The following is a 71513-nucleotide window of genomic DNA, read 5'->3' on the forward strand; positions in this document are numbered from 1 at the left end:
GTTCTACCTATACAAGACAAGACATCAACTCAATAACATGCATAACGTACATAAAGCACATTTTATCATATTAGACACATATGATCTAAATTAATGTAAGAAACATGCTTAAATGTTTGCCTTGCTGCTCACATGGCTACCTAATGCTACCCACACAGAATTCATAGAACCTGTGCGGGTCGATGTCACCTTCAACCACACCCGTGTCACGCTCTAGATCCTCATTCACTAAAGAAGAACACGTGCAATGATAAGTATGAATGAACTTCAACAATGTATGTTACAATATGCATAACAACAAGCTAAAAGTGTAAGATATGCGAAATAATAGCAAACTTTGCGATCTCAACAACTTCAAAAGGCTAACAGGAGGCTGGAGACTTTGGGTCAAACTCGGAACCTCCGGGTTCTGAAACATCTGGGTTGTTCTCCGGACGGAGTTCTTGGTTAGCCATTTTTGAATTAACTCGGAAGGTCCGGGCTGAGTCCGGAACCTCCAAGTTAGGCCGGAATGTCCGTGCGACGCTCTGAGCTAGAGTCCTCTGCTAAATCTAAATTAAATTTACCCGCACCTTCCGGGTTTAACCAATGGGCAGACTTGCACATCTCGATGATCTTTCTCGATCGATTTGATTCGCATGTTAAATACATTCCACCTAAACATGGATATACACTACACAAAAAGGTTCTAAACTCAAATTGTACCCTAAACCCTAACGATTTTTTGAGCACAATTTATTGGAATGTTCCATGTCTACCTAGAACATTCGAGCAATACTTGGACTATCTGGATTGTCTAGAGAGGTTCTTCGAGAGGGGAAACTCGGCCGATTTTATTTGTGAGACTCTCCAAACCAAAGGAAAATATATTTGACATAGTTCATAGAGTCTAGAACTCACTCACCAGCTTACAACACGATTCTTAGCACAAATCTCATCCGAATACTTTATTTTCTCCAAAGCTTAAGAACTTGAGAACATTGCAAACTTAGCTCTAAACTCGAAATTGATCCACCAATTCATGCATTCTTACCGGCGAAAGCCTAAGGAACTTACCCATGATACTTGTGGAGGTTGGTGACCACCGGATGATGAAGGAAACGAAGAAATCGCTCGGGAAGAGGAGTTCAATCATGGTTCCTCGTGCTTCAAGCAAGAACATCAAGAATGGCTCGAATCTTTTGAAAAATGCAAACAAATTAGATAGATGAGAATCTTATGAGCTAGTGGTTATATGAATACTATATATGTACCTCTATTTGGCTTCTAGAGGGAGAAAGTGAGGGAAAAAGCGAGAGCTTGAGAGAGGGGGGAACTTAGGCTGCATGGTGGGAGGGAGGGAGAGAGAGAGGGAGTTGGTGGGGACTGCTGCACCAAGAGGAGATGAGGTGGTTGGCCCACCTATGTGGGCTCCACATGCTAGAGAAAGAAGTTTGTTTTAACTGTGAATTTATTTCTTTCTCTCATCTAATTGACTTAAAACTAAGTTCTCTAATGCTCTAAAATAAAATTGCTCAAAATTTAACCTAATGCTTAAGAAACATGATTAAACTTAGTTACGTAATTATGGCTTCACAACGTGACATGAACTTTTTAAAAATCATAAAGAAATTAATAAAACTCTAAATAAAGTGAAACTAATTTTATACATCCTCTTAAGGTACACCCTACACATAAAAAATATGTTTTTGCATGTTAATATTTTGCTTAACGTGAACACTACTAAATGAGATGCACGCTTTTTATTTTTTCTCCAAACTTCCTCTCCATAAAATATGATGCAAATGATATTATTTTTGATTTTTTTCACAAAAGGTCTTAGAATTATGTAGGAAAAATAATGGTAAATATGAAAAGGTTAATTACAGTGTTGTTTATTAATATGTTCACTTTCTGCTGGTGAATTTTGTAAAAATTATGGAGAAATTAATGAAACTCTAAATGAAGTGAAACTAATTTTAAATATTCTCTTAAGATACATCCTAAAAGAAAAATATATATTTACATGTTAAGCTTTTTTTTGACATAAGTTAATAAATGAGCTGTACGTTTTAATTTTTTTTCTTTTTTCAAACTTTCTTCTTATAAAATATGATTCAAACGATATTATTTTTAATTTTTTTATATAAGATCTTAGAATTGTCTATTTTTTTTAGTTTTTATTTTTTTTCCGGATCGGTAAGATCAGTAATTACAATTATCGATCGGTAACTGACGAATTTTTCAAACCCTGAGTCTAGTTGGAGGCGCCTAATCTGTTTTGTGTAGCGGCTAAATTTTGACGTAGAATTTTCTAAAAACATTTGACGTAGCTGTATTAGCCACCATACAAACAACCCCACGTACAGTCCGAGAGAACTCTGTTGGCATGACTACAGAAAATGTGTTGGCCTACTCTTGCCACGTTGCTCACCACCAACCAGGCTTGACTCGTACCGGCCGGCGCCTCCTCGGGTGACCCAAACGTCACAGCAGCTCGCGCTTTCCCCGCACCAAAAGGGGCACGCCCGTCGGTCACGCTGCGAGAATTCCATCCAGGCAGCCAAAGCCAATACGGCAAAATCGACCGGCGGCAGCCACGGATTCCCGCACCGCGCCACGCGCAGCGCAGCCGGCCGATCGCGCTCCAGCTGCCGTCGCCGGCTGGGCAAGGCAAGCAGAGCAGCCGCCGCCGCCCACCCCCAACCACCAACGCTGCACGCGGTTCCCACCTCCTCCAACCCTAGAACGCCCCGCCGCCGAATCGGAACTGCAATTCACCGAGCCCGAACCAATCGAACCCTTCCTCTCCTCGCCAGTTCGTCGAGCGGCGACCGGCATGGATCCGCACCCGCCCTTCGAACACCTGCACCACCGCCGCGCCCACCCCGGCCACCACTGCCCGGATCAGCACCGCCACCACTACCCCGACCAGCACCGCCACCACTTGGCCGGCGGTGTCGGCGGCGGCGCTGCCCTCACGCGGTCCAGGTACGACATGGGCTCCCACCCGATCCAGTACCTCCCTTCCGACCACCAGCACCAGCATCACCACCACCTCCCGCGCGTCCAGCCCCCGCCGCTGCCCCCGCCACCTTCCCCACCGCACCACCGCCACGACGGCCCCCAGTACACCGCCCTCCCGCTCCGCGCCCCACCGGAAATCTACTCCCCGCCGCCATACCACAATCCCCCTCTCCACGACCTATACCACCAGCAGCGTCACGGCGGCGACGACTTCCGCGCCGCCGACGAGATCCGCCGCGTCCCCAGCCACCACTACCATCCGCCGCTGCAGCAGCACCATCAGCAGCTACCACAGCTCCCGTGGGAGGAGGCTGAGGAGGATAGGCGCCGCTACGCCGCCCTCCAGCACCGGTTATCACCGCCTGAATTGCGGAAGAGGCACCGCTGCGCCATGCATGACACTGGTGACCTTGAGAGCACCTCCAGCTCTGATCCACCTCCCCGCCGCCAGAGGCAGCATCTTCACACCAGCTACACTCCGGATGACAGTTTTGTAGGTAGGACAGCCACCAATCCGGGTTACAGCAGGCATGAGGGCTTCATGATGCACAGCGACAGTAAGGGTAACAGGAAGATACCGACGTCCGCATCGACTATGCTGCCTGGCTCACCTCACTCCATGGATAGTGGGTATCTGAGGCGCCCCCCGCAAAAGAGCGCCCCGGCGAGAGTGTCTGTGTGGCAGCGGATAGAGGAGAACCCCTCAGCATATGCACCGTCTTCACCACGACAGCCGCCAAAGGAGGTGCATATTTCACCAAGCAAGACAAAGAACACTGGGTCTGCAAAGGAATTGACCAGTGTGGTTTCTCTGGATTGCAAGGCGAAGAATGCTGATTGTAAGGATAGTAGTGATAGTGCAGGAATGAAGAAGAGTACTGGAAAGAAAAATGAGAAGGTGTTGGCCTCGGTGCTTGTGAAGCCTTCTCCAGAGTCCAAGGAAAAAGAAAGGGCTATCAAAAAGGTTACCGGGAAGCCTGTTATGGTTCAGAATAATGTAGCAGGTTCCACTAGTGGAAGTGTGTTTTCGACTGCTTGTCCTGGGACTGGTGTGAAGAAAGTGAAAAAAATAGTCATCAAGAAGATTGTTAGGAAGATCAATGGCAAAGATAAACAAACGGGTACTTCAATTGTTTTAGACAAGAAGGATAGTATTGTTGCTAATGCAAATGTTTGTGAGAAAGAAGAAGGTGAGATCACAGAAAAGGATGTTATTTCTGCACACAATTTGGTCAGCACTAGTGATACAGCTGGAGTTGGTAGTAGTGTGGAGGTCGATAAGGAACAAAATGACGACTTGATGAATCTGAGCAAAAGCAGTGCTACTTCAGCTATTGAATGCACAGATATTCTTGATACAACAAGTGTTAGCGGGAGTCAACATCCTGAAAAAGAGGATAAAAGCTTCATGAGTTCAGGTGACAGTAATGCTGCTTCAGTCATTGACTCTACTAAAGTACTTGATACAACTGGGAGTGAGCATCCCGGGAAAGAAGAGGATAGGGGTTCCATGGATTTAGGTGGTAAAAATGCTGCTCTTGTGTCTGAGAATGGCAATTCTCATAAGGAAGAGGGCATGTCTGTTTCGGGTGCAGTGAACATTGTAGTTGCAAGTAATTCCCCAAGAATGCCCGATGCAGTGAAATTGCATAAGTGTGATGTTTCCATCATGGAAAATAGTGCTGTCTGCGGGGATGGAATTAAGGATGATAGGAGACGAGTTTGTAGAAGTGAGAATGGCAGGAAGGAAGATAGTAATATATTGATTGGTTCAAATGAAGAAGGTGATCTCGCTGTAAACAATTCCTTTAGAAGTCCTAGTACAGCTGAAGTTAGCATGCCTGCGTGCAAGGATGTTCACAGAAAAGAGAGTATTATTTTGATGGGTTCAAATGAAATGTGTGTTGCTTCTTTAGCCGACTTTGTGGAAGCTCCCAAGATAGCTGAACCCAGTGCAACTCAGGGTGCCTGTAAGGAAGAAGGTAATACGCTGAACAATACAAGGGACATGGATATAGTATCTGTTAGCTCTTGGGGATCCCTTAATACTATGGAAAATAGTGTCCATGAAGACATCCAGGATAAAGAGGGCAGAATCCCCATGGAACTAAGTAAGCCTAATGCTTCTGGGACACACCATGTGAATGCTCCCAATAGATTGGAAGTTAGTGTCAATGAAGATATCCAGGAGAAAGAGTGCAGAACACCCATGGAATCCCACGAAGCTGCTACATCTGTGACACACCATGAGAAGGCTCCTAATACACTGGAAGTGAATATTCAGAACAAAGAGAGGCAGATGCCCATTGATTCAAGTGCTTCTAAAACAATACAGCATGTAGAAGCTCCTAATACAGCTGAAGTTTTTATCAATATGTTTGTTGGGAGTGACGTGGGTAAGAGCCCCATGGAGTCAAATGAAACACATGTTGGCCCTTTAGATAATTCTGTGCATACTCCAGAATCTGTTGTAGCTGGTGGAACTGATGATAGTTGCACGCAAGAGCTTCTCCATGATGAGAAAACCGCTTTAGATAAGACAGACTTGCACCTGGAAGTTGCAGATATGGAATTCACGGATCTGCCATTATCCAGAAATGTAGACAGCAGAATTGTGCCGCTGGATGGTGATCCTATGGAGGATTCATCTGGTGCTGTTGTTTTGAATAATGATGTTCGAAAGATCAGTGTATCTCAAGCAGCAGAACTGATGCATCTTCATAGAGCCCATCTATCTCCTGATAATTTATCCTTGTTACATTCTCATGATTCTCCATATGTATCTGGTAATAGTGAGCACTCTGTTCCTACAGCTTTGACCCTTGGTAATAATATCTATTTCAGTAGTGCAGAGAGTGAGGGACAGCCTGAGGAAAACCATAAGCTAATAGAAGGAAACCAAGGATTGGATGTTGTGTCAGTGACGGATTTCGGTAATATCAACAAAAGAAAAGGTGAATCTGGCAATGATTTGATCAATGCAGGTGTTCGGAACTGGTTGACTTTACCACTGGCAGTCAACTATGTGAATAATGATGCTACTATTAGTATGGATAGGTTTGGTTTGGACCAGATTGTGGATGAATGTACTTCCGTTAGTCAGGCTCATGATAATATTCCAGATATGGACCATCGTGGGAGTATTGGTGCTTTCCTTGGTCAGGATCAGAGCCTTAAGCTATGTGGTAGTAATATGCCTCAATCCAACTTGTTGGCACCCGAAGGGGTTGGTAATGAGAGTGAGATTGTTCTCCCAGGCTCCTCTGTTAGTTCTGTAGATGTTTTAGATCAATATAGCTATCCCACGATGGATAAACCTGTAGATACCACTAATAAACACATTCTCTTACCTTCACAATCTGCTGGTGCGACAGCTGGAGAGTTAGCTTCTTCTCAGGTATATGTTGATCCAGATCATACGTTTCACAGTAATACTGAGGATCCTGTGGTTGAATCAGGCACAAAGCCTGACTTGTTATCTTCTTGGGTTGAAGCCATTGTGTCAGAAACTAAAAGAGAACATCAACCATGCAAATCCACTCTACTTTCTGTTAGTTCTTCAGACAAGTTATTAGGACCAAAGGAGGATAACAGGAAGGCAGTGTCAGATTCAGTAGTAAACTCCACAGTAAAATCTCCTCCCAGGATGAATATTACAAGCTCCACAGTTACCAAGGTACCTACTAAGCAGGTGGCTTTGCCCAGTTCATCCCGAGAGGCCCCTCGCTTAACCCAGAATGCAAGGCACAGAACATGGCATCGTGACAACGTGTCACCTTCTACTTCATCTTTGCATGCTTCACAGCCTTCAGGATTGACCCATAAACTACCACTGAAGAAGAATGCTAAAGCTCAAAACTCTTATATCCGCAAGGGTAATGCCCTCATTAGAAATCCAGCCACCGGAAATCATCCTCATTCTTCTAGTCTGGATGCTCAAAATAAGTTGAGTAAGCCTGTTATGAGGAGAAGCTTGAACTTTGTCAGGAAAGTTGATTCAAATGATGCTGTAGCACATTCTAATATTGCAGTTGAGAGACCGAAGACTCCCCCTTTGCCACTTTACACCAAATCCATCAATTGCACTACAAACCTTTCAGAGCCATTGTCTCAGACATTGCAGACGCAGAAGGTTCTTGAAACCGAAAAGGAAGATTCTAATGGGCAGGTTAATTTAGGAGTTGATAACCCAGGTGTTATTGGCATGCAGAAATCTGAATCCCTGGATGCTTGTAAAGTGGTTTATGTCAGACAAAAGTCAAATCAACTAGTTGCTGCACAGGGGCAACAACCTGGTGACCCGATTAACAGTTCGATGGATAAGGTTCATTCGCTGCAGCCATCCACAACATCTGATCTCTGTTTTAAGAAAAGGAAAAATCAGATTATTTTGGGTTCCTCCTCGTCTGATGTTCCAAGTGCGAAAGATATGACTCAGGCTGAGAACTTAAACTCAGGTGAGAATAAAGTTCTAACGTTTGCTAGCATCACTGCGGCCAAGGACAGACCACGTAAAGGTAACATGTTATATAAAATATCTGTTCTTTGTACTTTCTTGAGTAACTGCTGTTTAATTAAAATGTCAACATTTCTAGTACATTGGAATTTTGACCGGAAATTACATAATAATGTATTTCACATCTATCATGCAAGTGGTTCTACTTGTCTTTTTGTTTATTACAACTAACTTCATCAGCGTAAGTAACTTTAACAAATTGAAGGATTGAGAACTACAAGTTAATCTGATTAAAATGGCCACCAAACTAGGAAATTCTGGTTATAGAAGTCCTTTCCTCTTAGTATCCCACCCTTCACCCCCTGAAACTCTAGGAATGATCACCTTTCCCCTGCTTCATTAATGATGACTTCACATTTTGCTTATAAGAATCGATCAGTCCTTTTGTTTAACTTTTGTGTAGATTATTAATCTAATTTGTTATCTCCTTGTTTATTCTTTTTGTTTTTTGGGGTCTCTTGACCTTGACCTGCCTTTTGAGGGCATGCAGACTGGTACTGGAATAATAAAGCAATGCTATTTCGTTTGAACTATCATTTGCATAAACTTTTCTAAATGCAGCTCTTCAGACATTAAGTACTGTGGGAAGTTTCTCTCACGTGTGGACACTTAGTGGACAACATCCACAGAAAAAACCTTTTGTGGGAACTAGTCATATGAAGGTCTTCCCGCGTATGCTTCCATGGAAAAGAAAAGTGCTGTGCCAGAACATTAGAAGCAGTTACTCCCCATCGGTGAACACAAGCTGCTTAGGGATAGTCAGGTAATCAATAGAAGACTGGTCTGATCTTTTCCCTCTTCTCTATTGAATCGGTCCATTCAATTTGTTTATGGTAAACCTTGATCCCTTATCATTTTTCAGAAAACTATTGCAAACAAGGAAGAGAGGTATGGTTTATACTGTCTCTACTAATGGATTCTCTCTACGAAAATCTGGGGTGTTAAGCATAGGTGGATCAAGTTTGAAATGGTCAAGGTCTCTTGAGAAAGGTTCTCAAAAGGTTAATGAGGTACTGAATTCAAAGATGCATGTTCTTCCTGATTCTTCATATCTAGTGTCCTTGTGATTTATTCATCGTACCATTATATTCAGACAAGAATTGTAATTTGAAAAAAAAATAGTAAATATAGCCTGTCGAACTTTTTTTGCTATCAAAGTTTCTAATTGAAGTTTGTTGGCTAATCTCGAATGTAAATGATGATTCTTGATCGTTCCCTGTTTTGGAGAGTTTACTTTATTAAACAGCCAGTAGAGTTTACTTTATTAGACTACCAGGAGAGTCAGTAGAACAGCTACACGACCGGCTTTTGGATTCCTGGTTTCACTTGTTAAATCTTAATTTTTTAGAATCGATACCCTTTGATTATCTCTGTACTTTGAAACTATGAGCACATTATTCTGCATAGTTTATAGAGCTGCTACGTTGCACTAGTTTTCCTTGATCAGACTAGTACAAATTGAAATCTGGATTGCAGGAAGCTACGCGGGCAATTGCTGAAGTTGAAAGAAAGAGAAGAGAGAAGAGAAAGCGACAGTCTCTCCGTAACAAAGGAAGAAATAGTAATGCTTTAAGTTGTTTATCAGATATGGTTCAATCTTTTTTTGCCACTATCTTGGGATGGTTGAATTGCTAAAAACATATGCACCCGAGATTCACAACTGACCACTTCCGTACTATGCAATTGTTCCTTTTTCTATAACTTCCAAGCTCCTCCGCCTTAAAAATTTAATGAGTCACTGACGTACTGGATGTATATTTCAATTTGTGTTGCGTACCACACGAGACATACTCTTTGCAAGCCTAGTTTCAGAACCATGGTTGATTAATTATTTATAACTTCCGATGGGTATACCTATTAGACAAACAGGTTTCCCCAGTTTTAGTCACTGAATAAAACCTTTCCATGCGGAACACATTACTCTGAACTGCCTTTCTTAGAGTGATCAGTATCTAGCCTCCTGATCGTCATATCTGATTGTTCATTTGCTCACCAGATTTGTTATTTGTATTGTTTTCACTGATACTTCATGATTGCCAAAATTTTCAGATCACCCTGGACCTGTTGCTGCCAATCACTTAAGAAATAACGACCAAGCATCTTCAGATTCAAGGGTTTGCAATGAGTATGTTTTTCACCATGCTACTGCTTGCATGATGGCTCATCTTAAAGAAAAATAATAATCATGGTGTCTTGTTTACTACTTGTCATTTTAAGCAGATATGTTCGCGTTAACAAGGGTAACCAACTGGTCAGGAATCCAAAGAAAGTAATCCGCATGCTAGCAAGTGAGAAAGTTCGATGGAGTTTGCATACGGTTAGATCACGCTTGGCGAAGAAACAGCAATACTGCCAATTCTTCACTCGCTTTGGCGAGTGTAAAAAATCTGGGGGCAAGTGTCCTTATATTCATGACCGAGCTAAAGTGGCTATCTGTACTAAATTTCTTAAAGGCTTGTGTTCTAATACTAGTTGCAAACTGACTCACAAGGTAAGATCTTTCTTCTTGATTCTACTGTTGATCATGCTTTTGACCAAAAAAAAAACAAAATCATTGTGAGAATCTGTCCTGCAGGTCCTTCCAGAAAGAATGCCAGATTGTTCTTACTTTCTGCGAGGTGATTCATTTCAGTGTCATTGCACCCCTTTTTAACTTTCCTTTTGCAAATATTTTTTTCTTACATATATGTTTGGCTTGGTAACAGGGCTCTGCACCAACATAGCCTGTCCCTATAGGCATGTGAAAGTAAACTCGAATGCACCTGTTTGTGAAGGTTTTTTGAAGGGATATTGTGCTGATGGCGATGAGGTATTTATGATATTACTAGGAATCTACTCATCTTCCTGAATTTTGTTTCCACGCCATTACCTTAAATTGGAAAGTAGGTAGATGCATGTTTGCTGGTGTTCCAAGTGGGGTTGGTCCGCCGTTTCACAAGAGGATAAAGTATGAAATATTCTGCGGGAGTTGTCAGAAACTGAGAAACTTTGGGCGCAGTTGGAGGTTGTCAACAAATAATTCCTTTATCCAAAATTTTATTTCATTGCATGAAACCAGTACCCTAGGAGTTGTCAGAAACTGAGAAACCTTGGGCGCAGTTGGAGCTTGTCAACAAATAATTCCTTTATCCAAAATTTTATTTCTTTGCATGAAACCAGTACCCTAGGACTTTGTTGTTGGAATCTTGGTGGCGACATTAGTAGTGGAATCGCTAAGGGCTGTTTGGATAGCGGTATTTATTTAGATCCAAATACCTAGGACTCAGTTCAAACTGAACTAAATCGCAAAAGTTTAAAAAGCAACCCCCTTTTCCAAACACCCCCAATAAGGTGTTTACTGAACACTATCAGGTTCGCAAATAAAGCATTCAGACCAGGGAATCTTTTCTGTTGTGTTCTCCTTGGTTTGGACTGTGCTGTGATATGGAACGGTTGCCTTTTGTTTCGGTTGTGTATGATCTGACAGCAACCACTATGAGGGAAGTGATTTTTTGAATAATTATTTCTGAATGGATATAGCATAAAGCTATTTTTTCCACTTAGTGTGAACAACATTTTGTGTCAAAAAGAACCAATGTATGAAGACTGATGTTTTCTTCCGTTGTATGGATATTGATCTGACATATTAGGTTTTAAGGAATAAAAACGATTGTTAAAATATCCACATATGTTCAGTTCCATCGTTGCAGCTCATCTAACGTAGTTTAGTGTTGATTTATGATAGAGAAAGACTGTGCAAGTAGAGTAAGCTTTTTTTTCTGGGGCTTGTTCAACTTTTGACTTTGGGGCTTTAGCTGAACCTTTTACATGTTCTGAATTAAGATTACTAATCTGTTCATGGACTTGAAACAATCTCTATTACAAACAGTGTCATAAAAAGCACAGTTATGTATGCCCTGTCTTTGAGGCGACAGGAGAGTGCCCACAACAATCAAGATGCAAGCTTCATCACCCCAAGAAGAAAATCAAATCCAAGAGAAGCAGAGTAGACACCCTCCAAAACAACGGTTGGGGACGGTATTTTGACACAAGCATTGGCCATGACAGTGAGGCAAGGACAGGTTCTTTAGAGGAAGAAGAGCGGCAGAAACAGGAACATGTCTCTGGTGGGCACTTAGCTGACTTCATTGACCTTGGTGCTGATATCGATAGTGTTGCAGACATGGATGCTTCGGATGACATACAGCTGATGGAATTGGACTCAGGGAATCTCAAGATTCAGGCTGATAATCTTGATGCGCTAATCAAGCCACTTCGGATCATGAGAACAGCAAGAGTTTGACGAGTTATTTGTTTGGCCTAGGTACAGTCAGTGTTAATACAGCTTGGTGCACCTCCTGGTTCTGGGCGATCTGTTACACTTATATGAAGAGTCTGAGGCACTGACTGGAGTTTCTCGTTCTTCAAGACTTAGGAAGGGGCGTGCATTGTTTGTTTCGTACATCTTTTCAGCCTTGGTTCGGCGCTTTGTTTTGGTTCGTCCTGTACAGATATCACATAGGGAATATATGGGTTTCACATGCCTCAGGCAGACATAGTGACTTGCTGTATCAATTGTGTATTTTTTTTCAACATATGCAGAGTTGAATGTAACAAACGATCATCTATAGTTGCAAAAGAAATGAAAAGCTTATTTTTACATTGTCTTGCACATGTCTTTGTCATATGCTTGAATGTACGTAAAACATATTTATACGCATTTTGATGCTGAGCGTGAGGTCATTGATGAAGAGCCTCAGGTCAGTCTCACATGTTTTGGAACTTGCCACGCCAACTTTGAAAAGCCAAGGCAGCAAGATCGACTAAAAATCACAGTCCAAAAGAAAAAGAGATCCATGCATAAATGCATGCACAAAAAGATGCACCGTAATGCAATCCAAAACAACAGAAAACTGGAGCAGATGAACAAGGGCCTGGAGGACATGACCGTGATATGGCTCATGTCTGTTTAGGGACTGGGGGCAGCTTCAGCTTGAGGCAACGTCACAAACCGCAGTAGCTCCAGTGAGCTCGATAGCCCAAGAAAATGCTCATGGTAAAATCAACATGTCCAACATAAATTGAAGAATATGTAAGTGGCCCTTCTTGATTAGGTGATGTTCGGAATGACTCTAAGACTTTCTTTAGGATTTTTATTAGACAGTGACTATAAGAGATTATCATACTATACGATTTGATTAATGACTGTCAGCTCTCCTGACCTAGCATGTTCCAATATGCTTGATATGCGCGTTATTTCCTGATTGTCAGCTCTCCTGAATTAGCATGTTCCAATATGTTTTATATGCACGTTATTTTGAACACCACAGAATAAAATGCCGTTCTATAAATTAAGCAGACTACTCTGGAAGTTTGAAGCAGAAAATACCCACAGAAGCTATTCTCACTATGAACTAGAAAGCAAACGATCAACTGGAAAGTAAACAATGACATACCTGAACGAGAAAAACGTCTAAAGCAAGTACAGGACTCTGGCCAGTGGGTATTCCCTGATAATAGGGAACTGAGGAGGTAGTGAGAGCTTTTGCTACTAAAGCACATGCCACGAACTGCAGCACCCATTCCAAGAACATTAAGCACGATACCATTTCTAAGATTCTTAACCACATCAGTGCGAGGAGGTGCCTGGAAAAGGAGCGATCGATTTTAGTTCTGGCTCAGAAGCATGTTAGAATCAGTTCAGCAATAACACCACACAGAAGCAAAAGAATACCAAATATTATTAGGCCCCGTTTGGCTCCTACTAAACAGAATTGGTTTTTGGAGTTTGATTCCAATTCTGATTTAATTTGAAACAGAATTCCATTCCAGCAATTTAACTTCAAGCAAATTTATTGAAAATAGGTCAAATAGCTACAACTAATGTGTGTTGATGGGTGTGATAGGAGCAATATTTTGTTTAACAAAGAAAAATGATACTGCAGTGGTACAATTATTTTAGGCGATGGGAGTACCTTAGCAGGTTCGTTTGCTGTCCTTCTAAGCCTTTCAGAAAGGCGGATATAACCAAATGACCGGAATACAGAGATAAAAGCCACAACAATACCAAGTGCAGTTGCACCGAGTGTAAAGGGAGCTGTTGCATTCCCTGTCGCAACTGCAGAGTATGACAATATTCCAGCCGAAACAGTCGTAAACATCAACTGAGACCAAAATCCCAGGGTATCCAAACTCTTAAAATACCGTGCTGTTTTCTCTAGTTTTTTGCTAACCTGCGAAAAGGAAAGGTAAACACCAATTGGCTAAAACTTAGAAATCATAGCATGCAGAGTAAATAACATGTCAGGGATGAGGTGCCACCGATGGCGGCCGCGCGGCAAGGAGCGACGACGCGCGGTGCCGGAGGCGGTGCGACGACAGAAGGCAGCGACCGCCGCCTCAGCGTCGGGAGGGGCGGCGCCGGGGAGAGCAGGAGCACCTGCATTTTTGTCGTGTGTGGTGTGGGTTTCGGGGCGGTCGCCGGCCATGGGTTCTGGAGCGTGATTCTTTGCTTGGGAATGCGGAGAGCTCCGACAAATTGGGACGATTTCAGAATAACTTTTTTGAAACAGATCAATTTTTTTTGTTGCGAGAGCAAATTAAGAATTCCAAAAGAAAAAAAAAGGAAAAAGTGCTGAGAAGGACTGAATAATTGTTGCTTGCAACATGGTTTGATCATCTCTAACAGATTCCTTTCACATGTCATATTTTTTTTACGAAGAGATTTTTATTTTTTTCAACATTCTAACGTTTTTTTTCATAGTTTACTTTATAAAATGATTCTCAATGTTATTCTCTTTTTTCACTTTACGAATTCTTTCAATTTTTTTTTTGCTAGAGATAAGAAAAAAAATGAGAATAAAAAAGAGAATAAGAAAAAAAAAACGAAATGAAGAGAAAATATTTAAAGATAGCGTAAGGGTAAGAGTTCCAAGAGACATAATTAGCTATAACAACTACAAAAATTCTTGAAGCCATTTACATGTGCGCAGTATCAAAGTTGTTACTATAGTTAAAAGAAAACATTTTGATGCAGCTACTATAGTTGTATCATGATAAAATATTAGGATATATTGCCAATTAAACATTAGTTGAGTTCGTGTAATTTTGAGGAAAAAAGCTTTTTTCACATGCTTGATTTTTTTCTAGGTGACGGCCGTGAGCTGTCTTCAACCTCATGCCGCACATGTTCGTGCCCGCGCTTGACACCGGCTTGCTCCCCCGCCTCCACCCTCCTCCGGCCATCTCCAGCGATGACCCCGTCGTTGGATCCACAGCTACCGCCCCTCCCTCGTTAACCTCTCATCTCGGTTTGCCCCTGTTTCGATCCTGTCCATTGGTCATCCTTCACCATCCCGCCCCTACGCTCGCCTCTTGTGTCAAGTCGACTTGCTTCCCCTGACCTTCTATAAGTCTGGTAGCCATAAAAGAACCTAAATCTCGAAAACCATAATCCTAACCCTAACCCCGCCACCGGCTGCCAAAAACCGTCACATGAACACATTTCCTAAATTTCAGATGTTTGAAATTTAGAATGTGTGAGAAAAAAAAAGGAGGACTCTTTGCTCATATATATTTTCTAAACTGAGCTTAGTAAAGGATGCAAAAAAAAAAACATGTGAACCAGAAAACACGTATTTAGTTTCAAACATGGCAGATGACAAAAAAAAAAACATTGTAATCACCCCAAAGCTGAAAGACCCTTCCTTTTATAAACTTTCAACTTTGTAAATTATGTCGGGAAAACTGCAAATCACCCCTGAACTTTGCTTTGATCTTTAAATTTTACTATAAACTATAAAATCAGTCCTAAATATTAAAATATCATCCAAAATAACACCATAACCAGTGTTGGATGGTGATTTTGCCTATGTGACATATTTGCGTGTGTTTTTTTGCCATAAGGACTGACATGTTTCTTAATCTTATTTTTATTTTTATTTTTACGTTAAGTGGTTTCGCGATGTCTTGGCTCAATCATATTGCTTCCCTTATCCTTTGGCGGGAGAATGATATGTGGAACTAGGATTTGCACGATCACATTTGTGTATGTGGATAGTGAGCTACACTAAATCAGTTGGCCAACATACCCACATGGCAAAACTGCTCTATACATATCTGTTATGTAGGCAAAACTACCCTAAAAAGTCAGTTAGGTTGTTATTTGAGTGGTATTGTACAATAGAATTTTTATTTTACCTAATATTTTAATAACAGCACGTGGGACATTAAATTTTTAGAAACTAGTCCATTTTGTCACGTCAAAGAAAATAGCGTGACTCACCAACTTAGTCACACCAACTCATTTGGTATGACCAAGGTGACCATGCTGACGTCTGCCCCGGTGCCTTTACACGTGGGGCCGACGTAGCACCCCTCAGTCACGCCAGAGAGGTTGATACGACCGCCTATCATACCAACATTTTTGGTGCGACACAGGGGTATACAGAGCGTCGTGACGGCTGCCCTCCTCTCCTTCTCCCTTTCTTCTTCCTCGAGCCCGAGCCACAACCCGCCGCCTCTCCCCCCACCCCAACCTCATTCCTCCACCAAATATGTCATTTTTGGGCTCAAATCGAAGACGATTTTGTAGGGAACTGCATAGGAAGGTAACTCCTCCATTCCCTCCAAGTTTCTTCATTTATTTTGGTTTACATTTGTAGTTGAATGGTGGTTAGTGTTTAAAAAATTGGAGTTAATGATCTATAAAATTAGTATGTTTCGGGGTAGATCAGATGTCAAATATCATGCTATAGATATATTGTTACGCATGTGTAACGTGCAGATTTTGTTGTATGCAATATATTTGGAGTAGCAAATATGTATGATAGAAGGATGTTGTTGTATAACGCTACGTTTTGACATGGCATATGAATCATTGTGATGAAATGGATAGGTGTAGGCATTGAAATGTTACATGTTTAGGGCTATATAGGACGGATTTTTTTTTATATATATGAATAATTTGGAAGGCATATGTGAAATATTTAGATGGTTTGTGTAGATGGACCAGATTGTTCGTGTGTTTTTTGGTGGCATGGTTAATGTAAATGGGGAGTTCGATAAGATGAGGGAGCAAGTGTTGAAATTTAGGAACCTGCCTTGCTTTAATGAATTGTTGCTCGGGTTAGGTCAATTATGAATGTTGATATTGATGCATGTGATTAACCGTACGCGGAAGTTTTGATGCCAGTCAGGGTGGGAGGGCTCACTATGTATTCATGGAGTTAGCATCGGAGAATCATTGGAAATTGTACAATGATTGTGTGAATGGTTCTCAAGTTTGTTGCGCGGAGGTTGTAGTTGATGTGGCTATGGAGGGAAGCTTAACGTTATCAGTTCAAGATGTGCCAGGTTGTATTAGCCAGGAAGTAGAGCCTGTTGAGTATTTGACTCAGTACTAGTGTTTCTAGCATGGCGTTGCGCACTAGCTCAAGGACTGCCTCTACATCCTTAGGAGCGGTTGCATATGGGAAAGGTAAGGCCTGATGTGAGGAACCCACCAGAGTGAAGAAGACAACTCGGAGGGTGACGACACATCCTACGGGGTCGATGAGATCGAGAGCTCACACCTCGCAGGCGCTCCTCCACCTACACAGCCTTCACAGAAGCCATGGCGTGTATGTGACAAGACCGACATTGGGACAACCAATATCCTTGCTACTAACCCAGGCGGTAATTGGAGAAAGAAAAAGCCATACACACCACAGGGCTGAGTTGTGAACAATGTTATGTGTACGGTACTTGAACAATATGTTGATACTTTAGTTTCGTCGTGTTGCTTGTGCTATTGAACAATATCATTTGTGCAATGTTTTGTGTGGACTATATGTATTAAGATGGATGTGTTGTTTTTGAACTATATGTTTTTGTGTGGACTATATGTATTATGCTATTCTTGTCAATGGTATTTTGTGGATTCCACTACTTAGGCTTATTGGTTCTTATTGTCTATTGCGTAAACTATTTTCTTGAGTCTTTTTGGGCAAATATTTTCAAATGAGCGATTGAGAGGATAAGGTCTCCACTCAAATCTGGTCTAAACATGTGTTTTTGTTGTGTGTTTATTTGAAGTTTGGATTCAGTGATATTTTTTAGTTTAGTAAAATCTTTTTCTCTTCACCGGATGGTCTGGTGCTATCTTTTTCCTCCTCAGAGGATCATCTGGTGTTCAGATATCTATAAGCTCTCACTGACCTCTTGAAAATCGTGCGGCGAGTTCAATTTTATCATCATCGGATTATCTGGCGTTCAAAACTCCGTAGTCTGCTCAAATTGGTCCGGCGTGTTTGTCAGCTTGTCACCGGACCTTCTGGCAATCTCTTTTGGAAATCGATAAATTTCCCATCCTCCTGGACTTCTGTTTGATGTAATCTCCGGTGCTCAGTTGTGTTTGCACCGGATCATACGAAGTGGTAAGCCTATCATCGGTTCGTCACGCCAAGACGCTTGGCGTGACCCATCATGTCATCACGTCGGCCCTTCCCTCTATCTCAAGCTCCTAGTGAGCCCCTGCAAAATGGGTAGGGGCTTGTGTCACGCTGACCCTTCCCTCACTCCCTCGCTCCTAGTGAGCCGCTGCAAATAGGGTTCATGTGGCATGGCAACACAAAGTGTCATACCAATCCCCTTGGTGTGACACAATATTCACTATTTTCTTGAATTATTTGTTATATTTCTTGTGAATTTATTAAATAATATTTGAAATTGTTTCTAGCCAATATATAATTTTAATTGGTTATATTGTATTGGCATATTTATCGTAGCGGTAGGCGAGGTTCTCCATCATAACGTATAATCATTTTCTAATGAATTGTTATCGGCATCCATCTATTATGCTACATTCACTTAGTTCATATGGTTCACACAAATAAACAAACCAAACATGCAAATAAAATAGTTCATATGGTTCACATAGTACAATCAACAGTGATTGTTCATGAAGTTCACAAATAGTTTATAACATAGTACGTGAATATAGGACACTAAGCATCCGACCCATCGAACTAACCTCTAATGCTAATCATCCGACCCATCATTGAGCAACACATCATCATCATCATTCGTGACAAGCACAGAAAAATTAGCAACAAGAGCCTTCATTGTCTCCATTTGTGTACTACCTTAGCCACTGCTCCTTGACTGTCCATGACTCTTCTCTCATACTGGGATACATAGCTCAGTAAAAATCATGAGTTGTCTTCTTTATGATGCTCCAGATAGTTTGACAGCACCATCGATGACGCTTATTCCGTCATGCAATCTCATGATTCACCTTATCTTTACTAAGGTACTCCTCCTATGAACATCTCCATGTACTCTATTCTCCAAAACAAATTCATATGAACTCCCATTAACAAGATACAATCAATATAGGATATCGAAACAGAAAATATAGATAATACGCATAAAACTAATCATGTCCTTGCCAACCACATACCCATAGTAGTACTTCACACCAAGTTGAAGGGCACTATCACGTATCGAACATTCACACTACAAATGCACTTTTTTGGATGACATGATTCTATCACCATATTCCCCTTCACTTGATCCTTTTCCTCTATCCATTCATCATCAAGACCGTACAATAAATGCCAAAAGTTACAAGTAGCACCATGTGTTGCATTCAAATTCATGATACAAGTTACATAACATCTAATTTTACCCCATTCAAATTGTAAACAAGCAACTATGCTTAGTTTTTACCTTTGTCATTCCTTTACAACGGAAGTAAGGAGATCTATAGAAGGTTCACAAAGCATGCTTCGCTTCCCACAGTTGCACAACAGAGGATCCGTTGCACGTCTTTTGCTCATTTCCCACTTCTCTTTATCCATCAGTTTTGGTGGATGAGGAACCCAACGAACAAACTTATCATATGGCTTCGGATACTGACTAAACTGTTTCATCTTCATAACCCTAGGGTCCTACATCTCAGGCCCATCAATCTATTGGAAGAAGCATCACATTTTCTACTCCTGTAAATTATTAAAACATCATGTCAGTAAAAATAATAACATATACTTCTACCATAAACTATAACAAATATACACTCACACGATAATCCTTACACAAGCAGAAAGCATGGCCAACAATATCTTCATGTAGCGACTGAAGAATCGCGACAGGCTTACCACAGTCACAAGTCAAGACGGGGAGAGCGAGAGGAACGAGGGTATTCTTACAACTAACATCAGGATATTTTTAGGCGATGTGTGCCTACTTTTGCTTACGCCACAAATTGGAAGTCATACCATACAACTGCACGAATACCAATCCATTATAAATTTTACATACACCAAGCACTTTTACATTCAACACTACGAATACCCCCATTTGCATTAACCGTGCCACTATAAAACACACAAACAATCCGATCCATCTAAACAAACCATCCAAACATTTCACATATGCAAAAATATCCATCGCTATGACACGTACAAAGTCTATATATAATCCATTTCAATCCCTACATCTAATCATTTCATCACAACAATTCAAAATTACTCATATATATAGAAAAACATGCATTGATCATATACATCAAGCCTAACCATATATGATTTAATTTTCTATGCTCAAATAATTACATGCAACAAATTCTACACGTTATATATACGTAACTATACACCCATAACACGATATTTGACCTCATATCTAACCCGAGATGTACAAATTCATAGATCATTATCAGCAAAATCATAAACCATAACTACCCTTGAACTAAGAATGCAAGCCAAAAACATTAAAAAAAACTTAGAGGGAATAGAGGAGCTACCTTCCTAGGACACGTCCCCGTGAAATCCCCTTTGAATCGGACTTGATTGGTGGAGAAATGGGGGGATTTATCAGCGTTACTGCAGACTGTCGCCTCTGCTCGCGCGGCTAGAGGATGAAGAAGAGGTGCAGGAGAGAAGGGCAGAGGCGACCCTCTGTATACAGCTGAGTCACGCCAACCCTTACGGCACGACTCAAGGCTGCCACATTAGCCCCACATGTAAAGGCGTCAGGATTGCCGCTAGTGTGATCACTTTGGTCACACTAATAAATTGGTCACGCTAAAGGAGCTACTTCCTCAAATTTCAATTTTCCACCTGTTGTTTTTAAAATATTAATATAAAAAATCTAAAATAAAAAATCCTATAAAGTGTAGGTGGAAAATATCTAGTTCATACTTCATGGTGAAAATGGAGGATGTAAGCAAAGGTCAGGGTTGATTTGGAGTTTTTCCAATTTTTAAATACTTGATAGGTTAACTTTGTAATTTCTATAGTACAGGATATGTGATTTCACTATTAAAAATCACACAAAAAATTTGGCATCTATTACTTAAAACCGTAATTTCCTTGATAGCGATAAAATCACATAAAAATTGGTAAAACCCAAAGTTAGAATTCATTGGTCGAAACCACACAAAAAAAACTGAGAACAAGAAACGACCGCGGCAGCACACCACAAATTCGTGCCTGCGCCGCGGTGCTCCCCGCTCCCCGAATCTCCCAGTCGCCGCCGCCGCCGTCGCCACCGTGCAATCAAACCATGCAGGCGGCAGCACTTGCGTCGACTCCGGCCATCTTCTCCTCCGCCTCCGGGCGACCCCGCCTCAGCGCGGCTCCGGCCTTCTTCTCCTCGACCTCCGGGCGGCCCCGCCGCGGCTTTCGCGCCGCCGTCCGGTGCGAGGTCGCCTCCTCCTCCGCGCCGTCGGCGGCTGGTCCCCTGGCTGCCCGGTGGGCCCAGAGGACCGTCGTCATCCCGCCGCAGCGCCGCGGCTGCCACCTCATCACCCCAAAGGTGCCTCCGGCCTGCACGCCCCGCCCTTTCGTCCCACAGCTTTGAGTTGTCTGTTGGGTTGGGTGCGGTGATGATGCTGTTCTTATTGTTATTTCTCATCTGTTGCAGATTATAAACGAGATAAGGAATGACCTGGCCGAGTTCAAGTGCGGCCTGGCGCATCTGTTCTGTATGTATTGTACTATATGTATTCATAACTGATGCAATTTTGTGTTTTTTGTGCATATCTATCTTGTGTACGGTAGCTTTGTTTGATCAGTGATTGAAGATCCATGGTTGTTTAGTTATAATAATATAATTATGTTTGGTGAGACTTTTTTTCCCGAACAATAGGTGAGACTTATAATCGGTGACACTGACTAATTTTGTCCATAAGATGTGTGGTGCTGTTGAAGGATAAAGCTAGTGTACAATAGAAAGGAAAACATCAAAGTATATTCATGTGCTATACCGTGAATCGTGATCTTGGTATTGAGAAGTTTAGGGTGTAATGAAATTATGTTCAGTTGTATTTACATGGTGTTGTTAATTAGAAGAGAGAAGAAAAGAAAACTTCGATAACAGATGTATTAACGGAACTTAATATTATATTTGATATAAAAGTTTTCAGCTAAGCTGTTTGCATGGATCTCTGATGAGTATATTTCAGTACATGATTCTCATTGTTTTTACTAAAATGGTCATGTTCTCAGTGCAGCACACAAGCGCTTCGCTGACTATTAATGAGAACTATGACTCTGATGTCCAGGCTGACACTGAAACATTCCTTAGTCGCATTGTTCCAGAGGTGAATGACATGCCATTTCTTTTTTGACTATGTTCATGGAGAGATAACTAAGATGGTCCCTAATGCATGTTTTTGTTATGATCAGGGTCCATCTGCTCCATGGAGGCATACCATAGAGGGTTAGTTCTTTGAAGCCTCATATGGCTGGTCTTTGGTGTTCCTTGTCACCGTATTGTTTTTTTACATTGTTAAAAAAACCATATTGTTTTTCACTATATAATTGTGCATTCTTATTTTGTGGATGTACGAACAATTAACTTTGCTATTAATATATATATTTTTTAAAATACTCTTGCTTGTTCTATCCTCGTATCATTGCATTGGTGAGTAAAGTTAACTGTAGCAAACATTGGAGCTGCTTTCTAAAATTCCATTCATTGAATGTCTTCTTTGTGTCATCGTTTCTGTGGCTGTTTGACAGGCAGAGACTGTACTATACATCATTAGACCACTCACTAATTGTCAGGTTCCATTTGTAGGACCTGATGACATGCCAGCACATATTAAATCATCAATGTTTGGTTGTGCCTTAACGTATGTGTACTGCCCTCCGTCCCTCCCAATAACTTCTAATGTCTCCGAATATGAGTAATACTTGGCTTATTGCATCAGGATTCCTATCACCGATGGGCGTCTCAACATGGGAACTTGGCAGGTGCACGAAAATATCTAACTTGGTTCTGTACTACAGAGTAACCATTGCAACTGCCTCTAATCTCAGTATTTAAGGTTCTGTTTTCAAGAAGCGTCTATTGGGAATGCATGAGAATTCTAGATAAAAAATTTAGTGAATTCCAGATAAAGAATGTAGTGAAGTGCTATGCATTAGTGTTTTCAATGTATTATCTAGATATGTTTGACCTGAATTTGAACTTGACATTTAAGGCTATGCAGCATGTTGTGTTGAAAGTACTAACCACAATATATTGTCAATATTAGCAACAACTAAAACTCGGTGATTAATCTGGGCACTATATTTAGGACCTGATCTTGAGCATTCTAACTTTTTAGGGTATATGGCTTTGTGAACATCGAGACTACGCTACTCCTCGCAAGATTGTGATCACGCTCAGTGGGATCTAACTATCTAAGTGATCGATGTTAAGAGCTGGAAATGCAATACGGCGATTGCGATGTGTCTTAATCATATGATCTGAAATGTAAATCTTCGCCTCAATTGTGATATGAGCTCCAGTGGAAAATCTTATTTGTAATATTATGTCAGTATAAGGGAAATAAAACCTCTTCTTTACTAGCTTCTTCTCAGGCCCTATTTGTTTTAGCTTTGGACTGTGGATTCTGATTTCAAAAGCTGAAGCTAAAACAAACGGGTTGTTTTTATAAGTGATTCCTATGATCAACCCCTTTTGGGCCACAATCCACCTCCCACCAGGTTTTGTGGATTGTGAAAATAGAGGATATTAGAGCCCCCCTGGAGTTTGAAAGAATTTACCCACCTTTTCCATTACACAACCCCTCCCCTCTCCTCAACCCTGTTTTGGTCGCAATGAATACCTTTCGTGATAATCTTGCTAATGTTTTGTTTTCTGAGAGAGTAGATTGTCCATGAGAGGGTATTTTTAGGTGAAAAAAGTACATTCATATGAATGATGTATCATTTGCTAATTTTCATGCTTTTTATTCTGAAAATTCGTATTTTTCAAATAGCTACAAAAGCTGCCATTTAGCCCATACAGAATTCAGGATACCAAACGGTCTCAGCTTTTACAGTTTTAGCTTTTCACAATCCAGCTTTTTGCAATCCACATTTTACAAGTAACTTTTTAGAATCTACAGGTAAAATAAACAGGCCCTCAACCTCAGCTTGTTTAATAATTTAAGGCATCTATATCCTTTTCCAGATATGCTGTGGTGGTTTACAGAAATTTTAGAAAATACTTTAAATTTTTTAAGCAAAAATTCTGTGATTTCTTATTTTTTTTCCTGCTCTTTTAACTGTTTTACATCGACTTATTTATTTCATAGGTAAGTGAGTAATTAAGAGAAATTTTGGGGAGAAAATGATATTTGGCTGGATCAAATCGACAAGCCTAATATAGTACAAATGTGAGAAAAATGACCAACATGCTTCCTGTGTTGGACACCTGGAATATCTTGATTTCTACATGGATTGTTGTAAGCAGTGCCCTGGAGTGTGACAGGTCGATGGCTTTCAGAAATGGCTGCAATCACGGAGGTCATTGCTGGAGGAGATTTGGTTGAGCACAATAGGGACACTGGAGATAGGGCGGGGGCAATGTTCTAAAAGTCGGCGGAATTTATCAAGTCACTCATCTAGTACTAGTTATATGACTAACGTGCCTGATTATGCGGCCTAACCGGTAAGGCCACCAATTCCTTGTAGATTGCCTAGAATATAATTAGAAAACCGGGAGGGAGTGATAAGGACAGTGGCAGCAGGCTTTGGTCCTTGATCACAATGGGTCCGGCACGGCCAAGTCAGGTAACAGCAGGCTGATGTCCATCTTGTTGCGAGAGGAGCATGGCAGCCATCCAGGCCACCCTGACAGGGACAGCAGCCACAGGGCTGGAGGCTGATGAGGAAGGTGTGGATTATTGAGGGTGCCTAAGAATCACTCATGAGGAAGATGTGGTAAGCTTAGCTGAACCTTTACTTGTCTGAGGCATTTACTATGAGAAAATTTCTCTAAACCGGTTTTCATTGTATGTTCATTTAGTCATAAGTAGGTCCTGGCATCTGTTATTCTACATAACTTTGACAGCAGGTGAGGAGTTAAGGCAAGAAAATGATTTGACTCACAATGATCCCAGAAAGAAATCACTCCTAAGTATTTATTACATAGCTTTTATTCTTTCCGTTCCATGGTCTGCTGGAGAAGATGCTAAATAGGTTACATGTTTGCAAGTTAGTTTTCTACGTTAACGCCCCCAACAGGTGGCGGGCTTTTAAGAGGACTCTAATTTTAGCACTATATTTGGTCTCCACATGATATCTCCTCTTTTGCCTCCTCTCCACATTCTGGCATAGAGAGCTTACAGGCCTTCTTTTGCCGAGTTGTTGGACACCTTTTCTCAAGAAGTCAAAGTCTCACGTCGGGTAGTAATTTTTTTTCTTTTCTTTGCTTTGTATTTAGATTTTAAACTGTTCCTGAGATTTTTTTTCATTTACCTGTTTCCTCAATTTTTTTATTACAAAAAATGTGAAGAAAACATAAGGTTTTTTGAATTTCTCAAGTGCTATGTGAGGTCATATTGCCCCTTTGACTATTGTGATCATTAAACTTTTTGTGTGTTTTTTCGCATCAATTCTGAATGCTGCGACTCTTGTTTTATTATTGAGATAAATTCAATTTACACCCTCCAACTGTCACAGAAGTCTGATTTTCAACCCTCAATTACAAAACCAGACATCCTACAATTCCCAAGTGACGAAACCAGACAAAATACCCCCGCACCAAAACCACTCCGGTTTCAGTACATGTCAGCACGACGTGGCAATGATTTTTGCTGACGTGCCAGTGATTCAGGATTGAAAATCGTGCCAGCAAATCATTGAAGGCGGATGGAGACGGCATGTTGACAAAGTCAAGCGAAGGGGATGCCGGTGCAAGTGACAAGGCGGCCCGAGAGATCGGGAGCGGGAGAGACTTGCCGGTGGTCAGGATCGCATGACGGAGTACACGCGTCGACATCGATGCGCTTGCTTAAGGTGTAAGCAATGCGGTGAGTCACGCTTTGAGAAACGTGCAAACGGTTTCGTGATTTGGTCTCAAAACTGTGGAAGGATTGGAGGAGTATGTGGCACCATCGCGAAGCTTGCGTCGAGGCGAAACTAAGTCGTGAAGGCGTCGCGGCCGTCCGATGAATGGAGAAGAAAATGGACCAAAATACCCTCGATGGTAGGTAGGAGTGTACTACAAGAGAAGGGTATTTTGAGGAAAAGCTAGAAAACTTAAGAGCTAAGTTTCCTATGCCTATAAATATAGGGGTAGGGCTAGAGAGAGTTGTGAACCAGCCACTTTGAGCCCTCTTGTGCCACTTATTTGAGAGCCTTAGAGCTAAGGTTTTAAAGAGAGAAGAATGAGTGCTTAGCCTATGTAATAGGTGAGAGTTTTGAGAGATATATATTTATAATCCGCCTAAAATATGACTGACCTCTTTGAGTAATTTAGTTTATGTTTTTGCATATGCTTAAATTCTCCTCCTTCTAGTTTCCATCTATTGGTTCCCTTACAAGTTCGCAAGTTTTTCGGTTTTTGGTTTTGATTTTCGTTTTGGTTTTGGTCTGAAATTTCAGCATCTTGTGAGATCATTCTTCTTGTTGCTAGAGACATAAAAACTCACATAGGAGTGTATGCTCATGGGTCTTGAGTACCTTTGCCTCTAGATCATCAATTTGGAGAGGTTTCTTGCCTATAGATCTTTTCTTTGAGCTGTAGTTTTTCACCTTTGCAGGGTTATTTTTCTTGATGCTAGTGGCTTAAACACTCACATACTCATGTATTTGAGTAGATCTTGAGTCCCCTTGCCACTAGACTATCATCTTGGAGTATAACCTTATTCGGTGTCCATCTTATCTAGTTTCTTTGAAAGTTGCGAGTTTTTATGCACAAAGATACATGGAATGATCTTGAATGGAACCTATGGTTCATATTCCATCTGTCGAGTCATGTTGTCATGGAAGTAGTCTTCTTGCTTTTTCTCTCTAATTATTTTGCTTCCGCTTGAACGTTCTGATGTGCGTTGGGTGAAAAATAGGAAAATACCATCTATTTCAAAAGAAATTTATTGAGACGCTTATTCACCCCTCTCTAATCGATATTCTCGTTCCTACACAGAAGCAATTTTATCGGACCAAGTTTTGTATATGTCCTGCCGTTTTTCCCAAGTTAATAGTGCTCGCATATCTGATATTCCATCCACTATGGTTGTGTTCCTGGTTAGTTTTTCCATCAGATTTACATATGTGTGCAAAAGACATAATATGAATCATGTTTTCCAATGTGTTGTTTGCTAATCGTACACTTTCGCCATTCCAGTTATTTTGTCAGACTATTATGACCTACCTTTCAGTGATGTCCTTGATTGGAGGAAGTTTGCAGTTGTACTGAAGGAGAGTGATATATACCAGCTTAAGAGTATATCACAGGAAGAGTTCGTCGCGTTACACAAGTCTCTTGTTAAGGTATATTTATTTTGAATAACAGAGTGAGTGAGTGACACATGAGGACCATACCTTTACATGTCAGTAGCATGCAAGCATCACCGCTGAAGGAGTAACCATGTTCTTTGGTTGTCCTCTTGACTAGAGAACGATTTGTTATTCTGGAATTTTGATCTAATAGGTTAAATCAATCAGTTTATGAGTATCACTCGGAGAAGCCTTCAAATTTTTTTTAATAAAAGAAGTCTTCAATTATTTTTGAAAAAAGAAGCCTTCAAATCTGATATAGTACCAACCTAAGAAATTACCTGGAACTGCAGGTCCAGAAGCACGATGCCTTTCACATGGTTATGTATGAGCTGTGGCTGCGGCATCATGTGATCAGGTACTAGATCCAATATCATCCCCGGATGACTCCAACAAAAATGCCTGATCAACTGACAATGCGACGTCATGCTTTGACCACCTGCTAGTGTAGACGGAAGATGTTTGTTCTCTGCTCTCAGAGCCCTGTGCAGCTGAACTGAATAGGTTTAACACCGAGTATTAATTTTAGTGAAGCTTATAACAGCAGACAGCTATTTGATAAGCTGTGTAGAACGTCTGCATCAAGGCAATAGGTAATTGTTGAGCCAGAGTTCTACCCTGTAGATTGTTTTTTTAACAGAATATCTTAACGTTTTACATCCTGTTTATCTAGATTTGCTCACCTATATGGCCTAACTTACACATGGTGTGAGATCTGCTTAAGCTTCCTCGCTCATATTTTTGTACTAGTTCTTGTAAACTAATGCTTGATAATGCTCACATGATAGTAGAGATCTGCAAGCTGGATTTGCTCTGACAGAGGCTATGATAATCCATTATGTTATTGGCCAGTTTATCCCTCATATTCAGTTCACTATTTTTCTACTGTTGGATCTGGTTGCACACAACTAATAGCTGTACAACTATAAGTGGAATTTATTTGCTTGTTTTGATTGGTTCTCTTGTACCACAAAATCGGAGGGTTGACAGGCCCATTTGAGCATCCATTGGTCAAGGTTGCTGAAGAATGCTTATGTACACTGTCAGTATTGCTTACTGTCACACTCCTTGACCATTAGTTCATGCTGACCATCTTTAAGATCCTTGTTTCACAAGTTTTTACTGCCTAGCCCTCCCATTTTCTAATGTAAGCTTGTGACAGAACGACAGTAGCATGACATTGGAGTGCATGCCACAAACTCTTACTCCATCCCATATGTTTAACCTCTTATTATCCGGGGTATCTGAAGTGGATGTTAACCTGTCACCAGTTGGATTAGGCACGAATTACGACCAAGAAACTCGTGTTTACTGCTTAAGCTCTGGCGAAATCACTTGCAACGAGGCGAGGGCGCAGGAGCTGAGCAGGCCGGGCCAGGCCAGCCAAAAAAAAAAAAACCCTGCCACCCGGCCGACACGGCTGCCTGTTATGTGCTCGAAGCACTGAACTCTGCATCGTCCCCAACCCCCCAAAAATTACTCTCCTGTGGTCCATCCATCTCGAGGGCCATGGCGACGGCACTATGGAAGGAACACGACAAAGCAAGAGCAGCAGCAACAGTGATCTTGCTGCGAAGAGAGAAGGGAAGGGAGCACGGAGCACGGGAGCAGTCACCACATTTCGTCGCGTCCGTGCACCGGGCCCGGCCGCCCCCGGGACACATGTCGGCGGCGGCGGCTAGTGCCTAGAAAATCAGGCCGCCTCCGGTGCACCGAACCGGCCTGGCTGAGCCTTGGCCGTCGGATCAGGAGTCGTTGCGATTCGGTCGGTCAGAACCGTTGATCGTGTGCGAAAAATCGTAGATCACGGAATTCATCGAGACCAGTGATCTGATTGCAAGCATCGGACAAGTTCAATGACCGCGGATGCAATTTACTCGAGCAAGATCACAAGAAAGAATGCATGATTCTGTAGGAAACATAAAATCACAATCACAAAACGAAGGATTAGTAGGTTAGTTTCACACAACCTCAAAAATTAGTGACACAAATCTACACACTCTGACGAACAAGCTCGCCATTCCTTGTAGTTGTAGTAAAATTATTGCGATTTAGTAACAAACACCACAAGGTCAATTTTCTCAAGGAATGGCGTCGCTACTGGTCGATGCGCCGGGCGTCGATGGTGCTGTTCTCTCGAGCACCATCACGGCATCTCTCATGGCGGGCCGCTTGCTCGGCGCCATGGCGCAGCAGGCGAACGCGAGCTTGAAGCAGGCCAGCAGCGCGTCCTCCTTGCCTTCGGCCTCGCCGCGGAGCGTGGGGTCGGCCATCCGGAGCACGCGCCCGTGCTCCTCGGCGACGAGGCCGGCGTGCCACTGGCACAGCTCCACCTCGGAGTAGATCCGCCCGGAGAGCAGCTCCAGGAGCACAATACCGAAGGAATAGACGTCCCATTTCGCGTTGGGTCGGAGGTTCTTGAGGCACTCGGGCGCCTGGTACGGCAGCGGGGCGCCCGCGGCGGACGACGTCGCCGCCGACGCGGACCCGCACGGGCTCGCGCCCGGGCCGGGCATCGGGGACAGGTCGGGCAGGCTGCTCGTCGAATGCATGGACCGCTTGCTCCCGAACAGCCGCGCCGACGCGCCGGCGCGGTGCGCCGCGGCCTCGCCGGACAGCAGCCGATCCAGGCCGAGGTCGCCGACCAGCGGCTCCATGTCGGCGCTCAGCAGGATGTTGCTTGGCTTCAGGTTGCCGTGCACGCCCTTCTTCTCGTGGATGTACGCCAGCCCGCGCGCCACGCCGCGCGCGATCCGCAGCCGCGCCTCCAGGCTCAGGTGCAGCGGCGACGGCGCCCCGAACCGCCCTGCACTCACCGGTGATCAGCACATGAATAACATCCCCTCGTGACAATGCAATGCAGAGTCCGTTCAGATTTTGCTTGATTTGCAAGTGAAGAGTACAACTAGTACCAAAGAGTTGAAGAATTCCAGCCGAAATTGCAATGATTTGTGTGATCAATGACAAATCGTGTACCATTACTACCTATGACCAGTACGATTAAGCTCTAGTCAGTAGATGAATTAGTACTGGTAGTGTGCATTTAAGCTGCAGCTCAATACAATCAGTAAAGGTGCCGCCACCTTTACAAAGGACTCAAGCCGTTGCAGCAAAGACTCCAACTTTGCAATCGATTCAAGCTTCAGATCATCAAAAATACAAATAAACCACAAGTTCCGTTAAGATGTCGGTGTCAAATTTAGTAAGTTTTCAATGCAAATTAAGTAACTTTGAGAGTGAGCTGAATGAAATTCAGTTAAGTAAGTACAAGGAACTGTGTGAAAGTGGTAGGAGGACTTACTGGTGAATGCGATGTTGGCGAGGCTGCCATTGGGGGCGTAGTCATGGATGAGGAGCTTCTCGTCGGCGCCCCAGTAGAAACCGCGCAGCCGAATGATGTTGGGGTGGCGGAACCGGGCCACGGCGCGCACCTGCGCCTCGAAGTCCTTGAGCTTGTCGGCGCCGCCGCTCTCACTGATGCGCCGGACGGCGAGCGCGGTGCCGTCGGCGAGCACGGCCCTGTACACGATGCTCGACCCGGTGGCGCCGAGGATGTAGGCCGACGCCTTGAGCAGTGTCTCCATCTCGAGCTCGCCGTCGCCGTCCACCGTCACCAGCGTCGCTGGCGCGGGGGGCGCCTGCTGCTGGGGCTGGTTGTGCTTCTTGCTGCCGTGCTCCTGCGGGGTGCTCCGGCCGATGAAGCTTCCTCTCTTCTTTAGGTCCTCGCCGTCGTCGGACTCGCCGTCGGACGACACCGAGCACTCGGAGCTGTCTGAGCTGTCGTTCCTGCCGCCAATGCAGCATCCCGTCGATGTGGACGCCTTCTCTTCTTTTCCTCCGTTGATGTCTAGCGTCTTGACGTCGCCGATCCCTCGCGTGCTCTTCTGCTGCAGCGGCGAAGCCGCTTGCTCCCGCCGCTGTCGCCTCTTTTTCCTGACGTGGTAAGCGTACAAGAACAGCATGAAGAGGAGTCCGACGCCGGCGATGTCTCCGGCAACTATGGCGACAATCGCGGCGGGGCGAAGCTTCTCCTGCCCGCGCGGCTCCTGCAGCTTCCCGTCAGCCGCCGGAGGTGAGCGAGCGGGGTTCTTGGGGATGGCCGCGAAGGCCGGCGGCGAGTCGGTGGCGTTTGGCGGGTTCGACAGCGACGACGGGATCGAGCACGCCTGCTTCAGCGGCGGCCCGCAAAGCTCAGGGTTGCCCTCGTACGCCGCCGCCGGCTGCAAGGCAAACGGCCCGGCCTGCGGGATCGCGCCGGTGAAGTTGTTGTGCGACAAATCCACCGTCGCGTTCGCCGGGACTACGGCGGACAGCTCGGTCGGTAGAGCGCCGGTGAGGTTGTTCGACGAGACGTTCAAGAGCCGAAGCCGGCTCCCGCCGAAGTCCGACGGGAGGGAGCAGTTGAAATTGTTGGCGCTCAAGTCGACGAGCTCCAATGCCCCGAGCCCGCCGATTGGGAGCTCGCCGGCGAGGTAATTGGTCGCGAGCCCCAGAACGGCGAGGCTGGGCAACCTGCACAGCACGGCGGGGAGGCGCCCGGCGAGCGCATTGTCAGAGAGGTTCAGCTCCTGGAGGCTGCGCGTGTACACCGCCGCCCCGTCCGGGAGCTCGCCGGAGATGCCGTTGCCCGCGAGCGAGAGCACCCGGAGCTCAGACGCGTTGAGCAGCGTGGCCGGGAGGCTGCCGTTGAGGCTATTCCCGGAGAGGTCGAGGTGTCGCAGGTGCTCGACGCGGCCGAGGTCGGCCGGCAGCGTCCCGGACAGCTGCGCGTTGGGCAGGACGAGGCTAATCACCCGCGACACCGTCGCCGCCGCCAGCGACGCGTTGAGGCCGAGGGCCCCCACCGCCGCGGTGCCGTTCGACCCGACCACCGCGGCGGCCGTCGAGTTGCCCTCGGCGGACGCCAACGTCACATTGGCCGCCTCCGCGGCGCCCGCCTGCGGGAACCCCTTGCAGACGATGCCGTTCCACGCGCACGGCTCGGCGTCGTTGTAGCTCCAGCCGGCGAGCGCGCCCAGCGGGTCCGCGGTGACCGCGTTCTTGAACGACATGAGCAGCACCCCGTCGGCGTTGAGCCCGCACGCGCCACGGCACAGCAAGAGGAGCAACAGCAGCAGCATGCCAGCCACAGTGCCGCCGCACCTCGCGCCGTCCCTCCTCCCCTCCATGCCCGCCGCCCGAGCCTCTTAAACACCCAGCATCGCCGGCGACATGGCTGACCTCCTCCTTGGCCCCTCGCACAGCAAGCGTTGACCCGACCCGGCCTGCCGCGGCTCTCTCGGCAGCTCGCAGCTCTACAAGCCTAGGACCCTCGCGATCAGGTGGAGACGCGAGCAAGCAGGAGCAGACGAGCAGTGGGAGGTTGGCAATGGCATGTGATGCTCGCTAGGCGGCCTCAGTGGAGCGGAATAAAGAAGGCAAGGGCAGGGTGGGTGGTGCGGCCGCGCCGGGTGTGGTCGTGTGGAAGGGAAGGCCGAGGCTGCGGCACCCGCAACACTGTTGTGAACGGCCGTGAAATCGCCTCGAAACGCCTGTTTTCGAGCTGCCCCGGGGCTCAGATTCGACGCGCCCCCTCCGCTGCTGCCGGTGAAGGCCGCTATAAATTTTCAAGCTCGACCGGGGCCCGGACGCGAGCCGAGCCGGCATGCAGTACACGCGTCGCTGTCTCTGACCTCCCCCCAAGACTGATACCGACGCCGCTCGATACAGTAGGCAAGTAGTTGGGTCGTCGTCATCTCCGCGACGCAGCGCTGCGGTTGTGACAGCGAGTGGTTAATCGGCCATGGCTGGCATATGGTGGTGCTGTGCGGATCATGGGCGGCATCGTAAAGCGTGACGTTGAGGCGCGGCCTGCCCTCGGTCGCGTCTCCATCCGATCGAGCGATGGCTCGGGTTGGGGCTTGGGGACGGATGGATTTGTGGATATTACGTGGTAGTTGTCGCCGATTATGAGCCGGTAACGACGAAAAGGATCGGTGCAGAGGTCAGCGGTTTTGTTGTCGCCGCGCTTAAAATTCCAGTCTTTTGCGGGAGAACCGGACGCTGCATTCGTAATTGAGCGCTGCTACTTTTGGGGTGGCTGGCGCCTGCGTAGCAGTACATAATTGGTCTCTGGATCATGATTTCCACAGTGATTTTGGACAATCTAATGGCTTTAGGCTCTTAGGGTGAGAGAGACATATGCATTCTCGTCTATAAAATTTATTTTTCTCTTAAACCAAAGCTTCTGATGGTGTCTTAAATTGAGTAACGGAACGACCAATTTTAAGAGTGGCTTCCGACGACCGCAGTCCACCGTAAGGGACCTTGTCGATCTCCCGGTCAAACCCTTGAACTATTACAATTAAACTTCTTTATAAATCTGCCACGTTGGTGGTCAAGAATTATTCTAGCATTTTTCATACCATGCTAAACTTTGTGAATCCATCCATCCATAATTCTAAATCTTAATCCAACATAACACCAGACAAAAATAAAAAATCCAAAGCCACAAGGCTCCCAGGTGCGCTCGGGGTAGGGGGCTTGAGTAGGGCCGGCCCTGGAGGGGGCAAGCAGGGTGATGACCTAGGCCTCCAAAACCCATAGGGCCAACCCATATAGTGATATGGGTATATCGTATATATGTATATACTACTTGTACGTAGAGAAGTAGATGGGATCATTTCCTCTCATGCAATCCTGATTCACCTCCTATGCCACATTGACTTCCTTCGTTCGCCATTCCTCGGCGTGCCCTTTGTTGCGACACTCACCTGTTTTGGGCCTCGAGCAGTCAGATACCCATGCCCTCACCGACACGTTCTGTGACATCGTCGTCGAATCCTACAAGTCCAAGGCGACTGCCGCAAGCATGCCAATGGCAAGGATGAGTAACAATGTGATCACTGGACTCCTGGTGTGTTTTCACATGACCCTTTTATGTGAATCACTACTAGAAATCCCCAATTCCCCTACACTAAAATCATTCCCTAGCAGTGTTAGGGTGAACGTAGGGAAACATTTTACCCCTACGCTGCCGTGGAAGGAAGGTAGGGAAAGAAAGTCGTTCCCTACACTACTTTGTATTTCGTAGGGAAACTTTGGAGCAGAACTCCATGTAGAAGCCAGCATGGCAACTACCCCTACGCTGAACACAAAAATGTAGGGAAAGCAAATTTTCTTTTAGCACCGCGCGCCAGCGCCACATCGAGAGCGGGCTCCTGAAACCAGCCGCGGTCACCTAGAGTCTGGTCCCTCCCAATCTCCTCTCGGTCCCTCCTAAAATTTTCCTCTCTAAACCCACCAGCTGCCTCCTCCCTCCCAATCCCGCCCAAATCAACCACGACCTCCCCCCCTAAATGTTGCGCTCCTCCCTCCCAATCCTGTCTTCTCCCTCATATGCCGCCTCATCTGTCCCAAATCTTGCTTCTTCCATCCTAAATCGAGCTTGGGAGAAGAGGAGCTGCAGATCCAGACAAGAAATCTACCAAGTGTGGGAGAGGAGGAGCTGCCTTTAGACCTGGCGCGCGGCCACGGCCAAGCCACGGTCAAGCCCGTGGTGCTGCCAAGTCCCCACTCCTCCCTGTTGTTGCAAAGCCAACACTTGATTCTGCACTGCCAAATCTCTGCACAAAGAGGATTTGTGCGGCTGCCAGGTCCTTGTTCCCAACTGGCCAACACACACACTCTCTCTCTCTCTCTCTCTCTCTCTCTCTCTCTCTCTCTCTCTCTCTCTCTCTCTCTCTCATTCTGACTTGTTCTAATTGTGTGTTTATGTCCTTATCTTGGTAAATGCTTGTTCTTGTTTATAATTCAGATAAGTTGCTCCTTCAGCTGGTGAAGACTAAAGAATAAAAAGCTGTACAGAGAAGGGTATCTGTTGTTGGCAAATCTGAAGGAAGGATTTTCAGATTATCTTGCTGTGACTGTGCTCAGAACTAGATAGTGCAAGTATGTTACTGATGTCTTCTTCCTACGCGATTACATATATTTGCATGCCATGTAGTTATTTTATTGCGTGCTGTTTTGCAATGTTGTGGATCCCATCAGGTGTGGTTTATTTTATTACTTGGGATTTGTATAATCACTTTGTTTATTAGAAGAGCTTGATTGCTTAGTAGCATAAGGGTTTTTAAAATGCTATGTAAACAGTAGTAGCTTTGTTTATTTGTGCTGCATACCTGAAGTAGATATTTTTTATATTAACATATAAATTTTTTTATTTCAGTTTGCAACTTAAAACATGTCAGTAGAAGATCGAAACTGGATGTATAGTGGTTGGAAAGATAATGGTTGTCATTCTCAAGAGTGGGTTCGCAATACAGATGCATTTTTGGATCGTGCCTTTCATAGTGTTCCTAAATCTGATAAATTTGGAGTAGTGTGTCCATGTTCAGTTTGTCGCAATAGAATTAGACGGAAGAAAGCTACAATGGGCATGCATTTATGTCAAAGAGGATTTATGCCTGGGTATACTAGATGGACTGAACATGGAGAGCGTCCTACTGTCACAGCACCAGATACTTATAATACCACTGACCACTTAGATGAAATGTTGGGTGACTTTGCCGATGCAATGCATACTGATATCATAGAGGATGAACCAACAACAGATGCAAAGGCATTTTATGATATGTTGTCTGCTTCACAAGAGCCACTACACAATTTTACTCAGGTTTCTCGTCTAACAACAGTCACACGTTTAATGGGCATCAAATCACAGAACAATCTGTCCGCATAGATAGTTTACTTAAGTTATTTGGTGATATTTTGCCAGAGGGCCACAAATTGCAGTCAAATTTGTACGAGTGCAAGTGTCTCTTAAGTGGTTTGAAGATGCCATATATTAAGATAGATGTATGCATAAACAATTTCATGATATACTACAAAGCGGATGAACACAAAGAGGAATGTGACATCTGTAATGAAAGTCGTTATGTTGCTGTTGAAGAGCAATGTTCAAGCCGAAAACGAAAATCAATACCCCGTAAAGTTTTGCGCTACCTCCCATTTATACCAAGGTTGCAACGGTTGTACATGCATCCAGAAACTGCAAAGCACATGCGGTATCACAAAGAGAGTACACGTGATAATCCAAGATTTATGGTTCACCCTTCTGATGCCCAAGCATGGAAAGACTTTGGTAGGGACTTTCCTGATTTTGCAATGGATTCAAAAGTCTATTACAAACCGTGCCAATCGCTATAGAACTACATTCAAACCTCACAAAGGAGGATCTAACTCCATTGCGACGATATGTCAAAAACTGGTGAGTTATTAAACTTTGCTTCTTCCTGTAACGCACCCCTATTGACTATTATTTGCATTTAAAGTGGTGTCTTATTTCATCTAGTCTGAGAAGGAAGGGCGAGAAGTATCACAAATTGAGGCATGGGTCTATACACATCGTGGGCTAAATCCTCAAGATCCTAGCTCATTGAACACGGAACAGGCTACTGCATGCCTAGTAATCTTTTTGTTATCTTAATATTCAGTGGGGATTAATCATTGTACTTATTTTGCTGTATTTCTTACCCATATTTTGATATCTAACAGGAGAGGTATAAAACAAAGGCTATTGAGTTAAATGGTCTAGAATTTGATTGGTTGCACTCTCCAGTGGATGCAAGAGCCCTTTATCAGTGCTCCTGTGGTAGGCCGCATGGGAAATGGGCTACATTCAATGGGATGGTTGATGATAGCGAGATCCTAGCTGGGGCAAAGAGTGATCATGTATCCTCAAGAGCTTCCAAGCGTCAACGTCAAGAAGAAGAAGAGCGTGAAAAGCGACGGTTGTCCGATGATGCTCGTGTTGCAAAGAAAGATGCCCATGTTGCAAAGGAAGATGCTCGTCTTGCAAAGGAGTATGCTCAGACCATTTTAGAATGGGGTAGAGGAGTGCACAACCAATATAATAGCTTGCAAAGTTTTATGCAGGTATGATTGTAATATGTCAACCTTTTTGTTTGATTTATTCATAGAGATTTCTTATTTAAACTCCTGTGTCATTTCTTGTGGTTCCAGAAAATGGCTGAGCATACTGGAATGCCTTCAAGTGCAGTTCCACCTGTATTGCCTCTGCCACCACTTCCTCCTACTTATGGAGTTTCAGCCTCTCAAAACCTGTCTCCTGAAAATGTAAGTATTTCATCTTTAGTTTCTGCCATCATATATTTTCTGCCCTTACAATTGAATGGATGGTATGAAGTTTATATTTCATCTTTGAGAAGAGTACTGAGCTACAGGCACTCATGCATTAGTGACATATTGTGTTTGCTGTAAAATTTAACCATGCACTTCATTCTCTGCTTTAAGTGCTCATGTCTGCTAGATGCATATCACCAGTATCATTTTCCTGAGTCACTGCTAGTCAGTGTCCTTGCATGAGAAGTATTCCCTTCCAGTTTGTAAAAATGCAGTATTTCAATTAGAGTTTAAAGGTGCAGAGTTTTTTTTTCCGCTTCTGCGGGGTCAGGATGTAACTAGGAACTACTAGATTGTTTGAACATTTGGCTTTAATTGAGCATGTGTCGAATAAACATTTGGCTCTTTTTTTTGGGTGCAGCCTCATACTGTTGGCTCAGCTATTGGAGTAGAGAACCAGGATGACATTTTTCATAGGGTTGCCCATGGAATGTTTGGAGGCTATGTTAACACATCTGGTGAGGCGGGAGGAAACTACTCTCCGAGTTTGGATGATCATCTTAGCCTGTTTTGATGAGAGCTCTGTCGAGAGTTGCAAGCTTACTGCAAGTGGTGAAGGATATATTTCTTTTGTAATTGGATAACTTGTGTGCTATATTTTGGTGTCACAAATTCTACAAACTTTTGTGCGCATAACTATGTGACTTGCTAATTGGAGGGTCCTTTGCAACATTATTGTATCAGTAATATTTCCTCTGTGATTTGTATTATGACTTGGGTCTAACTTGCATCTAATATGATTATGGAATTTTTGTGATATTTAAATGCTTTGTATATTTAAACTATTGATCTGGTGTTACTATAATTAAGATACGTAGGGAATGATCTTTTGTGCATGCTCTCTAAAGAAAATATAAATAAGATTTCCCTACACAAGCAGGCAAGCAAAATAAAACGTAGGGAAACCAACTTTCCAAATAGGATAGGCTAGCCAAGTCAGCGTCGTTCCCTGCCCAAATCAACAGTAGGGAAACAGCTGGTTTCCCTACGCTTCTTGGTAGGAAGCGTAAGGCAATTTGCCTTTCCCGACCTTTTTTCCCCTGCCAATAGTTCCCTACGAAAAACTGTAGGGGAACTCTTTCCCTACACTTTTCATGTCTTTCCCTAGTAAAACAAGCTGTAGGGGAATTTGGGTTTTCTAGTAGTGAATCAATTGTTTTCACATTTGTGGATGGTTTGTTTTAGGATATACTTTAAGTGTTTGTCGAAAAGATTTTTTTAATACAATGTATATTGTCTTTGTAATTTATATATTAATTATTTTTTTATGTTTCATTTCAATATGGCCTTTTTTTAGTTTTGGCCGGGGCCACAAATCGCCAGACCAACCCTGGGCTTGAGGGAAGGAAATTATATAAGACCGTATCCTTCAAAAGACATCCTCTCCAAACACGACACGTGCCCTCATCCTTCTCTTCTGCACGCGCCAACCCTTAGATCAGGTGAAGGACGGTATGGATTAGGATCTCATAAGATCTTTATGTAAAGGGTCATATAGAATTTTCTTCGGGCTTGAGCCTCTTCACTCCCACGGTGGATCCACCCCTGCTAGATAAAGGTGGACAAAGTATTCACACTTCAACTTTAATAGTTCTCCAACCGGCAAATCAACAGAAGAAAAACTTTGCCATCATGAAGATTGGTTAGGGTGCTTGGGGTCCTCAGGAATAAATGGATGATCCATCATCCATGCAATTAATGTGGATTTCTCCATAACCTTGATATACAGTGTCAAACGTGCAGAGGTCCCCCAGAAGAGGCAAAACCCGGTTGTCATATTACTGTGTGCAAACATGGACCTTCAAATGTGAAAGGGGATAAGAGAAAGTGGCAGCAGCTGGAGGACGACCGAGGAGGTCGTATCAATCTTGATGCATGCATGCATCCATGCCAACTAATGGTGACCACTGACCACCCATGCATGCAGCTTTGCTAGGGCTTGATGCTGCCCTCGCGTCCCTTCCATGACCAGTGAAGTGGAGGTCTCTGCTTGTCGCGGTACAGGCCATGCATGTGCGTGTGTGCGTGTCACATGGTGTGTACGCTTGTTGGGTGTGCGATAGATGCTCCGTCTTGCGACATGAACTTGCGGCCATCACAGTATCATTTATCAATACCGTACTAACAGCGAAGACTAAATGAGTATCTACGCTGTTGCTTTCAGAAGGAAATTAATGATACGGTTTAGCCTTTTGTCTCCCAGCTGAAGTTTGTTGCTTCTGCAGCGTCATGGAACCAAGCAGTGTGTACTACTACGTACGTTTGTTGGACAAGTCTGCATGCATCCATGTCCGATCCAGGGATGCGAAATGACTATACGTACGTCCTATCACAGCTCATTATAGCATCTCCAACCGACTACTAATATTTGACCCTATATTCCTCTTATTTAGAAACTCCTCATCCAGATTTCATCTCCTATTTCTCAACGCGTTTCAACCGACCCCTCATATTTGACCCCTATATTCGAACCATCTCTATTTTATTAATATCTGGTAACTCTCTCTCCTCTCTCTCCCCTCTCTCCCCTCTCTCCCAAATGAGGGGTTGGATGAGGAGCCCCTAGATGTAGGGGGTGAGGGAGGAGATTTGAGGACTCCTCAAATAAAGGGGGTCGGATAGGGATCGGTTGGAGACCGATTTTTATCGTTTTTTTCTCAAATATAGGATAGGGGGTGAGAAGAGGGTTCGATTGGAGATGCTCTTAGGTCGCCATAATCGTGCATGGAACTGTCTGTGCAACTCAAGGTAATAGTGTTGAGGGAAGAGTCAGACAGATATATGTATTTGGTGAGCACATGTATCAAGTGGATTTTTTAGATTTTTTGTTTTTTTCAAAAACGTTTTCTACCCATAGATCTATGCAGAAACAATATTAAAAAATAGACTCTTTTTATGTCACCATGATTATTGATGACTGTTAAATAGTACGTTGTCATAGCAATTGTCGTTGTAATAGCTGTTATATATGATCTTGCAAGTGCAACATAGAAAATCATATGTGGCACCTACTATAACGCTAATTATAACGACGAGATGCTATTGAACTATGGCAAAAATTTATGACACCGTGCAAAAGTGTACATTTTTAAAAATTATTTTTATAGGGGTCTAGTTGTATACTATATTTTTTAAAAAGATCAAAATGTAAAAAATTCACTGACGTGTGAAAATTTAAAATGCGATAGCAGCATGGTCATTACGAGCACCAGGACATGCACTGCTGCCAAGTCAATGCAGGTTTATTAGAGCATGTACATCTATCGGTGCTAATTAGATAGGAGAGCTCTCATTTATCATCAACCTACGACACGATAGAAGCCATATGCATCTAGCTTGGTGAGAGGATGTTAATTTGTCCATAAGATTTTTATCTTGGGATCCTGGTGTTGCTAGGAGAAGATGATATTCTGATCACTGTATATATACTGAATGCTCGGTTCAGGTAACCAGGAATGCTCTAAGTCCTCAATAAAGATGAGCTCATGTCATGACTACGTAAATGTTTTAGTGAGACGTCTCTTGACGGTTTAACAGAATCCTCTATGTAAAAATTAATATAGACGACTCAAAATTAGAATTGTATGAGAAAATAACACAGGGTAGCCTCATGGTTGCGGGACGCTTTAGTATGGACGGTTCCAATTAGACATTATCTATACTATTAATATAGATGGTTTGTTATTGGAGTTGTCTGTACTAAAACCAATAGTATAGACGAGAGCTCCCGTCTGGGCTCCAGTCTAAACCCGTCTGTACAAATATTTCTGTAGCAGTGCGTGATATATTTCACTTGATCTATTATATATGAGATTAATACATTGTCATTTTGAGATTGCCACCCATTTTCAGACTAACAAGTGGCCTCTTGGCCTACATGCATGTCAGTGAGATATCGAGCGCAAATGTTGATGTGGCAATGCATTGGCGACTAGTTACATGTTCTCTTTAATTTCTTTTTGGTCTCTGTATATACATAGGTGAGAACAGACATGATCTTTGTAGAACACAGTAGCATAGTACAATTTTGGCCATTGTATTTTTTATATTACAAGATGACACATATGCACACATACCACTATGCATGCACATCACACTCACGTACATGAGTGTGCTCATATCACACGCAGATAGATAATACTGTTAAAATCACTCGTATGTGCGTAAATCATAAACACTATAATTTAAACTTTGGCGAATGGAGTCTTACCTTGCTCCTCCGCTGCCGCACCAAGATGTGGTTCCGTTGCATGTGATGAGTGCACGACGGACCACATGAGGATCAAGTTTACAATGATGGCAGCGTGAGATCGATGGAGTCTCATGGATGAGGGATATTGGCAATCGCAAGCATCTGACAAAGAGTAGTAAAAAAGCGGCTCATCTGGGGTTCCTATTACGCACTGCTGTCCTTTTGTGTTCGAGTGCACTATATTCTCCAAAATTTTATAGGCTTGGGAACGCCCATCTAGGGTTTCATCATTGGCTCTGGGGATGTTGGATTGTTGCTTCCTACTACAATCTGAATTATTAACGGGTGGGTTGATGCTAAGAGCTACTCTAAACATTAGAAGCTAGAAAAGATTCTCTTTACTCATGTTTACTACTTTATCCAAAATTCCATCTTCTTTACCCAGCCAGGGTTAAAAATAAATAATCTTCAACCCAACACATTAGTACGTTGGCCCTACATGTTCAGTAACTCCATTACCATGGTCAAAAGGAAAAATTACCATAAGAGTGTACATTCACTTTGGACAACAATAATGCTCTTATATGACATTAACGCGGACACACCGTACAGAACTATCACTAATAACACTGGTACATTCAGATCTAGCTAACTCCATCAGACAACCAGATGCATGCAAACCTGAAGACAACCACATGGTCATCATGTAAAGTGTGATGCAAGATTACGACAGAGATCGATCACTGGCTCGATCCTACGGTGGCGGTCCATCCACCTCAATTTACCCTTGGCTACACGCTTACGTGGCCGGCCTCACGCGGTCACATGCATGCATGCCGTTCGCTTGGACTCGATCGACAGTGGCATGCATGCACCGTTCCAAGGGAATCGACAAGGCCACCGTGCATCAGCCCGTTGCATTTGGCCGCCTGCTTCCTGGCCGGACATGCCTCCTCGTTCTAAAACCTTTGGCGCCCAATCGCGTGTGTGACCTCATTGGCTCATTGCATGTGGTCTTTTTGGAAGAAGCGTGGTCACAAGCCAGCACCCATGCTGTCCTAGGTTAGGCTATTTGAGACAGCTTATGTTTAGGAAAGCGAAGTACCTCAAAGCAGAATTATCAGCAGCTCACGAAGAAATGGAAGATGGAGAAGCGCAGGCCGCCTCTCACCGGCCGGCTTCTCTCGCCGTGTCCTTCCTGCACAAGCAGAAGCTTTGCCATACAGGGCCGTAGCTCAGTTGGTACGGCAAGGTGCCCCGGTTACTTGGCGTTCCTTCTAGACGGACCTAGATCATCAAGATGTACAGATGTTACAAATATATGTAAAAACATGATGCACTCGTTGCCACCAGAGTTTGATCCCGTAACTTCTTTGCGATCTACCTGGTCTCGAACGGACACATGCATTAACCACAAGTAAGCAAACAATCCAGGCTCCTAAACGGAACGTCACAGGCTCACAGCCATAAGTAGGACTTCACTTATGGGCAGTTTAAATTCTGGTGCCCATGATTTATACACTTGTGAGTATTTTCAGCGGTAACATTCGTATGTGTATGAGTGTGGTATGTTTATATAGTGGTGGGTGTATAGTATATCTCACCTTGTAATAGTAAAAAAATGCTGCGATCCCCAGCCTCGCTGTAGAAACCAGTACTCGATCCCCAGCCTGCGACTCGCAAAGGGCCCTGCCTGCCTGCCTGCCTGCCATAGCTTCTGGATCTTCACAATTTCCTGCAAATTTCCCTGTGGTCCATGCCCCCGCCTTCCCTGCCGGCATGCTAGCTCGTCGAGTTCTCCCCTTCCATGGACATGCCATTTCTCCTCGAGGCAGGCTAGCTACACGCATGCATGGTCCCAGGCGGCCTCGTTTGGCAAGGATCGATCGATGCCGTCGGCGCCTGGATTTTTTTACCTCCTGACATGTCGTGGACACGTGGTTGATAGTAGTGGCCTCCAGCTCGCACAACACTAATAGCTACCACAGTTGCACAGGCAACCACCACCGTACCCTTCCAAAAAAAAAAAAAAAAACAACCTGCACAGTCAAGCAACCGAGTTATGGCACTGCTTCAGTGAGGCCTGCGTGCCAGTCCTTACTTCGGGCACCGTCTGGCCTGGGAATTGCCGTATGGTGCAAACGCATAAATGTGCCGCACGGTACAGGTACGCGACCACATGCCTGTAGAAAGAACTGGGTACCATAAGTGATTAATGGCAAGTTAACAGTGCCTCATCTGGTAAATGAGACATCTATCAGGCCTTTTTTCTGGTATACAAGGATTAGACTCAAATCTCTTCGGACTAGAAGAAAAATTAGGACATGTTTGGTTCCTTGTCAAACTTTGCCGGTCACAGTTTAGACACGGCATAACTTCTTAATCATATGTTTGGTTTAATACCACATCTGTAGCTCATCACACTTTCTTAATACTGTGTCCCACATGTCGCATATTCAAATCGTAGACAAACTTTGCAAAAGTTGTGGCGCCCAACTTTATATGGCATGCCGTACTTTGTCTAATTTTAGCATGACAAACTTAATCACGAACCAAATATACATCGGTTCACAGGGATTGAGCCTAATCCGTAATTGTCACCTCAAACAAGGCGTTGAAGCACAAGAAATGCTAGTCTATACTGAGGTGGCACATATAATAAAATAAGTCCACTGCTTTCCTCCATTGTCCTTTTCTCACCTACCTATTCATGACCTATAGTCCTATACGTTTCTCTGATCAGACCAGCTACATGCTGTGCAAAGAACCGTCAGCCATAGACCTGACCAAAGCTTCATACCAAGCATGCAAAGCTAGAAAGCAAAAGGTCATTAGCAACAAAGAGCCTAGCATGAGCGAACCTCAGAACGCAAGACTCGGTTGTACCTGGATAACACCGTTCGAATAACATGGGCGCCTTTTCCTTTCCTGCAGCAACCGAGCCTTGCAAACGGGAGCAGCGAGGATCCAAATGCAATCGACAAGAACACAGAAAAAAGGCACGGCATTTTGCATGTCCAAGCGCGTTCGTTCCGGCCTTACGCACTTGTGCTCTGGTATCATGTGTGCTTGCTGCAACCTGCAAAGCTGCATCGTTAAGGTCAACTGGCATTATCAAATTCCCAGTTGATGTTTTTCTTGCCAAGTGGATGGCGATAGATGGCCCAACTTGGTGAATAAATTTAGACTCCTACTCAAGGCCAATTTGGTTCACACATGATATGCTGAATTCCAAGGATCTGACTGTTGATCTGCATTCCAACAAATGTGTTTATTTAGTCCTCATTCCTGAACCATCATCTTGAAACAATAATTGCAGGTCATAAGTTTGGAGTTCAGTACATGCACTGTGCATGGCTTGTAGTAAAACAGTAAAATTGAACAAGCTGGTGAGAATTTGTAAGAAACTTGAAGGATGCAAGTTCTAAATCAAGGCATGCACACTAGAGCCCTTATTTTTATTTTTCTATTTTGAAGAGAGGCAGTACTGCTCCAATTTGGCATGTGCTGCTGTATATGAAAGTAAGACTAAAATAGGTGAGTAATTATTCTGTATATGAACTAGTTCAAGGTTTGATTCCAGAAGCTGGCGAGGAATCAAATTAGCCTATCATATCGTTACCTAAAATGAAAGGAACCATATAGTAGTAGGATCCTTTCCTACTATTTTCCCTGGAAAGAAAAAAGAGGAAGAAAGGACCAAGTACAGGCAGGTTGAGTACAGCCCAGGCAGGTTGAGTGAATCCGAATAGACAGATTTTGTCATATATAATAATAACTCAGCTCCACCGAAAAACCTACCGAGATTTGCTAGCCCCTATCAGACATCAGCTAGCAACTTAGTTATCAGAACAGAAGGAAAAGTGTGTAAACAACAAAGCAACTGTATCAACTGATCATTAATCAATCGAGAGTTCAATAATCAAACACACGGCCCCAATGAAGCTGCTGAACTTCTCACCTGCCCCAAGGTTAGGTCTACCACCTTCAGCAATCAGCTCCAGTTCATCTGTAGACATGACACGGCTGCAAAGAATCGAGGCCAAGTCTGCTTTGGCATTTTTAACCACCACTGCTTTGTTCTGTGGAACTCTGCAGAGTCTTCCTATTCTCTAGTGTGAGTGACTGACTGTCTGAGCACGCGTGCAAACGCTGCACCCACTCAGAGATCAGAAAAGCGGCTCAGGAAAACCTACTGCAGCCCGGCCGGGAAAGGAGCATCCTTTGAGAAGGCTGACATGTAATGATCGAAAGACCAGTCAGGATGAACAATTACCTTTGTGAGATCTGAACTGTTGAAGGTCCTCCTTTTTATCTCTGTAGATGTGTGTACAGCTGGCCTTTGGGATCCTGGGACTACTACTTTATGTCTCCCACTTCTAAAAGACATGGATGCAACTGAGGTGAATAGGCAAAGGACATAAGGTTTCATGTGTTTGTAGCAAAATTACAGTACTCAGCAAGTCACTCGAGTAAGCAGTGCATATTAGGGGATGAGCGAAAGCGTTTGCGCGTCATGTCCTGCGGCACCACCTGGATTCAAGAGCCGAACTGAGCAAGATTTCAGGCAGAGACCAGATCTCCCTAAGGGTGGGGGCAGAACGATGATCTCCAGAGAGAGTGGCGAAGGCAGGATGGCCAACGTCCATGCGCATCATCTGCAACCGTTGCTCTGGCTAGCCATGGGGGATGGGGAGCTTCGATTCCGTCAAAATTTGCGTCTCACACTCCGCAAGGGCGAAACCTGAGCGCAGCGGAGCAATAAATCCTTAGATCCCTCCATCAACCAAGACCTCCACCACCAAAACCGAATTGGTTGATCGATGAGGAAAGGAAAGCCCTAGCGGCTGAAATCCATCAATCTCTGTTCGTGCTAAAGTCCAAGGAGGAAAATATTGAAGTTGACGACGGGAAGATGGAGGGGAAGGAGTCGCCATCGTCCCCGACACCGGCGACAAGGTCGCCACAGAGGAGCTGGGGGAGGAAACCGCCAGAAGATTCAAATTTGGCCCGGTAGTCCACTTCACTGAACATGGATTGGGTTGGCCCTGGACACGGTCCTAACCTCCCAAATGAAGGGTCCGTATCCAAACCCAATAGGAAGGACCCGAGGGGCTCGGGCCTCTCACTCAGGGAAATCTTTAACCACTCATCCTGTCTGACGCTAGAACCATGGCTATGGGTCTCAAAACAAAGTACAGTGCTTGGGTTAGGGTTCCCAGCATCAACGGTGGAGATTCAGAGATTCGGTCCACGTGCTAGGCGAGTGAGGAGGATTAGTGAGCCACCACCTCTTGAGAAGTCCTTTGTGCAAGCAGTGCGGCAAGGAGCCATGAATTGGAAGCCAAGCTTTGGCCAGCAGGATCGCCATGGAGAGAATTAGAGGTAAGAGGATGATTGATAGAGGAGGATGACCTACTAGAGCCGGATTTCAAGTGTGAGCAAGATCTACGGAACAAGCTTCAACGAGGTTTGAATCCCCTAGATATCTCTTCACACACCCGCCATCTCTTGGAACTGGTGGCCAAGAGGGTCGTTACCAGAACCCATCCCAAGGCTGGGATCATGCAGGCCAAGGAGGCCATCGAGGCGGCTAGAACACTCAAGGGGGCATGATGGGGGACAATCCAGCCATGGCGATGGCCATGGCCAAGGGGGCCACGGGGGCGGAATACTAGGCCAAGGTGGTCGTGCCCAGGGTCTGCCTAGAATAGGTGGTTAGGGAGCCAGCCAACAAAACCGAGGATCATATGCTCACCGTCAGGAGGGTCCTGAGGCTCCGAGGGAAGGCTGGAGCTCCTGGATGCATGACAACCCAAAGACTGAATCCTCTCGGCCGGATTCCAAAGGTAAATCAACCAAACCCATCACTCCTGAAGAAGAGATGGTATGTTTTCGCTGTCAATCTGTTAGGCACCATCAAATTCATTGCACCAATGAACTAGTCTACTATAAATGCAAAAAACCTGGACATATGGCTGTCGGCTGTATGACTAACAATAGGAAAATCAAAATGTATGGCTTCAGGGTTGATCAGGGTTTCTACGCTATAAAAATGGGAAATGAAAAGAAATGCATTATCCATAATTCTTGTTTGATCACGGTGCTTCAAGGTGAAGCCTTGCTTAACAAATTTGAAGAGGATCTGAAATTTGTGATTGACTCCAAGTGGGAGTGGAATGTTAGAAAACCGGATACAAATGATTATGTGGTTGTCTTCCCTAGTAAAGAGGCTTTAGACAATGGCAAGGATGAACTCAGTTGAGTTGAGATCTCTAAAGGTTAAATTCTCAAAGTATGATAGGGACCCTGCCGTTGTGAACTTGTTGCAAACAGTGTGGATAAGATATATGAAATTCCCTCCTATGCCAAGGAAGAAGACGTGATCAAGGAGATCACATCCATAGTGGCTGAACCACTAGTTGTTGATGAATTAAGTCTAATTAGGGATGACTCGGTCAGAGTCGAAGTTAATTGTCTGGACACTTATAGATTTGACATTTTGTCAGAATTTACTTTGACAGGGGAAGGCCATGATAATAGATTTGTGACTGAAGGTCTATCCGGTAAGGGACCCAAGGAGGGACCTAAACTAGATGAACCCAAAGATGATGAATCCGAGGACGATGGAAGTGAATTTGACGAGTCCTTTTGGGAGGGTACTGAAGCTAGGCTAAACAAAACACCCAAAAATCTGGCAAACAAAAAGAGAACAAACCAAAGGAGAAAAACAAAAGGCATGAGGCTATGCTAGCCATGCCACTGGCCAGGTTTGACCCCATGGTGGGGTGTGCTATCCCATGGGCAGAATATGCTCTAGTGGGGGATGAGCAGAGAACATGTTTTGCTATCAAAGATCCCCAAGCTGCACAGATGGGTGGCGAAAAGAACGGTTTGAACTCTCTCATAGAAGAAACCAGTAATCAAGCTATTGCTCAACAGTTGCTTTGCATTAAGGGGCACGAAGAGCAGTCTGCAGATCTTTGTTATGATCTGATGGTCCATAGAAATATGGGTCCTGTTCCTGAGCAACATCTTAATAGCTCATACTCTGATAAAGAGAAGTTTGAGGATGCTATCATTCTGTCTGAGCTGAAACAAAGTTAAATGGAAACCCACCAGGGAAGGGAGAAGGAGGAGGGGGAGTTGGAGATCCCTCAGGGACATATACTGGTTCATAGTGTTGAGGGTGATTACTGTATGGAGACCAACAAATGGCCATCTCTTATTACACAGGGAGAAGTGACCAATCCTACTGATAGCTCTGGAGAGAAGATCCTTGCTAGCAATACTGATCAAGACCTAACACTCTATACCAGGGTAGTGCCCACTGAAGATGCCTCCATGGAGGGGGCACTTCTGGACAAATGTGACAAGGGTATGAACCAAGTGATGTCTTCGGGTTCAAATAAAGAAGAAGAATCAGGGTGGTCCATTCCCAGGGGCAGGCAAAAAGAAGAGCCAGGGGTGGTAGACAACCTGGTGTGGCCACCAAATTTAGCAAGCGAGTCCCTAGGGATGGAGTGCCCATTCAAGAGAAGGCTATCAATAGGCTAAGGGTCAAGAACCTGTAAAAGAAAGGTAACCCATCTACTAATCCCTTTACTATCCTGAATAACGCTCCTGATACTTATGTTGCTGAGATCATTAACAAACTTGACTTAGAAGTAGACAATCCACATAATTTAATTTTAGCTTTTAAATCAGAAGAAATAGTAAGAGCAGCCATAACGGAGGCTAATTACAAGGAGTATTTAGCCAAACTAGCTGGGAAGGTCTCCTCTCATGGTGAGAGAGACATCCCAGATGAATTCATGGAGATAGTTGATAATACTGCTTGAGATTTCAAGCCATTAAGAGATAAAACAATTCAAAGGGGTAAATAGGCTCCTAAGCCTGTTAAAGACAAATAGAAAAAATGAGGACATTATTCTAGAATGCTATAGGGCTGGGCAAACCTTCCAGAAAAAAAAAGTTAGGGATCACATTATCCAGGAAAATCTGGATGCGGTGGGGATACAAGAAACTATAAAAAGTGCCTTTTCTAGTAAGGAACTAGTTGAACTCTCCGAAGGTTGTTCTTTTCTTCGGCAATGGTTTCCTGCAAAGGGGCACTCAAGGGGTATCCTCATGGGCATGAGGGACGACAATACTGAGATGGAAGACTATCACATTGGGAACTATTCAATTAAACTAGTGGTGAGGAACAGAGATTCCAACTTCAGATGGAACCTTGTCACTGTCTATGGGCCGGTGGACCATAACTGGTCTGCCCATTTCCTGCAGGAACTAAGTTCCTACTGCGAAGATGAGCCCTTGCCCATTGTTATGGGGGTGACTACAACTTGATAAGATGTGATGCAGACAAAAACAATGATAATGTGAACTACCAATTGATGGATATGTTTAACGTCTTTATTGGGAACTGCTAAGGGAGATCCATAGAGTTGGGGGACAATTTACTTGGACCAACAAGCAAACCAACCTAGTGATAGCTAACCTGGACAGAATCTTGGTATCTACTAACTGGAAGGAAAGGTTCCCCCCTAAATAATGCTTGGAGCAGCCTAGAATTGGGTCTAGCCACCATCCCATCTTTTTTTGACTTAGGGAAACTCAAGGAGAGGACCCTCAAATATTTCTTCTTTGAGAAGCAATGGCTGCTCCAGCCTGAAATTAAGGAGCTATTTAAAGGGAAATGGGTTTCCTTTAAAGACAAAATACCAGAAACGATATATTCCTTAGATTGTTGGTATGGATGCCTAGTTAGAAGCAGAAAATTCTTCAGTGGCTGGGGTAGGCAAACCCATGACGAGACTAGAGCACAAAAGAAGCTCCTCACCTAGGACCTGGAGGGTCTGGACGCCAAGCTGGTACCCAAGGTCTAGACCCAGAGGAATGAAAAAATAGATACCAAATAGAACAGGAATTGGAGAAACTTATTCTCATGGAGGAGCTGTACTTGGCAAAGGAGAGGAGGCCAGGACTAGATTTTGCACGATGACTCCAATACCAGATTCTTCCATCTTTGTGCTAATGGGAGGAAGAGGAAGAATCAAATAAGACAGTTGGAGACTGAAACAGGTGTGGTGAAGGGGCAGAATAACATCATAGAGTATATAATTACCTTCTATAAATAGTTATTTGGCTCCCAACCTCACAAAGGCATACACTTGAAGCAGAACTTCTGTCGACAGTATGAACAAGTTTCACCCCAGGCCAAGGAGTCCCTGGAGCACCCTTTCAGGAGTGAAGACCTAGAGAGAGCAGTTCAATCCATGAAAATTGACTCTTCTCCTAGGCCTCACGACTTTAGTGACGCCTTCTTTCAAAAGTTTTAGAATACTATTAAGGGTGAAATATATGCCATGTTAAAAGACTTCAATAATGACAATTTAGACATCAAAAGACTCAATTATGGGGTTATTACTTTGATCCAAAAACAAAGGAGGCGAATAATGTTAAACAATATAGACCCATCTGTCTCCTTAATGTGGATTACAAGGCCTTTACAAAAATGATGACAGATAGGGTGAGCCTGGTGGCTGACAGAGTAATCGATGAATGCCAATCAGCCTTTATCAAAGGGAAAAATATTTTATAATGAGTTGTTATCGTTCATGAAACTATCTACAAGCTTAAACAAGCCAAGCAGCAGGGGCTCCTCTTGAAGATTGACTTTGAGAAAGCTTATGACAAGGTTAGATGGGGCTTCCTTACGGAGGATATGGCTGCTAAAGGCTTCCCTGATAAGTGGATAAATTGGATCATGTAAACTGTTCAAGGTGAACATGTCTGCATAAATGTAAATAGACAAAGGGACTTGTACTTCAAACTTATCAAGGTCTAAAACAGGGGATCCCCTATCTCCAATTCTCTTCAATCTGGTGGCGAAGTTTTTGGGTGCCATGATGAACAAAGCCAGAGATAGATGCCTCATCTTTGGTCTGATGGGGCATCTACTCCCATGGGGATCACACACGTGCAATATGCCGATGACACTGTGATTATGTCTGATTGTTCAGATACTAGCATTTTGAATCTGAAGATTATCTTATATCTTTTTGAATGGATGTCAGGTCTCAAAATCAATTTCTACAAAAGTGAGGCTTATGTCTTTAGGGTCGACCACGCTACAAAAGAGAAATGTACCAATATGCTCAATTGCAAGTTAGAGACTTTGCCAATCAAATATCTGGGAATCCCAATTGATGATCAGTGAATTAGTCTGGCTGCTTTTGCCCCCTTAGTGTAGAAGCTTATGAAAAGATTGGATCCTTGGAAAGGTAAGAACATGTCTTCAGAAGCAGTCTCCCTATGTACACTATGGGTTTCTACCTTCTTTACACTGGTACTCATGAGAGGATGGACTCTATTAGAGCTAATTTCTTCTGGAAAGGGGCCCATGATAATTTCAAATATCATATGATAAAGTGGGAGGCCGCCTGCAGACCCAAAGACCAAGGAAATTTGGGTATCATCAATACTCAGATTATGAACCAATGCCTAATGGTGAAATGGATTTGGAGGATTTTAAAGGGGGGAGATGAGCTTATCATCAATACTAGATTATGAACTAATGGCTAATGGTGAAATGGATTTGGAGGATTTTAAAGGGGGGAGATGAGCTTTGGTGCAGACTACTTAGAGCAAAATACATGAGTGATGGGGATTTCTTTTCCTCTAAGAGGAAAGGATCCTCTCAATTCTGGCAAGGGTTGCACAAAGTCAAACACCTCTTCCGACGGGGGGCTATCTATAAGGTACATAATGGGGAAATGGTTAGGTTTTAGATTAACACTTGGTTTCATGATACCCTCCTCGAGATCCAATTTCGTGAGCTGTACAATATGACCTTGGAAACTACTACCAAGGTGGGGGATTGCTTTGAGGGCGACACCTTCAGCATCAACTTCAGAAGAGAGCTGACTCCCCCGGAGCTTGGGAGATATGAGGTGTTGAAGTCTTTGATGAACTCCATCATTTTGGATGACCTTGATGATGAAGTACACTGGGCTCTGGAGAAGTCTAGAAACTTTACCACCAAATCCTTATATTGCTTCATGCTGGATGGGGGGTTAAAAGCAAAATTAGTGGGGAGAATTTGGAAATGCATGGTGCCACGGAAGATTAAAATTTTCCTCTAACAGATGTTTAATGATCGCCTCCAAATGGCATCCACGTTAAAAAGGCGAGGTTGGAAGGGCAGCGAAGTCTGTTGCCTATGCGGTAGAAAAGAAAATGTTGATCACATTTTCTTCCAATGCGTTCTCGCTAACTTCACATGGAGTGTGATTAGGGAATGCTTTGGTTGGTCTGAACAACCTTGGACCCTTGACTTTACCCTTGGTTGGTTGTTTCAAGAACTTAACCTACCTACAAATCTAGGTCTCTTCTTTTTGGTAGGGCTTTGTTGGGTGATGTGGAATGTTCAAAACAAGATGGTGATTGAAAAGAACTTGCTCAAAAGGCCAATTGACTCTCTTCTTAAAGGTCTTTCATTCTTGCAAAGCTGGAAAATATTGATCAAGGAGGGTGACAAGGAGACGATTGAACCGGCTCTTGAGCAGTTGATGCTTTAGTGCAACAATTTCTATCCAAATGTTCAAGTCCAGTTGGATGTCTAGTAACTATAATATGGGAGCCCGTACTTTGTTTTTGGTGTCTGTATATTTTCAATGGTGCTAGTAACCCTAGCTTGGTCATTGTACTGTGCTACTAGTTTTCTTTCATTTACTATATGAACTGGGAGTTGTATTCTGTTAGTTGCTTTCAATAGAAGCAAAAGTCTCTTCTCTGATAAAAAAAAGCAGTGCATATTCAAACACCGAAAATATTAGTTCAGAAATGCAACCTAATGGAAATTAATAGTCTGATACTCTGATCCATGATCACATAACAAGACTTAGAGAAGGAAGAAACTATTTTCTACAGAATGATAGGGTAATAGAAGTATTACTTTCTTGATTGTATAAAACTTGCACATCAGCAAAAGGAGTTCAGAATCAATGAGCATTACATTACTGCAAGTTATATTACACTGTTTAATTCTCCGTAGCATCAAAAGATTCCCTATATATATATATATCATACAAACAAAGGTGTGGGAGATACAAGTATACAACTTTCTCTCAATGTAAAACATGTACAAACATATGGATATAATATACAATATTAGCATCAGCTGGCATAGTAATCACCTAGAGGCGAAAAAATCATCATTTGATAATGATGCACCTGGCTGGAGAGCCCTCAGCTCCAATCAACCTTAAAAGTAAGCGATGCAACATGTATATGCCTGGCTCAACATCGTCTAGTTTCAGAGCTTCAAAGATAGTAATTGTCTAAAAAAGAAAACAAAATAGCGAAATCAACCAGAACGTGAAGTAACAATTTTACTATCTCGCAAAGTAGTATGCTTTAAGTTCTGTATAACCATCCTGTGGACCTTCCTGGTCTCAATTTGATACCTTTAAACTTATACAAGATTTATTGTTCTCATATAAGCCTAGACAGGTCTCAAACTCAGGACCTCGGTATCCTAATACCATGTTGATTTTTTTAAAAGCCTAGATACCTCTTCCATTAAGAAGGATAAGAAAGCAAATGTCTTAAAAGAAATACTACATAAAAATTTGAAAAATAGGTAATGATTGGCTGTAGTAGATCATAGAAGGAACCCCTACACGGCTGAAGCGTTACTACTGCTAAACTGTAGCAAATCGACAAATGGCCCGCCACTGCTTGAAATGCGAGAGCACTCTGATTGATCTCCCTGTAAATCAGAAATAGTACTAGACTAATTCAGTAAATTCTACCATCACATTCCTTCCATAAGTTCAATCAAATATAAATGATAGCTCCCACAAACTCCCTCTTTCGCTCCTTTGGGATAGCTAGAACTGCTTGGTGCCACCAATCCACAACTTTGATCGTGTGTTGAAACCAAGCCAGGCTAAAACCCGTTGATACATTTGTTGAGAGAGAACACAATATTTTGGCTAGGTGGACCTATGTTCCGTTGACACCCATAACACGTTGAATTTCGTTTGTGGCCAGTTCACCTAGTAACTTAAAATGTTAGGAAAGGTTGGCAAACTAACGAACCAGTAACTTAAAGTGTAGTAGCAAAAAAATGATCGGAAATAAACAACTTCTTCTAGTACTGGCGTTTGCAAAGTAAATTAGACAAACAATGCTTGACACTAAACTTTTCCGTAGTGCAGGCAACAAACATTGAGATAACTTATTGATGTATGTACTTAGATGTTTCTTGTAGAGAGAGTCTAGTCTCTTATTTTACTTTTCACGAGACAAGATGTGTAGGTACAAAGTAATCAAACAAAGCAACCGGTAGATAGTCCACCCTGACAAGATCAACAAATATGATATGTACACAACAATAAAGGTAAATATATAATTACAACAACTGGACTGAAATAACATGGATAAACCAAATACTAATGTCAGTATTATCAACTAACCATTTTGCAGTATCCTCCGTAAATCCAACAAAACTTAAATCACTCTCCTTTCCAATATTAGCTTCCTGGAGATTTAAGATTCAGTGTTAGGATTATTGGACATGAGAAGGCACAAATTTATGTGGAAAACTCTCCAATGCGGAGTGAAAAATCACGGGAGACAATCTCAACTATATGATGGTACATAGTATATGTATAGGGGTGATCCATATTTATATTCGCCCTTCTAGGCATCGCATTGGACTAGGACTAGACTTCGTATTAGACTTGGACTAGACTTATCTGATTTGAGGCATATCTCTAACAAACCTCCTATTAACTCAAAATCCCTATAAATATGTACTTGAAGAAATTGTCTTCAAAACCCTGAATGGTTGTTAAGCACCACAAATACCTACTAAGTCGAGGCAATGCTTGAACTTAGTAGTGGAGAGTGACTTGGTAAGCATGTCTGCTGATTTTTTTTTTCAATTTGTATCTTCTCAACAATAACTTACCCTTGAGCAACAATATCACGAATAAAGTGGTGCTTGATATCAATGCGCTTGGTCTTGACATGGAACATATCATTCTTGGTCAAATAAATAGCACTCTGGCTATCACAATAAATAGTATTAATATCATGTTGAATACCAGGTTCAGAAATGAGATCTCGCAACTAAATAGCTTCCTTGACACCTTTAAAAGTTGAAATATATTCTGTTTCAATAGTAGAAAGAGCAGTAACAAATTGAAATGAAGCTTTCCAACTGATGACTGAACCACATAGAGAGAAGATATGTCTAGAAATAGATCTTCTTTTATCAAGATCACCAGTATAATCTGAATCAATAAACCCAATAACATTCTTTGTCTTCACCTTATTATCATCAAACATAAAGCCAAAATGAGAAGTACCTTTCAAATAACAAAGAATCCACTTAACAACATTCAAATGTTGTTTGCCAGTATTATGCATAATTTTTCTAACCACACTAACTTCATGAACTACATCTGGTCGAGTGCAAATCATAGAATACATAAGATTTAGATTTCCAACAGCACTGGTGTAAGGACATGTGACATATAGTCTTTGTCTTCTTCATTAATAGGACATTGACTTGAAGGTAACTTAAAGTGTGAAACAAAAGGTGTAGAAACAGACTTGCAATTACCGAGATTAAATCTGTCAAGTATCTTCTCAATGTAACTTTTCTAAGATAGAAAGAATTTACCAGCCTTGCGGTCACACCGAATTTCCATACCAAAAATTTTCTTTGTAGGATCAAGATCTTTCATTTCAAATTCATGACTAAGTTGAGCCTTCAACTGATAAATCAATGACTTTGTCATGAGAAGCAATGAGCATATCATGAACATAAAGCAACAAATAAATGAAGGATCTATTGGGAAATTGCTTGCAGTATTAACATCCTGCGGAATACCAAGTTTAGAAACAAGACCTTGCAACTAAATAGCTTTCTTGACACCTTCAATAGCTGAAATATATTTTGCTTCAGTCATAGAAAGAGCAGTAACAAACTGAATTGAAGCTTTCCAACTGACAAAACACTGAAAGAGCTTCCTTCTTATGTTTCAAGAAATACACCCAAACTTTGTGAGAAAAATCATCAATGAACGTTATCATGTACTCACATGCACAGAGAGAACAAAATGTAGACTTACCCAAGATATCAGAATGAATAATCAAGAATACCTTTAGTCTTGTCAGTTGTAGTACTGAAACTGACACACTTTTGTTTGACAAAAACACAATGTTCACAAAATCAAGTTTGCCAATATTATTTAAACAATTTTTTTTGCATAGTAGATGCATACATTTCTCACACATATGACCCAAGCGCATATGCCAGAGCTTGGTGATGTGAGAGTTTGATGCAATAGTGAAAACAGCTGCAATACCTGTAACTGTATTTTCTATTAGCTTTTAATACAACAAGGTTGCCTTTCGAAATCTTAAGAACACCATTTTCAGCAACATATTTATATCCCAAGGATTCAATAGTGCCCAAAGAAATAAGATTTCTTTTCATTCTGGGAATATGGCAAACATTTGTAAGGGTCCTGATAGTGCCATTACGGTTTTCAATTTGCACATAATCAATTTCAGCAATTTCAAATGGAGACTCATCATCAATCACAACTTTACCACTACCAACAGAATCATAAGTAGAGAACAACTCTTTATATTGACATATATGAAAAGTGCAAGTCGAATCAATAATCCAAGCAATTCGATTACTCATACTAGCAGTGATGATTAGAGCCTCACCATCAAATTTGTTTTCAACAAAACTAACCTCAACGGACTTTTCTTTTTGAGATTTATTCCTCTCTTCCTTCTTTTTCAATTGAATGCACTTAGAAATGTCATGAGTGTTTTTCTTGCAATAACGGCAAAAAAGTCTGGATTTATGATCTCTTGATTTAGATCTGGACTTTAATATGGAAGAATTGCCTTTTGTGATGATCTACCTCTAACAATTAAACTCTCAGCTTTACTTTAGAATGAGAATTAACATTAATTTTTCCTTAGACAATAAATTTGATTTAACATTCTCAAAACTAAGGGTGTCATGACTGTCATAAAGCATGATTTCCTTGAAATGTTCAAATGTAGCAGGCAAAGAAACCACTAGAAGAATATCCTTATCCCTATCATCAATTTTCACATCTCATTTCTCAAGATCAATAATGAGCGAATTAAACTCATTAAGATGAGATTGGATAGATGTACCTTCTACCATACGAATCGTGTATAGATGCTCTTTGAGGCGCAATTTGTTGGCGAGAATTTTCTTTATGTATAATTCTTTCATCTTCTTCCACAATGTGAAAAGCATTCATCTCATTAATAACTTTGCTCAGAACATCTGTAGACAAACTGAGTTGTATAACAGAAAGTACTTTTTATCCAATTCCTCCCATGTGTTGTCTACCATACCAGCCAGTTTAGCACCTAAAGTCTTGTGAATTCAACTTGCGTGAGAACAACTTTCATCTGAACCTGCTATATGTAGGAACTTATCTTGCCATCGAATTTCTCAATGCCAAATTTGGGGGATGGCATGTTGGAGAAAAAAAATTGCAAATCAAAGTATACGATAGGTTCTGAAAAAGAACTCTCTGGTACGCTGTGGGTGCACGGAAAAATTTTCAGCTCAAAAGGTTGTGCTGGTAACCTTCCTGGTACTCACGTGGGGTGCGCGTAGCAATAATGGCTGAAAAATCAGAAATTCAGCTACACAGTTCTAGGCTATCTGTATAAACAGTAATGGGTTGGTCCGGGAAACAGCGCTGGCTGAGCTGGATTGACAGTACTGAAGCGCGAACATTACTGTGTTGTGAACAGTAGCCAACCGCAGGCCGCATAGTAACAAGCCGGCGAGCTGTGGTGGGATCTAGGGATGAAAACGATCGGAAAACACTAAAACCGTTTCTGTTTCTGTTTTTTTTTCTTCTCAGAAATGGAATCAGGAGTGGTAGTGCCAGAAACGAATACAGTATCGATTGTATCGGAAAATCAAAAACGGTATTGTCGGATTGATAATATGTCGATATCGATCGGGAATCGATAATCCTGAACGAAAACACCAAAATATAGCTCACAAGTTATACATCACATACGACAAGTTTAACGAAGTCATACATGACATGACTATATGATATATCGATATATCTTATATGATAAGATAAATGATAATTGACAAGCGCAAATGTTTAACACAAGGATTTAAGTTTCCATACAAGCACAACACAACCTCATCACAAGGATTAAAGTCTCCATACAAGCACAACACTAAGTCTCCATACAAGTTTTGTCCATAAAAATGTTATTTGACCAAGCACAACACAAACTCATCACTTTTGAATTTCCTCTTTCTTCACTTTGTTTGGCGGCATACAACTGGAGTGGATTTTACCTAAAGAGTGGATTTTACCCCTGGACTAACAATTTAGCTTGTTCTCATCACACCAGAACTAGAAAATGAAACTGTAATTGAGCTTGTAATTGATTATTACCTACAAGCGAGTTCTGAGAGGAAGAGGCGGTAGCATCATGAGATGGGGGCGGCTCCATGACTGTGCGCTGTCTAGAAGTCACTTCTCCAGTAGGTAGTTTCATCATGTCGTCGAGAGGAGGCGAGGTGACGGTGGCATGGCGTGGCGTCTCGTGGACGTGGCGGCGGCGGGTAGAGGCACCGGGTGGAGCCCGTCGCCGAGCGGAGGAGGCGTCGAGTGGAGGTGTCGAGTGGAGGCAGCAGGTGGGGGCGTGGGGCTAGGTTGAAAGGATGTGGTGAGCAGGTGAGAGGCCGAGGCGGGTGAAGGCAGAGGCGTCGGGTGGCGGCAGTGGCGGGTGAGGGAAAAGGTGAAGGAAGGTGGCGACACTAGGGTTTCTGACGACGGCGCTATTTGGATCTGGGAGCAGGGAGCCGGGGACGGCCGTACGCCTTCACGGGATGATCGATGACAGGAGTCGCCTAGTCGGCGTTTTAGACTTGGGCCAAACTAAACCGATGAAAGGTAGGTGCCGAAGTGGGCTGACGAGCTGATTAATTTCGGTAGATACCGAAGGCCTCAACCGGTAATTTCTGGCTCAAATTGGAAAACTGACTAAATGGTCGGGAGTGGCCCAAACCGATTCCGGGATATTTTACCGATACCGATTCCGAAAATTACCGATTCCGAATGAAACGGTCGGCAGTTTTTGAAAATGGTCCCTGGTAAATCGGGAATTTCTGTTACCGTTTTCACCCCTAGTGGGATCTGATCTGGCTTGTTGAAATCTTATGCAGGCGTGCGCCTTGTAGGAAATTGTGTGGCTAATCCAGTCAGATGGGTTTCCCACCCAAAGGGATCAGATTATATTAGAAGAGTGTGGAATACAACCCCTAGTTACAAAGAGGCCCTTGAAGAAAGAAAAATTACAGCGACAACGCACGCAGGTCCTCAAAGTCCTCATACTATTCATCTTCTTTCTCTCTGGTGGAATCCAAACTTTGAACTACATCCTTGGGTCATCTCATGGGATGCATGCGGACAAGCACAACGTCGCCTCCGAGAAGCTCCAACACGCGCAAGAAACTCTAAGAGAACATCAGCCACCTCCATCCTGGAATCGGTAAGGCAACACACCTGACGCCATCGTCTTCAGCAACACCAAAAATAACAAGCCAGGAAATCCCATCCAGAGCTGCCGGTGAAAGACCCAATCAGAAATCGCAGCCTAGTGATGAGCTTACAACTAGTGTAGAACAATCAGAAATGGCAACCTAGTGATGAACTTACAAGTGCGATCAAACCATTAGCAGGTAACCGAGGTTTTTTTTACGAAGGGATAAGATTATATTAAAAGAGTGTGGAACACAACCCCCAATTACAAAGAGGCCCCTTAAGAAAGAAAAATTACAGAGATAACACACGTAAGTCCTTAAAGTCCTCATACTATTCATCTTCTTTCGCTCTAGTGGAATCAAAATATCACATCCGGTTTTAACGTATAAAATCAAATACGGCTTATGTGTATCCAGGATGTTCAACACATATAAGGACGTCACATGTGAAGCAATAAAAATAATACTTTTATAGAATAAACGTTAAACTCTTACAACAATTGATATATAATGTCTTCTATGAAAATATCCACAACAGAACAGAAGCACTGGTGCCTAACAACACCACAAACAACCGACCGGGAGACACACATCTAGAACATCACAACCTCATCTTGACAATCTTTAACATCTTTACTCACTGAGCAGCACCATACATGTCGGATGATATAGGAAAAATAGCAAGTGTGAGCATATAACACTCTCAACAAGTATACAAGAGAATAATGATATGCATGTTTATGACAAGAAAAGGCTAACACAAGGTATATTTACGTAAATGCAGGTAAAAAAAATAATTGAACTTTAAAACATTGAGTAGTTATTAAGTGAGTGTAACCCAATTAAACCAACCATAAACCAACCCCCAAGGTTGACTTCCTGTAAACCAATACCACCTTGTACCGTCAGTTTCACCAAACCATAACTATTCTACCACCATAACCAAACCATAACCCAATCATCTAATCATGTGAGGATCCAAGTCTCTCATAACCTCGGGTACAGCTGTTATAACAGTTTTTACACTCTGCAGAGGTTGTCCAACTTTTAGCCACGAGTCGTCATATCCATGTTGTCGTGTTCGCAGAACACTTTAACACCCGCCAATGGTGTGTCGTCAAAAGATCACTACAAAGCATGGCCCGTCAATTAGGTCCTGATACTCCAATGAATGCCAACCAGGTGCAGTTGATATGCTAAGTATTACCCATATCAGTCTCATATTTGATACGATATTTCTTGGGTTATCGCTCCACGAATCGGTCCTTATACGTGACACTTGGGCAAAGATTACTCAACAGGGTAATAACCAGTAGAAAGAGGGGGCAAAAAGATGTTACGACCATCCTAACCAAAGAGAACAGATGTTATGACCATCCTAACTAAAGAGACAACTTCTTGGAACGAATCTACAAGCTCACCACACTTACCATCTTAAACCTACCAACTCTTTGACTAAGTCCTATGGTTCTATATTACTATATCAAGTTCATCATCTCCATTGTATATGTTCATTAATCATGTTATGACACTTCCCAACATCTCGAGAGTATGGCTAAGTAATTCTACCCAAAAGACTCATACCAACTACCACTTAGGATTCAAGAAAAATAAAGAAAGAACTAAGGATAACCCTAACATAAATGACTACCCATCAAATTAACAGACACTACATGCAATTTGTAAAATAAAGTATTTAAAAATATAGATTCACGATGATCAAGAAGTACACTTGTGTTTTACCAAATGCTGCTCAGTGTTGTCAAAATCTTGATCTTGAAGTCCTTCGAACAGATCCGAAGCGTTATCGACTAATCGCAAATTCTATAAACAAACAAAAACAACATCGAATAAACACCAAATAAACTATAAATTACAAAAATAAGAGAAGCAAAATGATAGACAAAGATCTTTGATTAGGCTGGACAAGGAGAAACGGAATTGACCGGACTTCTTTCAAAGAAAGAGGTAAAGAGATAGGAACTAGGGCTCACATGAAATGATAGAAAAGAATTCATATAAAATGATAGAAAAGATTTTTTGAAGCATTAACATGAGAGACCTACAAATTGATATATTATTTTAATATCATAAACCTATGTTTATGGTACAACGACATGTAGATCTGATCAGGATCTATATGTTATTATATCAACCATAAATTTACTAATCAAAATAATATCCTCATGTTATAGGGATATAGATGTTAATGAGGGAAAACTACTGTAAATAGGTGAGGACTGATATATAAAACTAGCATGGTTGGATAGATCATGATTTTAGAAAACTTTTGAGTGCAAGACTCAAATCAGAGCTAAAACGAAAAGATATGAGACTTTGGTGTTCCAGGGACTTATCTGCAAATTTTCCTAATTTCCTTGAATTTTGAATTATTTTTGTACGGGAAATCCATGAACTATGACGTTATGCTGATGTCATAAACAGAAAGGAATTAAAACAAAAGTGAAGCTCACTTCGTAATGCTGATTGGACTAGCTTCTTGACGTGGCCGACTGAGGTGGCAAGCTGACGGTGCACAAGTGCTGACTGGATTTATGTGAACATGTGGTGGCACATAATTGGTCAATGAAAGGGTAAGTTTTGGATCTAATTTTGGGCTTTTAGATTAGATCTGACGGCTGAGATAGAGGCTAGAGATTTAGGCAGCCGGCGGCGGGAAAAAATAGCGGAGCAAGCTCGGGACGGTGGTGACATCGTCGGAGGATGGTGTGGACCTTGACGCTAGCCTTGGGATGCGACGGCTAGCAGCAAAAAATCTATGGGAGGGCGCGGGGAGTCCGTTTGATGGCTTACCTTGCGCGATGCGACACAGGAAGAGGTTCGATGACGACGGAGGTGGCGAAGGCGTTCAGGAGCTCAACGATGGGGTAGTTTCGGCAGTTGGGAAGCCAAAGAGACGGTGGAAGAAGCTTTCACGGGTGGCGGCAGAGCTATTGGATGGATCCAGTGGTGCTAAGCTGCGCTAGGGTGGCTTAGCGGCATGCTCGACCGAGGGCGACAGCAATGGAGACGACGACGGGGAATTTCAGTGAGTTAGGCTTGAATCTCAGCGGGTTTGCTTGATGGGAAAAGCTGAGGGCGTGGTGGCGAATATATAGGAGGGAGGAGAGGCTTGGGGTAGGGCAGGACTCCAACTCGGACACAGCGACACATTCAAATCGGAGACGGAGATGTCGCGGTGAAGGCAAAGGCGGAACTAGCTTGGGCGCGTTCTGGCGGCGGGTTGGCGAGCGGGCTGGCGAGCGGGCAAGCAAGCGCGCAGGAGTGGGCCAGGTGCGGGTCGTGGCCTAGGCGGGAGACAGGCAGACGGCAGGGAGGAGCAGGTCGGGTGAGAAGGAGAGTGAGCCATAGCAGGGTGATGGGTTGGTTTCGACCGACCCAGGTGGAGAGGGAGGGGCTCGGGTTGGGCCAGGCTGAAGGGAGAAGATGGGCCAGTTCAGATAGGGTTTTAGGCACAGTTGGATTTAGGTATTTCTATTACTTGGAAATTTTTAGAAAAAGAGAAAGCAATTAAAATCTAAATAAAATACCAAATAAATCCTAAAAACTCTAGAAAATTCCAACAAGCTTTGAAAGACATTAGAAGCTAACTAAAAATATTTTGAGCTTATGAAAACATTTTTATGTTTTGGAAATTAAATTTTAACTTAAAAGAAAACAAATAGAATCCAAATGAGCTTAATAAAATCCAAGAAAAACCAAAGAAAATCAACAACTCAAAAAGAAACCATAAATACCTATTACTCAACATGAATGCATTCAAACAACTATAACCTTATTCAAATTTGAATTTTAATTTAGAAAATAGGAATTTTCCTATTCTAATTATTTAATATATAATCTAATATTGAAAAAATTTAGAAATTTGAGAAATCTTAAAATCAGGACGTGACCCCAAACGCTGCACTCCATCCTTTGGCCGCCACATGGGATGTGTGCGGATGAGCACAACGTCGCTGCCAACAAGCTCCGACACGTGAAAGAAACTCTAAGAGAACATCAGCCACCTACATCCTGGAATCGGTAAGGCAACACACTTGGCGCTATCGTCTTTAGCAACACCAAAAATGACAGGCCAGAAAATTCCATCCAGAGCTGCTGGCGAAAGGCCCGATGGCCCGAAACACAAACCCACACCAGGGGGACAAGCAATTCCAATCCATTGACAAAGGAGATCAGAAATACTAGCCTTGTCGAAATCCACCAGAGGAGACATCGAAGCTAGCATAGCCGCCGAAGGAGTCCACTGGGAACCAAACCCAAGGTGGCAGATCAGATCTCCACTAGGGAACTTACTCTACCTAGCCCAGCTAGTAGAAGACCACCACCAATGTACCTCGGCCTCTCCAAACCTAAGTCGACATCGAGGACGATGCCATCACTGGAGAAGAGGTGGAGGACATCAAAATCCCCACGTGACACCGTCGATATTAGCAGACCTCCGATTATTAGCATCTCCTAAACTAAAGCACTATAGCTATACAGGGAAACAAGTCCCTCACCCTTACCGTTGCTGGCCGGAAGCTGGAGAAGAGGGGAGGGGCCGGATCTGGCCCGAGATGGAGAACTGAGGCAAAATCATCTTTTGAGTACTGTAGCTAACGCACTTGCTACACAACACCAACCACCTAGGGTTGCAATAAATGCCGCCGCTTGCTGGAGGAACAACAAATAGTCAGTACCAGGTGGGCCGGAGGCGGTGTTGGCTCCACCTTGAGGGGCGGGGCTAACACGGTCGGAAACGGTGCCGGACGCCGGTTTCGGCGTTCCACGCGGCGGCTGGCAGCCGTGCAGGAAATTCATTGCTGCTCTGTTCAGAAGCTCGTGCCATGCTGTGTGTCCAACTCATACGCCGGCCATGAGATAGACGACGTAAGTGGCCCAGTGGTGGTCGGTACAACGGCTCCTCCGCTGCACACTGTGGCTCGCCGGAGCGCCGCCGCGTTATGGCCGTCCCCTCCAGATGCCCCCTTCCTCCTTGAGACCTCTCCGCCGTCATGCAATGTGCATCCACCTGGGCTCCGTGCCCTTACCTTTGCTGCAACTGCGGCTTGCACCTGCAAATCATGTGCAACCGTGGGTGAGGAACCTAGCTAGTTTCAGATTATCCCTCGAATTCTATAACTTTTAGGCCAAACCATCGGCAGCCAATCCAATCAACAATGCGGTGATCAATCAGGAGCACGGAGATATAGCTGCGGCTAGCATGTATGTTCTTGCTGTGTACGAGTATCACTTCAGCAGAACAAACAATTTTGATTTTAGTTCATAGTTTCAAACAGTTGTGGAGAACTGATCCAAAGGAAGTATCTAGCATGTCTAGCTCAGCGCTGGAGGATCCAGAGTTCATAGATTCACAGGCATGGTATTCGCCACGACATTTTGAGCTAGAGGGGATCGAGGACGAGGAGGCTGCTCTTGCACTGACAGTATCAGGCGGCGTTGAAGGTATGAGCTTTCGGAAAGCTACTGAGCTTGTCTGCTCCAGTTTCCAGCAAGATGAGGCGACGCAGATCACGGTTCGCCACCGGTGAAGTAATAAGCTGGGTTCAAAGCAGATGCCATGAGAAAAACCTGTGACCAGCTCCGCTTCTGCTCGCATACAGGACACATCGAGCGACCAAGTGAGCTTGCCAGATTATGGGCTGAAAAATTGGTAAATACATAATCTCCGGTGCAATTTAACTCTACTACATTATAGATGGTACAACTCACACGTACGTGCATTATAGATGGTACAACTCACACGTATATTTTATAATGTGATCATCTTTATGTGTACCGTTTCTTAATCTGAACATCTTGAATGATCTCTTAACTGCCTCGACCTCAGCTTCTGTTTGAATATAATCCCAATCCTATCACCAACCATATTCATCCTCAAAACGACATCTACATATGAACAAAATAAACACACAATCATTATATCATAAAGATCATCCTGAAATGTCTAGCAACCTCTTATATATATACTTCACTCCACATTAATTTGTGGATTCATTATTGATCCTACAGTGTGATTTTTTATTTTGTATAATATACTTGTCTGAGTAATATTGTGCGAATTGACATGAGTTAAATTGTGTAACTTTTGCTAGACATTTTTTTAAGGCAATACACTCGCCACAGCTGCAACTTGGTGCAACAGTACTGAGGCGATTTTTTTAGGCAAGTACTGAGGTCATTGGGCCAGAGGTGCTGCGCAGCTGCAGCTGTGGAGAGCTGGCGGCCCAGAAGTTGGCCCGGTCAGGGTGCAGATGGCCCAGATAGCCAAAAGGGAAGGTCCACGTGTGGCTGCAGTGCAGCAGGGAGCACAGCACCTCGTGCTTTGCTGGTGGCCCAAGGCGGCAGGATCGGCCTGATGGGCGGCAGCCGGGAGCAGAATTTTTTTTTTAATATTTTCAAAATACATAAGTCATTTCAAACAATCGTAGATCTAACATACCGTCGTTCGTTCGACGGTTAAGAATAAGAGCGAGATCTTGTGAGCCCTGATGGTTAGTGAATTAAATAACTGGAGTGAGGAAGATCTTATGCGTTCATTGGACGAGATCAAGTTCTCGCTCGCTGAACAAATAGGAGACCTTCGTGGCATCTTCACCGTGCGGGCCAACCCAAAAGGTCTCGCCCGTCGAGGGGATAACCTTTTGGGTACTTAAACCACACGGACGGCCCTACCAACATCACGTCTCATTTGTTACCCACTGAGTCGAGAGGAAGGGAGGGAGGGGAGGGGAGAGGGGAAAATTGTGCTGCGAAGCTATACCGGAGGAAAATATAATTTTTTCTCTGATATATTTATAAACCTAGTAGTATAGTCACTAGTGCTAGATTTTAACATATGTTATATATTAGATCTAGAATTTTTTTTATAAATCTGGTAGGATAGTCACTAGACGTAGGTTAGAATATAGATCTAGTTTTAGAATTAGAGATTGATATAGTTTAGTAATTAGATCATATTTATATGCATATTTTTACCAATTAGATGTAGTATTTAGACATATGTTAGGTATTAAATGTAGGTTTTAGACATAGTATATCATAACTGATGTGGTAGATGTAGAATTTAAAGGTGTTTGATATACGACTTGGGAATATTTTGTTGCAGTATAGATTATATGTTGGGCTATGTTTATAATGAATTTTTCATTGTAGATGTAGCTTTTACATAATTATTTATGTTTTGTTGCAATAATGTTAGAGGTTTTGTCGATGGCTGCTAGGTATGTCGGATATGTGTTAGTTTATGGTTTTTTATGGGGACAATGAAATATTTTATGGTCCCAAAGGGGTAGTATTATCCGTATTTCAGTCAATAAGCAAGGATATCTCTAGACCTATGCACAAAAGTATCGAACACTTATATGTTTGGTTGATACAAAGTTTCAAAATAGACCTCAAGATTCAAAAGGTGACCATTAAAATTATGGGAAACCGTTACAGAGAAGTGTGTGCTGGGAAATGTTCTCGCTCTGGGAAGATGAAGTGTGGAAGAGGTAGCTGAAGGATGTTATGCACATATATTGGGCTCCTGTGTTGTTTGTGCAATGGAAGAATAAGGAGGCAGTTAGGGAGATGCAGGGTGAGGGTATGCAGAGGAGGAGGGTGCTAAGGAAGAGTATGAGGAGGACGTTGATCCGGATGGTGCACATTCATCGGATTATTCAAATGAGCCTATCAGTGAGGCAGACGAGGGGGAACATATCGCTTCTCTAATTGAACAGATAGAATGAAATTATCGTGAGGCTAACAAATCCCTTGAGTATGACATCTCGGATGATGAGTATGATGCTCTGATTCCTATGGACTGAAACAATCCCAACTTCAACAACCTTATGGTGAATGAGGAGAATCAAGTGGCCTAGGAGTATACGCAGAATGAGATGACTCAAGGTGCTAGGTATCCTACCAGTTAGACCATAAAAGATGTTGTGACTCAATAGGCGATATTGCTTTGATGACAGTTTTATATTGTCAAGTTAAGTAAGAAGGAATATGATGTAAAGTGTATAAATGAGGATTGTTCATGGCTGGTGCACGACTTCAAGGGGAAGTTGGTTGAATATTGGGAGTTGTCGATTGTGGTCGAGCACATTTGCATGATGGATGAACTGAAACCCAGCCACAGGAACATAACCTTATCCTTTATCGCCAATGTGATGTACGCTCAGATTGTGAACAACCTGAACAATGAACCAGAGTCCATATTCAGACAAATTGAGGAGAAGTACAAGTACACTATCAGCTACAACAAGATATGCGGGGCGGAGAGGAAGAAAATCGAGATGAGGTTCGGGACCTACAAAACATCGTATGAGAATCCGCCACATTTACTGTAGACCATTGGTCAAAGGAATCCGGGGACATATTACGACATAAATAAGTACTCATTGCTGTACAAACCTAGTAAGTACGTCCTGAAGTGATGTTTCTTCGCAATAGGGGAATGTATCAAAGCTTTCAAGTATTGCCGACCTATCTTGTGTATCGACAACACTTCCCTTATTAGCAAGTTCACATGACATATCCTACTACTATTTGGGTTGATGGGAACAATCAAGTTCTACTGTTGGCCTTCACATTTGTGGAGCGTGAGAACAACAACAGTTGGTACTGATTCTTGTATCGTGTGAGGATGATAATTATTTGTGGTCGGCCGAACGTGTGCATTATACATGGTTGGCATGCTGGGATGCTTAAGGCAATTATGGATCTGCAAAATGGAACAGACGATGGCTTGATTGAACTTGTGTGGCCAGATCTGCAGAGTAGGTGGTGCATAAGGTATTTGAGGTGGCCAATTCAAGAACAAGTATCTCATGAAATGTTCAAACGATTGTGCGATTAGAACCAGCAGTGAAAGTTTGATACTCTTTAAAAGACACTAGATGAGCTGATGAAAAAGCAAACACATGAGCACGCAAGAAGGCCCATGAGGGACTAGAGGATGCTAGTACCTCTTGAGTTCCTACCAAAGAATAATGAAGTTGGCATCATACAGAGGACCGAGTCATCTACCAGGTCATTTAGCTACTAGATTGAGAATGAGCCGAAGGGAAAGTGACCTCTTCTCTATGATACAAATGGGGCTATGTACGGCATTATGACTACAAATTTAGCAAAAGTTTACAACTAGATGATAAAAGGTGTGAGGGGTTTACCGCTGGTGGGGACTGTAGAGTTCATACTTCAAGGGACATGCAAGTATTTCAGGGACTGCTATGTAGTAGCGCGTACATAAGCCGATGTTACTGCAGAAGCCATGTTGAGAAAGAAGGTGAGTATTATTTTTTCATACTCTAAAATATGGACGACAGACGAATCAATGTCCTACGTCACCAAAATGCTCATAAACTTGGACTACATCATCGTCTCCATGTCAACTTGGCGGTTAAAACGAGCAAGGAAGAGCAGTGTGGTTTCCGCATATATTTTCTTGCACCCAGTAATCTGTCTTTCCATAAGACATGCTTCGTTTAGCGATGGAGTACTTCATGTCATTGTAACTTATCGTAAAATGTGTACGAGTCGGTGCATATTGCCTTATATACCCACAGACAGACAATGAATGCTTACAATAACCCTTATTTGTGATGTACTTTACTTTCTTCAATGAAATGGTTGGGTTATTTTATTGTACCAACACATTTTTTAAACCTAATGCTTTCATAGGATTCACTGTCTTCCATGCAGAGGCAACAATAACTCCTTACTAAACTTTTGCAGAATGAAATAACCACACCAAGAAATAACTTTCACAAGAAATCTTTGTCAAACATCAATACCATAACTTTTCCAGCTTTACCAGAATCCTATGCTCCAGCCCTTATGCAAGCTCATACACTCAGTCTATGCACTAGTTCCTAGCCACTATAAACAACTCCACCCTCATCCATTGATACACCACTCCTTTCTCAGCTTTCTCAACTGCAATGTATTCCTCAACTCCACCAAACCAACTAAAGAAACATTAGGGAATTTTATCCCCTAAGAGATCTAACCGCCAATGTGCTTCTGTAGTGACCCTTGTAGACTTCGTGAGTCCTAGGACATCTCCTACACATATAGCCTAAGCTTTTTCATATGTGCCAACTATCAATATGACAAGCCTCGATATGAACCATACGAGTACTTATCGGTATAGCGACATAGATCACTTATGTAGCACTTTCCATATAATTTCATGCACTATCTTACTAATCTCCCATATTCTTTTATCTGTTCAGTCTTCTCCACGTATTTGTGACTTCATAGAATGGCTCAATATGGAGCAAAATGAGCATCAGAAGCGGTAATCGATATGAGCATGCTGTGGTGAAGGGAAACATACGAACGCTGGGAGTACGAGCAATAGCTGGAGGAACTACGACTAAAGCGTTAGGAAAAATAGCTCATGAGAAAGACAACGAAGGAGCGTGTTGTGGCTGAAGCATGCAAATTAGAGAGGGAAAAGAAGCTGGAGATGGCCCGTCGCGATAGTGCGTAAGGCCCTGAAGCCCTGCGAAAGGGTAAATATCCTTGGTGCACTCAGTCGAATCCGATATTTTTCATTCCCTAAGGCATGTCAAGATTAGCAGCGGCACGCTATTAGGTTAGTCTTTAGGCGTATCGTACACGCCAACGTTTATTGTCGTCATCTCTTTATGGTTAGAATCCTTTCACACAGTGATGATAAACCTCATGTTCAATATAATGTTTGTTAGCGTATGTAACCTCCGTGCCATGTTCTATACTAATAGTGCTTCACAACTACAATTTTTCAAAAAAATAGATTTTGTATCCTACCAACATAACTTTGCTAAAACATTACTCATATAATTTTACATCAAAGAACTAAACAAATGTCAACAAATTTATATTGAATCAAAAAATTTAAAACTATAACCACTGTCAATAACTATTTGCATAACCAATAATTTTCACCGAATGAATGTGCACTGCTTTTCAAATTATTGTATACAAAAAGTTTAATTAAAAAAATAAAAATTATATGCACATATCACCTATTCAGCGGGTGAGATCAATTTCTCGTCCGCTGAACGAGTGACATAAAGGTGTCATCAACAGGCGAGAACAAAGTCATGCGTGTTCAGCGCGCAAGATCTTTCTCTCTCTGGTTATTTAATTTGATGACCGACGGGGCTCACAAGATCGAACATTCAACGGATGAGACCTTGTTCTCGCCTATTGAACAGACAACGATAAGTTAGATTTGCGATTTTTTGAAACGATCGTATATTTTTATAAAATTAAAAAAATAAA

At 43.0% G+C, this 71513-nt stretch overlaps 4 protein-coding genes, 1 long non-coding RNA gene and 1 pseudogene across 6 annotated transcripts; 4 read left to right on the plus strand and 2 right to left on the minus strand.

The window, feature by feature from the left end:
- The first annotated feature begins 2473 nt into the window (after nt 1-2473).
- LOC133883338 (uncharacterized) lies at nt 2474-12161 on the plus strand. Of its 2 annotated transcripts, none has more exons than XM_062322634.1 (9): nt 2474-7523; nt 8084-8285; nt 8385-8532; nt 8999-9083; nt 9572-9647; nt 9743-10013; nt 10098-10140; nt 10228-10331; nt 11391-12161. In XM_062322634.1, exons 1-9 carry the CDS (start codon nt 2819-2821, stop codon nt 11802-11804), a joined length of 6048 nt encoding a protein of 2015 aa, XP_062178618.1. In that variant the 5' UTR covers nt 2474-2818; the 3' UTR covers nt 11805-12161. The 2 variants fall into 2 exon arrangements, with proteins under 2 accessions (XP_062178618.1, XP_062178619.1); XM_062322635.1 differs by having other exon boundaries at nt 2474-7463.
- Nucleotides 12162-12238: 77 nt separating this feature from the next.
- LOC133883339 (protein TIC 21, chloroplastic-like) lies at nt 12239-14006 on the minus strand (annotated as a pseudogene).
- Nucleotides 14007-20897: 6891 nt separating this feature from the next.
- Nucleotides 20898-23337, plus strand: LOC133883470 (uncharacterized). Its single transcript, XM_062322805.1, has 7 exons — nt 20898-21295; nt 21404-21464; nt 21988-22082; nt 22168-22201; nt 22562-22616; nt 22695-22737; nt 23094-23337. Exons 1-7 carry the CDS (start codon nt 21044-21046, stop codon nt 23163-23165), a joined length of 612 nt encoding a protein of 203 aa, XP_062178789.1. The 5' UTR covers nt 20898-21043; the 3' UTR covers nt 23166-23337.
- A 5790-nt stretch (nt 23338-29127) lies between these two features.
- LOC133883717 (probable LRR receptor-like serine/threonine-protein kinase At4g37250) lies at nt 29128-32819 on the minus strand. The gene is made up of 2 exons (XM_062323132.1): nt 30557-32819; nt 29128-30061 (listed from the first exon to the last, which is right to left on the minus strand). Exons 1-2 carry the CDS (start codon nt 32421-32423, stop codon nt 29337-29339), a joined length of 2592 nt encoding a protein of 863 aa, XP_062179116.1. The 5' UTR covers nt 32424-32819; the 3' UTR covers nt 29128-29336.
- A 1654-nt stretch (nt 32820-34473) lies between these two features.
- On the plus strand, nt 34474-35645 carry LOC133883502 (uncharacterized). The gene is made up of 3 exons (XR_009902903.1): nt 34474-34889; nt 35051-35184; nt 35462-35645. It is a non-coding gene; the product is annotated as an uncharacterized LOC133883502 (long non-coding RNA).
- Nucleotides 35646-36352: 707 nt separating this feature from the next.
- On the plus strand, nt 36353-38150 carry LOC133931129 (uncharacterized). The gene is made up of 5 exons (XM_062377937.1): nt 36353-36502; nt 36587-36700; nt 36790-37170; nt 37258-37371; nt 37799-38150. The coding sequence occupies exons 1-5, from the start codon at nt 36353-36355 to the stop codon at nt 37949-37951; spliced, it is 912 nt and encodes a 303-aa protein (XP_062233921.1). The 3' UTR covers nt 37952-38150.
- Nucleotides 38151-71513: the final 33363 nt, after the last annotated feature.

Source organism: Phragmites australis, chromosome 10 (genome assembly GCF_958298935.1).
Source record: "Phragmites australis chromosome 10, lpPhrAust1.1, whole genome shotgun sequence".
NCBI classification, from domain to species: Eukaryota; Viridiplantae; Streptophyta; class Magnoliopsida; order Poales; family Poaceae; genus Phragmites; species Phragmites australis.

Excerpts from the sequence above, each read along its gene's own strand:
- LOC133883717 (XM_062323132.1), bottom strand. The coding sequence starts at position 32,423 with ATGGAGGGGAGGAGGGACGGCGCGAGGTGCGGCGGCACTGTGGCTGGC. Across the intron at positions 30,062-30,556 it reads CGCCAACATCGCATTCACCA|GGCGGTTCGGGGCGCCGTCG; the intron begins GTAAGTCCTCCT and ends CGGTGAGTGCAG.
- LOC133931129 (XM_062377937.1), top strand. The coding sequence starts at position 36,353 with ATGCCCAAGCATGGAAAGACTTTGGTAGGGACTTTCCTGATTTTGCAA. Across the intron at positions 37,171-37,257 it reads GCTTGCAAAGTTTTATGCAG|AAAATGGCTGAGCATACTGG; the intron begins GTATGATTGTAA and ends TTGTGGTTCCAG. Across the intron at positions 37,372-37,798 it reads AAAACCTGTCTCCTGAAAAT|CCTCATACTGTTGGCTCAGC; the intron begins GTAAGTATTTCA and ends TTTTGGGTGCAG.
- LOC133883470 (XM_062322805.1), top strand. The coding sequence starts at position 21,044 with ATGCAGGCGGCAGCACTTGCGTCGACTCCGGCCATCTTCTCCTCCGCC. Across the intron at positions 21,296-21,403 it reads GCCACCTCATCACCCCAAAG|ATTATAAACGAGATAAGGAA; the intron begins GTGCCTCCGGCC and ends CATCTGTTGCAG. Across the intron at positions 22,202-22,561 it reads ATGGAGGCATACCATAGAGG|GACCTGATGACATGCCAGCA; the intron begins GTTAGTTCTTTG and ends TTCCATTTGTAG.
- LOC133883338 (XM_062322634.1), top strand. The coding sequence starts at position 2,819 with ATGGATCCGCACCCGCCCTTCGAACACCTGCACCACCGCCGCGCCCAC. Across the intron at positions 9,648-9,742 it reads GATTCAAGGGTTTGCAATGA|ATATGTTCGCGTTAACAAGG; the intron begins GTATGTTTTTCA and ends CATTTTAAGCAG. Across the intron at positions 10,141-10,227 it reads TTGTTCTTACTTTCTGCGAG|GGCTCTGCACCAACATAGCC; the intron begins GTGATTCATTTC and ends GCTTGGTAACAG.